General features: G+C 43.6%; 2 protein-coding genes across 2 annotated transcripts; one reads left to right on the top strand and one right to left on the bottom strand.

Moving 5' to 3' along the window:
• Positions 1-23,592: 23,592 nt before the first annotated feature.
• On the bottom strand, positions 23,593-24,473 carry LOC123098459 (blue copper protein 1a). Its single transcript, XM_044520446.1, has one exon. It carries the CDS (start codon positions 24,435-24,437, stop codon positions 23,790-23,792), a length of 648 nt encoding a protein of 215 aa, XP_044376381.1. The 5' UTR covers positions 24,438-24,473; the 3' UTR covers positions 23,593-23,789.
• A 13,653-nt stretch (positions 24,474-38,126) lies between these two features.
• Positions 38,127-41,817, top strand: LOC123097044 (MEIOTIC F-BOX protein MOF-like). The gene is made up of 4 exons (XM_044518818.1): positions 38,127-39,084; positions 39,323-39,478; positions 39,554-39,755; positions 41,786-41,817. Exons 1-4 carry the CDS (start codon positions 38,185-38,187, stop codon positions 41,815-41,817), a joined length of 1,290 nt encoding a protein of 429 aa, XP_044374753.1. The 5' UTR covers positions 38,127-38,184.
• Positions 41,818-72,089: the final 30,272 nt, after the last annotated feature.

Genomic DNA, 72,089 nt, shown 5'->3' with positions numbered 1-72,089 from the left:
CTAAATAGATATACTTTGGATCCATTGCAATGGACCGGCACATCTATATCTATACCCCCTATATAGTGTGTGAAAAACTTTGAAAGTTGGTCGTTGGATGAAGCCAATCCGACGGTACAAAGATGGCAAATCCGAGCACTACTGGCCGTTGGATATCATCCACCAGATTCTGCCACATGTATAATCTAGAAGACTCCATGGTTGAACTTAATTCATGACTAACTTTGCCACAACTAAGCTTAGGCAAAGTTATTAGTTCTTCAAAATGAGAGCCACAAGTTGGCAAGCCTAAGGGAATCTTGCCACATTTTTTGTGTGTATCGCATGTGGGGCCTTAGTGTGGCTTGCCTAAGGTGTGGCTTGAACCAAACACTCACCTAAGTTAATCAAACTTGCCTAACCTTACATTCCACCAGATTTTGCCACATGTTAGAATCCAGAAAGCTCCACATGTAGAAGCATAATGCACAAACCACCAGAATCTCATGCGTGCAATGCACGTGTACCTTACTAGTTCTAGTTGGTAGTAGTAAGAAACAAATTCCAGTTTTGGCACGAGCTCGTACTGCGGGAGCACCACCAGGCCTGCCGCAGGATTTACATTTCCCTCTCGGGGCCCACGGGACCAAACTTCAGTGGCTTAGTGCCCGGCCTATGAGTCAATGACATGCGGACCTTCAATGCGGCTGGCCCACATGTCATTCTCATGGTGGTGGCGTGGTTCGCGACTCATTCGTTCGAGATGAACCGGCCGGTGGTGGCGTGGTCGTGGCGAGGGTGCCACAGCTGGGCGTCGGGGCGTTACGAGGCGTAGATGGCCACACCGGCGGGTACTACCTATAGTACATAAGTACTCCAGCTGAGGATTGATGACCGGGACGAAATGTGTCAGAGCCGCTAGATGAAAATTCGATGGTGCGGGAGTACGGATCGGAGCACAGCAGCGGAGGAGGCAAACCGCGTCCAATCGGGTGTGTCTGCGGTAGAAAGTTGATGGTCGCCGCAGTTCAGCTGGCCCGCATGTCATGCACACAAAGGCAGAGGAGCGATGGGGCCGAGAGGGATGAGGGGCACGTCGGGGGGATGAGGATCCCCTGACGCGAACAATCCTACCATTCTGTCAATGACATGTGGGACCCATAAGCGTGGGTCCCACCTGTCAGCGAAGGAAAGGCAGGGCAAGGCAGTGATAGCCACGTCAGAGGATCCATGTCCACGTCGGGGGACGTCGTGCCGTGGGTTGGAGCGGCGTCGTGGGAATCGCGTGTGGGTGTGGCAGTGGTAGAAACAAGAAACGTGATGGTTGCCGTGGTTCAACTTCCATGGACAAGCTGTCATGTCTGCTGACACATGTATATCAAAACTAGAGTGTTTATATTTCAAGCACGTGAACAAGTATTATTCTACTACTTTGGATCCATTGCAACGCACGGGCCAGCACATTGGTAGTAGTAGTGTCCATCTCTATCTCTAGAGGCCTTCCCTCGTTCATCCTTTTCTCTCACAAGATAAACTACTCATACAAATGCATCTTGATGTTTCGTGGAACGCACGAGGATGTTTCCTTGGGGGTCTCTCCAGCGCGGCGTGGCCGTAGTTGCAAGTTGACGCCCCTTGAGATGCCGACGTTGAGGGGCACTCGGATTTCCTCCGATGAGCAGGTAAGATGAGTTTGATCACGTAGTAAATGCATTCTAAAGACTACTTCCGTGTCCATTTCCTAATTCTCCCCCTGCCCACTGTTTCATAGGTTAGGCTCGGTGCGAGTGGAGATTGGCTTGCATATGTACGGGAGGGTACCAACATCAATTTGCACAACATTTACAACGGTGACACCGTTCCCGTAGAACCTTTGTCCAACATTGGGATCAGCCATGCAACGGGCCACCGCATGAATTGGTACGATGGAACCACGGTGAGATTGAATAAGATAGCATGAACCTTGCACATGGCGGTCAAAGGCGGACCATGCTGTCTGCGGCCGATTTGTTGCCGTACAAGTAGGAAGACGTTGTGCTCCTTTCTAACCGCATCTTCGCGGTGACAAACCAGGGGACTTATTTTGTATGGGACACATCCTACGATATACTCCCTCTCTCCCAGTTTATTTGTTTTGAATCTTTTCGTTTTATAAGTTTCAAATTCAAATTTAGAGCTCCCCATCACATGTTGAGATTACAGTGTCCATTAAATCGTTGTGTGCATGTATAGTAAAGAAACAAATCTCGAGTTTGGCACGAGTTCATGCTGCGGGAGCACCACAAGCCCTGGCGCAGGAGTTACATTTCCCTCTCAGGGCCGTCGGGACTGAGCTTCAGCGCCTTACTACACCTACCTTTGAGTCAATAACATGTGGACCCGATAGGTGACTGGTCCACATGTAATGCTCCCGTAGGCAGAGGGGCAGTGGGGCCAAGAGGGGTGAGCCGCAGGTCGGGGGACGTGTGGTTTCATGGGTTCGAGCGCCGTCATGGGAATCGCGGGTGGCTGTGGTAGAAACTTGATGCTCGCCGCATTTTAGGTGGCCCACATGTCATGCACACAAAGGCAGAGGGGCGGTGCGGCCGAGAGGGGTGAGGCGCACGTCGGGGGGCGTGGTGCCGTGGGTTGGAGAGGCGTCGTGGGAATCGCGAGATGAAACGTGATGGTCGCCGTAGTTGAACTTCCATGGACAAGCTGTCATGTCTACGGACACATGCACTGCATACCGATCACTGGAAGGAGTAGCAGAGAAAGCTATATATGAGGATAAATAGTTCCTTATAGTCAAGCAGACCCACGCTACTACTCTGTTCCAAAGACATGCACACTATCGAAATAGTCCATCTATATCAATATACACCGAGAGGGAATAATTTATTTTACAAGAGAGGAAATAGTTCATCCATCCATAATGCCCTCCCGCTGGTGCAGCCTTTTCTTCTTCTTCTTCTTCTTCTTCTTCTTCTTCTTGTTCTCATTCTCTGTGGGAGACGGCTTCGCAACAAGCTCTTTGGACCTTGCAGCTATCTCGAAACTCACACGGGCATCGAGGGCAGCATATTTTATCCGCTCGTACGACAAGGGATAATTCTCCCATCCAGACGACCTTAATGCCACCGTCTCGTCACCCTTCTGAAGATTTGTACCGAGCACAAAATTTGCTATGTCGAATAGGGATGGTGTCTGTTTATCACAATCTTCTACAGGAATTTTGATTCTGGTTTGTAGGTCAGTGATGCTTTTCAAATCAAGGTTGTACGGCTCCAGCTTCTGTTTGTCCCCTTCGATGGCTGCCCCACAGAAGTATACGTCCTCCCAAGACAAGAAATCGTGAAGCTCACCTGGTATGGAGGGCGAGTGTATGATGTGGTACACCAAAACATCATCTTCGAGGCACAGCTGAAGGACGGCGGTGCGCTGGATCTTCCCAGGGGCACGCTCCGTGTACTTTGCGTCGAGACCTTTGACCCTCATCTCTACCTTTTCGAGGGAGTTGGATACATTGTTGATCCACTGCCGAACAACCCTTGGATGGACGGTGACGGTGGCAACTATGCGCATCGAGCCTTCGACGAGGACATGTTGGACGCTAAAAACCTGCATCTCGATCTCTTTCGCCATTTGGAACTGCTGGAACGGAGGGCTATGGTTTGGAGAATTAGGATTAGATGGCTAGTCTAACTGAAGTAGTAGATGATTATTTAAAGAGGTTAAAACAATGTGAACGCAGTGGGGTTTGGATGCAAATGAAGACGAAGGGGAGGTGAAGAAGCCGAGGAGAATCGGTTCGCGATGGAGAAGTAAATGGGAGAAGTGGTGTGCAGGCAGTTGATTAGACGGCTAGGTAGACTAAACGAAAAGGCTATGCGGGTAGACTGATGAGTCGTACATGTTCGTGTACGTGCCCATCCTTCCTGATAGGTGGGACCTATTCAAACAGATAAAAAAATGTGTCGTAGTTTTTTTTTGAGCGCGTGAGTGGGAGACACAACATTCTCTGGTTAAGGAATACTCCCTCCGTTTAGGTGAGTATAAGTCACCTTACGAAAATCAGGTTTTCCCAAAACCTTTAGGCGTGGAGCATTAACTTCCTGCTCGATCCCCTCCCAGCCTCGTTAGCCAGCGTTCTCTTCCTCTGCTGCCGCGTTCTACCATTCCATTTTTCCTCTTCTCAAGTGTGGAACGATCTGCATGCCGTCCTTGATGCACCAGAACGACCACTGCATGCATCGCGGCAGGGCGTTGATTGGGCATGCACGAGAATTTGGTTCTGCTCGCAATATGGATAATACCTGAACGATGAAGTGAACAGGCATGCTAGCATGGGAGACCTATTTCCGCTATACAATATTGGAGTACTCATGTTCCTACTACTACTACTACTACTACTAGTAGTAGTAGTAGTAGTAGTAGTAGTAGTAGTAGTACAACTGTGGTACACTTGATGGTCAAAATACTATTCATCTGGTCCTCACAGTGAAGTGACAACACCCTGCGCCTGACACTAGTCCAGGCGGCGTGTTCGGGTTACCAAAGTCAGCCTCACCCTGTGCACTGTGCAGTCTGTCACCGCCGCTGTACAGCACATTGGCGCCTCGCCTCGTCTCCCTCTCCACTCCCATAGCACCACTCCATCTCCATCTCCTTCTCCGTCTCCGTCTCCATCTCACTGTGCCCCCGTGTACCGTCGCCTCACTCGCCTCCCCCAGTACCACTATTCCCTCGCTAGCCGCTCCAGCACCGACATCCTTCTCCCCCGTAAATCAAGCCCCCTTCCAAACTCCACCATGGCCGAACGCGAACAGCGCAGCATCCATATGAGCCGCAATTGGAGCAATGTCCCCAGTGACATCCTTGACCTCTGTTGTTCGTGTATGGATATGTTGAGCGCCCTGCAGCTGGCTGCATGCTCGAGGGACATGCACACGGCCATCGTCGAAGCGAGGCCTAAGCTTTTCAAGACACCCTGCTTGCTGCTATCTGGTCTTGCGAGATTGGCTCACCATGATACGGAGGCGTGCATGATGCCCCTCGACTTCAATCCGATCTCCATTAGCCGAAACTTCTTTGCAGGTATGTAGTGGGTCGCCGTACATCATTTCCCTCAACATCGATCCGATCACCATCGCCCGAAACTTCTTGGCAGGTATGTACTGGGTTGGCATGAACTTCCACTGGATGGCTGCCTTCAGAGAAGACGGTAAAAAGTTGGTGCTCGTGAACTTCCAGACCTCCCATGAGATTATCCTTCCTCCGTTGGATTATATAGAGTATTACCATCGCGGTCCAAGTCATCTAGATTACTACGTCAGTTGGACGGATCTTGTTTTGCAGAAGATTGTAATCTGCCAAGTGCCCACACGACATGTGAATTACGCAGACTTCAAGCTAATTGCCTTGTTCGACCGCCGACTCGCCTATCTTTACGCCAGTGCCTTCTTTAGCTGGAGACAACTCTGCTCGCAGTGGATCATCGTCAAAGCTGATACACACTTCTGTGATGCTATTGAACACAATGGCATCATCTACGCGATCGACAAAGCAGATGGCACCACGTATTGCTGGGACGACGCGTGTAAGTTGTTTCCGTCTCATGTTAATGATGACGCCATGACACTGTTTGAACTTTTTGTGATGATTGGCATATCCCTGTTTGAGCAGAATTTGAGTAGAACTATGGCAATGTATTAGAGACGCCGTAAATCAGCTATATTTGGAATGAGTTAATTCATGCGATTGTGACCATGTCATTACAGCCAATTTGTACCCTGAATAATCAAACGGTTAGGAATATATGGATATTATCCTTATTTTACAGTAATCTATATACTACTACTAAATATGAGTGTGTATCAATGGCCATGTTAGTTTCCTCATTTTCATGATGTAGAAACATGCACCACACTGTTGGTTTCATCTAACCATACATTAGGGAAGTAAATGTGCATATGAAGAACTCTATATTTGGAAGTAGTGAAATCCTGCAACGCTTACCATGTGTACATACCTATATTCACCCTTCAGCAATCAATGGCTAGAATAATATCCTCACAAAAATTTTGCCCATAGAACACGAGTATATAACAATGCATGGTCTGTTAGTTACCTTGAAGAATTTGTTTGTGAGGACAGAACATGATTACTCCCTCCGTTCCCAAATATTTGTCTTTCTAGAGATTTTAACAAGTAACTACATACGGAGCAAAATGAGTGAATCTACACTCTAAAATATGTCTACATACATCCGTATGTTGTGTCTATTTGAAATGCCTAGAAAGACAAATATTTGGGAACAGAGGGAGTACATAACATGCATGACATGGTAGTTTCCTGTGAAGATTCGATTGCGAGATAACATGGGTATAACCATGCATGGCACTTCTATATTTTCGAACCAAGTATACATTTCCCTGTATTTTCCTCCCAGTTCCAACAAGGACATATCAATGTTGTTTCTTGCATTATCCTACTCATACTCTGAACAATGCTGATCTTACATTAACAATGCCTGTCCTTTTTGATATGATGCAGTGTCCCTACAGTTACTGCCCTTTGTAATCACACCACCTTTGCCAAAAACAGGGAAGCACAACTTGTTCCTCGCTCGATCAGACGACGGCAAAAGACTGATGATCATTCGGACACATGAGTCGAAAAAGTTATATTGCAAAAACCCCACTGTATACAAGCACCGTGTAATACGTGAGTATCCGGACAATGGTTGTTACGTCTATGAGCAGGATACCAGCTTGTTGGGGCCTTTAGGATTTTTTAGTTGGAGGCGGGTAAACAGCCTTGGTTCACACTCTCTGTTTCTCGGACTCAGTTATCCGATTAACCAGGAGATCACCGTTGGCAAGGACCTTGATGGCAGAGAGGCTCTGTTTGCTATGGAAAACTGTGTCTACACGGCGAGCCCTAGGAGTTCGGGAGCAAACTCCCCTGATTGTCAACGATACAGCCTGCAGCCAAAAGAAGGTGAGAATGACAAAGGCATCCGGATTAAATTTGATCCTTGGATGTCTCAATTACGACAGGCAGTGATGTGGTTCAAGCCTTCAGGTTGATAGGTAATTGGGCTGTTGCATTGAAAGGGTGGAGTACTGGTGTCTCCGGATCACTGGTCGCTGAATCGGGGCTGCAAATTATGGTGGTGTTGGATCATCTCTTCGAATGACTTTGTTGTCTTTGCTGCTGGTTCTGGATGGGTAGTTCTTTCTTTTGTTATGCATATTCCTTGTCATTTGGTCATCCCCGTCTATGTCACTCTTACTATGTAATAGTTGCTTCTGTTTAGAATGTCATTCTCGTCTGGATCACGAGAGTCTGAGCACTGCAGATGGGTGTGTTTTGGTGGTGTAGCAAGACTTCTTATGAACTATCATGTCTTGCTGTTTATGTCAGTAGTAGTCACTAGTCAGAGTTTGAATGTTGTATATATCGTTGTTTCGAATTGTTTATTGTCTCGAACTACTGGTGGGCTAAATGAGGGCATCACCATTCTCCAGTGTTCAGAGTATATCTCCTTTTTTCAAGTTATATAATTTGAGCTCAGTGTCTTTTCGATGATGTACACTTGTTTGGGCCAGTGAGGTGTCGTTGAATATGGGCCGAGTAGTAACGCAATGCAAAACAGGTCAATTATGGCTCTCAGGTCGGGCTCTCAAAAGATCCTGGAAAAAAAAAGAGGCCGGGCTCTCCAAAAAAGAAAGAATAAGGACTCTTATGCCGACATGTGGGCGCCACCGGTGTTTATGTGCGCTTGCGCGCCGAGAGCATATTTGCGCGTGCTCGAAATTCATGCTACCTTTTCATCCCCAGTCTCCCGCCCCTCCCCCACCTCTGGAATCTCGATTCCTACTCCAGTTCCCCCAAATCCCCCTCATGTACTCCCTGTACTCAAGCGCACTATCATGTCGCCGGTCAACGCGGATCTCTGAGCCGGAGATCCTGAGGTCCGTCCTGCCTTCGGTCGCTGCGTGCTATTGCTCAACAATGGCATGGCGGCGCTTGACGACCAGTTTGCCGGCAAAGTGCTGATGGTAACCATCAACGGCGACCGGCCTCCCGTCTCGCCGGACGACCTTGTCAAAGCTCTTGGCATTGCGCACGGCATCCAAATAAGTGACTTGCTCATCGAAGTCTGTCCGCCACCGGCTGATTTCTTCGTCAGGTTTCGGACAACTTTCGACTGCAGTCATGTGTTCGAATCTTCCCGGTGTTTGTTCTGCGATGGCGCGCTGGTGAGCTTTGATCGGTGGCACCCAGGATGGGGCTCGGTGCCCTCTGAGCTTGAGTTGTTAACAAAGCTTACCTTCCACGGCATGCCTCGACGTGCTTGGAATAGCGAGTCCATGAACGAGCTTATCAACGACCTTGGAGGTGAGCTCGTAAGTATGTTTGTTCCTCCAGACAGCTGGGCTCTGACGGTTATGGCATGGATGAAGAAGCCGTCCACCATACCGAAGGTGATTGGTGTTGAGAACCGGAGCAGGAACCGGGGTTGTACTATTCGTCGCCACCAAGGCCGCCGCGGACCACGTTAGGGATGTACCTGTATCGAGTGTTCGTGCATGTCGAAGAAGTGGTCAATCCATCAATCGAACTCCTGCCGCCGCCGCTGGTGCCAGGGTCCGTCGACGACGTCCATTACAGGAGTCAACGTCAGACTTTCCCCGTGTTGCTCGGAATGATGGATGGCACAGGGCCTACTCCATCGCGCGGCGGAGGCCACTCCTTCTTTGGGAGAAGAGGCAAGGCTGGCTGCCTGGATGTGCTGTAATTTGAGGTAACAACTGAATCTTGTCAGATACTAGTTAAATCCGAGCTATGGGTGTGAAGCACTGATATGCCAGTACATTTGATAGTGACCTGTTCTAATTTTGTGCCTGAACTTTTTTTAGAAAGGGTTGTACGTCAACTTAATGTGCTAGCAGAACTTATTGTGTTGTCTGTCTGTTTTCTTTGCACAACATTCAAGATATTTCCCCGTCATTGATAAAGACGATGAACCGTTATGTATGACTTCGTTGGTTTCAACATAGCCCTTCCCGTAGCGATCCACTGCTTCCATCCTGATTGTGCCGCCTGCGTGAAATTTTTGTATGCAAGTTCAGTGTGCTATGATGTTCTATATGATTGTGTCAACTATATAAGTTTTTGCTGAGCATCAGCAATGCATATGGCTAAAAGATGTATTTACGAGCATCGACCGATGGGTCTCTCTCTCTCTATCTCTCTCTCTCTCTCTCTCTCACACACACACACACACGCACACACACACGCACACGCACAAGTGGGACCCGTTGAATTATTTATTTGCTCATGACAGCTTTTAATTAGGTTCCACTGTAATCTAACTTTTTTCTTAAGTTATTAATTGAGCTCAGTGACTTCAAAAAGTTGTACAGAAGCCTTGTTTGGGCCTTTCCGGCGTCGCTGAATGTGGGCTGAGTAACCATGTTAGGTTGTACTGTACTACACAGGCCTTTTTCTTCAACATCAGCAATGCAACTGGGCCGACAGTTGTACACAATATCCAGGTCAACTTGTTATTCTCCGTCCCGCTGGGCTGCAAACTTTCCTAGGAGGTATGCATTAGGCTTAACAAGAAAATGGACTTTAAGAAATAATAAATGGGATGTAATTATAATAACTGGACAGTTACTATGCACCAAACACGTAATTAGTTTGAAAAATATATTATTTTTGGAATTTGAAAATTTTAATTTCATTACTTGTTGCGCGCGCAATATTTCGTTGGATTTTAACGTAATACAACTTTATTTTGAAATTATATTTAACCTGACTAGAAATTTCGGATAAAAATATTTCAGATCCCATCAAAATGTTGGAATTTTTTTTTTGAATTCTGTTTTGAGCGGTTGTTGAAATTATTAATCGTTGTCCTAGCTAGAAGTTGGGCTGTACTTTTAACAAACTGTAAATGGGCTGTAGTAAATTCCATTAGAATTAAAAAAATGGGTTGTACATTCTTACAAATCGCAAATGGGCTATATGTTCTCTGCCAAATCCGAGCTGTGGGCCTACTAAGTTGACGCGTACCAAGGGCTTTGTCAACTTAGTCAATATAAAAATCAAAAAAACTTAGTCAATATAAACGATTCTAGCTGCAGTGATCGTACGATGTCCATCCAACGGCCGTAGTGCTTCTTCAACCTCTGGTCTTCTTGCTCCAGCCGCCCAAAGCAGCGCCGGTCGTGTCGCGTGCTCCTGCCTCCCGTGGCCGGCTGTGATGCCGTGGAGGCCTCACCGCCCCGTACTACTCCCACCGCTGGCCAGGCCATCCCTCTACTCACCCACACCCCCTGTTATTCTGCGGCGACGGCAGCCTCACACCGCAGCCGAACCAGTGAACCCTCGTACTCCTCTCCGCGCGGGCTTCCACTGCTGCGTTTTCCCCGGCTCCGCGTCGTCCCCTTCCTAGGCCTCGCCGTCGTCCAGACCACCGCCCTGGTGCTCTCGGCGCGGCGTAGTCAACGTGGTCAACGACCGACTTCCATCGGAAGAGTAAATGTAAGTGGAGAGGCTGACAGCTGGGTCCAGGCGGCCGCAAGGAAGTGCCTCCTTATTACGCGCAAAATAATTATTCCTCCACCTGACAGCAGGGACCCACCGGACGGGCCACCTTATTTCGCGAAAAAAAACGTTTCCCCCCTGACTGCTGGGACCCATCGGACGGGCCGGCGTATTTCGCGAAAAAACGTTCCCCCCGCTGTCAGCTCGGACCCACCGGAAGTGCCTCCTTATTACGCACAAAAAAATGAATACTCCCCCTGCTAACTGGGACCCACCATGGTGGGAGGCTGACTTGTGGGTCTACTAAGTTGACTGGGACGGGGGCCTTTGTCAACTTTAGTCAATATGAACGATTCTAGCTCCAGTGACCGTACGATGTCCATCCAACGGCCGTAGTGCTTCTTCAACCTCTGGTCTTCTTGCTCCAGCCGCCCAAAGCAGCGCCGGTCGTGCCGCATGCTCCTGCCTCCCGTGGCCGGCTGTGCTGCCGCGGAGGCCTCACCGCCCCCTACTATTCCCACCGCTGGCCAGGCCCTGCGGCGACGGCAGCCTCACACCGCAGCCGAACCAGTGAACCCTCGTACTCCTCTCCGCGCGGGCTTCCACTGCTGCGTCTTCCGGCTCCCCGTCGTCCCCTTCCTAGGCCTCGCCGTCGTCCACCGCCCTGGTGCTCTCGGCGCGGCGTGGTCAACGTGGTCAAGGAACGACTTCCATCGGATGTGGACTGTACGTGGAGAGGCTGATAGCTGGGTCCACAACCGCAGCAAAGAAGTGCCTCCTTATTACGCGGAAAATAATGATTCCTCCACCTGACAGCGGGGACCCACCGAACAGCAGGGACCCACCGAACGGGCCACCGTATTCCGCAAAAAAAATGTTTCCCCCTGACTGCGGGGACCCACCAGCTACATCTTCGCACGCAAGGAAGTGCGTCCGGGAAAAAAAAGATTCGCCCCCCTGACTGCTGGGACCCACCAGCTACATCTTCGCAGGCAAGGAAGTGCCTGACAGTCGGGACCCACCTGGTCGAAGCGTAAGTAGCATTGTCATTCTGGTCGTGAACGTGTACGTACATACTGGTCGATGTAGAGGCGCGCACGTGTCGTAGTAGAGGCGCGCACGTAGCATGTACACGTACGTACAGCGGCCAGTGTGCAAGAAAGAAAATACGGCCACGTACGTACATACGGGCAGGGTCTCGAACGCCTACTCGCGCATACGTACGGCCAGGGCTCGTGTACATGGCTGGGTCGGAACGGAGAAACAGTGTCGTCGTCGTGTTCATGGGGAGCCAACCGGCTGGGTCGGAACGGAATGCGTCGTCGTGTTCATCCGGAGGGCTTGGACGGAACAGCCGATGGAAACGAGGCCTGGCGTACCGCAGAACGGAGGAAACGGCCTTGTGTTCGACCGGCCACGTTTGAAACGGGATCCTGATCATCGGGAGGGGTCTGGCGTACCGCAAAATGGAGGAAACGGACCTCCTACGGTCGAAACGGGGGTCCTGTTGATCGGGAGGGGTGTGGCGTACCGCAAAACGGAGGAAACGGACTTGTGTTGGAGCGCTACGGTCGAAACGGGGGTCCTGTTCATCGGGAGGGGTGTGGCGTACCGCAAAACGGAGGAAACGGACTTGTGTTGGAGCGCTACGGTCGAAACGGGGGTCCTGTTCATCGGGAGGGGTGTGGCGTACCGCAAAACAGGACTCCACGGGACACTGTTCATCTCCACCGTCGACCCCCTCCAGCCACCACGGGCTACTGTTCATCCACCGTCGACCTCCTCCAGCCTCCACCTGCGACTGTTCATCCATGGGCTCCTGTTCATCCAGCCTCCACCACGCGCTACTCCACCGGCTACTGTTCAACCAGCCATCTCCACGGGCTCCTGTTCAACCACCCCTCCATGGGCTACTGTTCATCCAGCCCTCCACCGTCTACTGTTCATTCTGCCCTCCACGGGGTGGTCCTGTTCATCCTGCCCTCCACGGGGTCCTGTTCATCCAGCCACAACCGGCTCGATCGGTCGGGGTCCTGTTCATCCAGAGGCAACACCAAGGGGTCCTGTTCATCCACCCCCACCGGGAACTGTTCATCCAACCCCCCCCCCCCAGCAACGCTCACTGTTCATCTAGAGGCAGCATTGATCGGCTTCAGTTAGCAGCAGTAGCGAAGGAATCGCTCGATCGGGTTCAGTTAACAGCCATCGATCGATCGCTCGGGTTCAGTAACGCATAGCCTGCAGTGCAATCGCTCGGGTTCAGTTAGAGACCAACGCCTCGCTCGGGTTCAGTTAGAGCCAGCGCCTCGCACACACGCGTGTACGTGTACGAGAGAAACGCGCATCGCTCGGCCCCCGACCTCCCACCGTAACCGGGAACTCCCCGAAATTTTCCTCGCCCTCGCTTCTACCACGGTTTTTTCTGTCATGGACGGCCCAAAGAATGTCATGCAGCTGCGTCTCTAGCCCGCCCAGGACGAAAAGCCCATTTTCTGTCATGATTTTTTGTCATAGAAGTAGGAGCCCACCACATCTATGATGATACCGGGTTTTGTCACAATTATCGTCATAGAAGTGTCATATGTATGACAGAAAAAAATTTCGTTCGGCCCAAAATGTCACGGATGTGTCTTTTTTTGTAGTGCTTGCCGTGGCGCGCAGTCGTCCCCGGCAAGGATCTTGCCGGGGGTCTTGTGGCTTTCCTCGGCAAGGATTTCGCCGAGGATCGCCGTCTTCTGGTCCTAATCTGATCTCATACGTCCGTGGTCTTGACAAAGATCTGCATGCCGCCACAGAGGTGCCTCCCGAGCCCTGGTCAAACCGTAGTTAGTCGGGTTGGAACCCGTGGGCTCAAGGGTGGCTCGCTCTGCTAGTGTTTGGGCAAGTTGCCCCAGCAAGGTTCTTGCCGGGGCCGCGGCGGCCTGCCCCGGCAAGGGCCTTACCGGGAGACTCCACCCCGCCCCTTTGCTGTCTTGCGTTTCTGGTCTTGGCGTTGTGGTGGTTGTCTTGGGCTTCGGCTTCTCTCCGGCTCCCCTCCTCTGCCCTGCTTAGTGTGGCTGTGGCGCGTGGTTCCGACTGCCCGCGCACAAGTAAAGGGGTACAAAGGTGTGCCCCTACTTTTGTACACCGACAGGAGCCCCCGGGCCTAGGCCACACATAAGCGCAACACATTGTTGGGCTAGGCCCAGAACGGTGCGCGGGCAGGCGGGGCGGATTTTACCGCAGTAACTACTCATCCGCTGCACTTCCCCACGACCCGCGCGCGACGTGGAGGGTCGTGCATGATGTGGGGGTCATGCGTGATGCGTTTTCGCACGCATGCGTCACGTCGCAGTTAATGGGAAAAGGAGGCGGCCTGCGCCTTCCCCGTAAAAAGGAATAACCGCGGGCGCGCTGCTCACTTTACCCCTACCTCCTATCGGTGCTTTGGAGCGGCTTCACGCCAACCGGGCGGCCTCGCTGGCCGACGAGGCCCGGAGGCTTTGCCGGGGCGCTATGAGCAAGGTTCTCACCAAGGTGGCGTACTGGTACCCCGACCTCGACTTCGACGCCGCGCTAGAGAGCTTGTCGGAGGATACTGACCTCGCGCCGCTCAGGGAGCGCATCAAACCCGTCATCAGCGGTGTCGGCGGAATTCTGAGGGTGGAGGGCCAGCGCCGGGATTAGGCACCCCGTTTCTTTTCGTTGTTGCAAGTTCACAACCAAGACGATTTTTATCTTTAGTTAGAACTGCGGCAACATGCAATGTAATATAACTTCTGCAGTACTTTGATATTATGCACGTTATTTTCCTGTTCGATTTTCCTTTGTATGTCCACCCTACGTAACTGGGTAGGCCTGCCGGCGCGTAAACCCAGGGCGGCGTCTTGGGGACGGATCCCCATTGGCCTGCCAGGTGTGCTTGCTGCCAGGCGAACCACCTCACCGCCCCTAACGCGGCCGCCTGAACTGTCGAGCTTAACTCGAGTCAGAATCGAGAGCGTTGCCAGGTGCGGAAGGCTACCCAGCCACTCTTGACGCGGCCGCTTGAGCTGTTGAGCAGACTCGAAACAGGACAAGGGCGTTGCCAATCGCGGGAGGGCCCCTTTGCGTGCAGGTTTTCCATACATAGGCAGGATCTCTGAGGACGATAACCTTATATATAAAAAAAGGAAATACTCAAAGGTCCGGCATGACTTAGCTTTCTTGTCGCCGCTCTGGCGCCCTTCGCGCTTGCAGGTATCATTGTCCTTTTGGCCGTCTTCTTCTTGGGAGCCATGGCGATGAAGAAACGCTAGGCTAACTACTAGACTAGATTCTCACAATTGCGCCCCCTACCTGGCGCGCCAAAGATGTCGGTGAGAAATGACACCTATGGGATCACAAGAATCCCTACTATGGTTGCCGGGGTGCAGGGTTGTGAGAAGAGCAGGATTAGCAGTCAACACAAGGATTGTTTACCCAGGTTCGGGCCGCGAGGATGCGTAATACCCTAGTCCTGCTTTGGTGGCTGTATTTCGGAGAGTTCTTGAGCTCTCGAACTAGCTATGGTGGCTGCGTGGTCCAAAAGAGCCGAATCCCTCTCCAGTACGCCATGGGCCTCCTTTTATAGTTGAAAGGGGCTGCCACAGTGGCACACAGGAGGTGGAAAGGCATACAGTACTGCGAGCTTATCTCCCATATTATAGGACAAGACGCATTTAATGCGCCGCTGAGGTGTCCCCTAGCTTTATCGGGGACAGGAGCGAGGCACGTCCCGTCCGTCGCCGCTCCTCCTCGCTTCGACACACGCCCTGGCCAGCGATGCATGCGGCGCCATGTAAGCAGGCAGACAGCTAAGGTGGCGCGGTGGTAGGGTCTTCACGAAGATCTGCATGCTGCTACGCAGGTGCTTGCCGATCTGGCCTGGAAGCAGCATGTTGCCACGCAGGTGCCAGCCCAGCTGGTTGGGCTGGCAGCTGCATGCGAACGGCGGTGGAAAACTTTGGCTGGCGCGGGCCTGGCAGTGGCCCCACTGATGTCCTCGGCAAGGGCCTTGCCGGGGGCCCGGCAAGGGTCTTGCCGTGGCGCGCAGTCGTCCCCGGCAAGGATCTTGCCGGGGGTCTTGTGGCTTTCCTCGGCAAGGATTCCGCCGAGGGTCACCGTCTTCTGGTCCTAATATGATCTCATACGTCCGTGGTCTTGACAAAGATCTGCATGCCGCCACAGAGGTGCCTCCCGAGCCCTTGTCCAACCGTAGTTAGTCGGGTTGGAACCCGCGGGCTCAAGGGTGGCTTGCTCTGCTGGTGTTTGGGCAAGTTGCCCCGGCAAGGTTCTTGCCGGGGCCGTGGAGGCCTGCCCCGGCAAGGGCCTTGCCGGGGGACTCCACCCCACCCCTTTGTTGTCTTGCGTTTCTGGTCTTGGCGTTGTCGTGGTTGTCTTGGGCTTCGGCTTCTCTCCGGCTCCCCTCCTCTGCCCTACTTAGTGTGGCTGTGGCGCGTGGCTCCGACTGCCCGCGCACAAGTAAAGGGGTACAAAGGTGTGCCCCTACTTTTGTACACCGACAGACGGTAGGTATTTCTCTCAGTTATGAAACCAAGGTATCGAACCAGTAGGAGAAAACCAAGTAACACAACGTAAACAGCACTTGCACATAAACAACAACACCTCGCAACCCGACGTATTAAAGGGGTTGTCAATCCCTTTCGGGGTACGGCGCCTCAAGATAGGCAAGCGGGCGTGAGGTAAATTGTAGTAGATTGATAGATCGAACGCCAAATAACGCAGCAAAGTATTTTTTGTATTTTTTGGTTTAATAGATCTGAATAAAAATGCAAAGGAAAAGTATATCGCAAGGCAAATATATGAGAAAGAAGACTCGGGGCCGTAGGTTTCACTACCGGCTTCTCTGGAGAAAAATAGCAAACGGTGGGTAAACAAATTACTGTTGGGCAATTGATAGAACTTCAAATAATTATGACGATATCCAGGCAATGATCATTACATAGGCATCACATCCAATATTAGTAGACCGACTCCTGCCTGCATCTACTACTATTACTCCACACATAGACCACTATCCAGTTCATGGAAAAATGGAGTAATGCAATAAGAACGATGACATGATGTAGACAAGATCCGTTTATCTATATGGCGGTAGATATAGATCTCATCTTTTTATCCTTAGTAGCAACGATACATACGTGTCAGTTCCCTTTCTGTCACTGGGATCAAGCACCGTAAGATCGAACCCACTACCGGGCACCTCTTCCCATTGCAAGATAAAAAGATCAAGTTGGCCAAACAAAACCCAAATATCGGAGAAGAAATATGAGGCTATAAGAGATCATGCATATAAGAGATCAAATAAACTCAAATAACATTCATGGATATAAAAAGATACAACTGATCATAAACTCGAAGTTCATCAGATCCCAACAAACACACTGCAAAAGAGTTGCATCATATGGATCTCCAAGAGACCATTGTATCGAGAATTCAGCGAGAGAGAGAAAGCCATCTAGCTACTAACTACGGACCTGAAGGTCTACAAAGAACTACTGACGCATCATCGGAGAGAGCCAATGGAAGTGGTGAACCCATCCGTAATGGTGTCTATATTGGATCTGGTGGTTCTGGACTCTGCGGCGGCTGGATGAATATTTCATCGACTCCCCTAGGGTTCTGGTATTTTTGGGGTATTTATAGAGCAAGGAGGCGGTCCGGGGGGCACCCAAGGTGGGCACAACCCACCAGGGCGCGCCAGGGCCTCCTGGCGCGCCCTGGTGGGTTGTCCCCTCCTCGGGAATCCCCCCAGGTGCAACCAGGGCCCATCTGCTTCCTTTTGGCTCATAAAAAATCATCGTGAAGTTTCGTGGCATTTGGACTCCGTTTGATATTGATTTCCTACCATGTAAAAAACATGGAAAAAACAGCAACCGGCACTTGGCACTATGTCAATAGGTTAGTACCAAAAAATGATATAAAATGATTATAAAACATCCAAGATTGATAATAAAACAGCATGGAACAATAAAAAATTATAGATACGTTGTAGACGTATCAGTATTCCGCACGTGCAAAACTGTCTTGCACCCGTTCTATGTGAACGTAGAGCTTATCACACCCGATCATCACGTGGTGTCTCGGGACGACGAACTGTCGCAATGGTGCATACTCAGGGAGAACATTTATACCTTGAAATTTTAGTGAGGGATCATCTTATAATGCTGTCGTCGTACTAAGCAAAATAAGATGCACAAAAGATAAACATCACATGCAATCAAAAATATGTGACATGATATGGCCATCATCATCTTGTGCCTTTGATCTCATCTCCAAAGCACCGTCATGATTTCCATCGTCACCGGCTTGACACCTTGATCTCCATCGTAGCGTCATTGTCGTCTCGCCAACTATTGCTTCTACAACTATCGCTAACGCATAGTGATAAAGTAAAGTAATTACATGGCGATTGCATTTCATACAATAAAGAGACAACCATAAGGCTCCTGCTAGTTGTCGATAACTTCTACAAAACATGATCATCTCATACAATAACGTATATCACATCATGTCTTGACCATATCACATCACAACATGCCCTGCAAAAATAAGTTAGACGTCCTCTACTTTGTTGTTGCAAGTTTTACGTGGCTGCTACGGGCTTCTAGTAAGAACCGTTCTTACCTACGCATCAAAACCACAACGATGTTTCGTCAAGTTTGTTGTTTTAACCTTCAACAAGGACCGGCCGTAGTCAAATTCGATTCAACTAAAGTTGGAGAAACAGACACCCGCCAGCCACCTTTATGCAAAACAAGTTGCATGTCTGTCGGTGGAACCGGTCTCATGAACGTGGTCATGTAAGGTTGGTCCGGGCCGCTTCATCCAACAATACTGCCGAATCAAAATAAGACGTTGGTGGTAAGCAGTATGACTATCTCCGCCCACAACTCTTTGTGTTCTACTCATGCATATCATCTATGCATAGACCTGGCTCGGATGCCACTGTTGGAAAACGTAGCATGCAATTTCAAACAAAATTCTACGCTCATGCAAGACCTATCTAGGAGATGCATAGCAACGAGAGGGGGAGAGTGTGTCCACGTACCCTCGTAGACCGAAAGCGGAAGCGGAAGCTAAACGCGGTTGATGTAGTCGAACGTCTTCTTGATTCAACCGATCAAGCACCGAACGTACGGCACCTCCGAGTTCTACACACGTTCAGCTTGATGACGTCCCTCGAACTCTTGATCTAGCAAAGTGTCGAGGGAGAGTTCCGTCAGCACGACGGTGTGGTGACGGTGATGGTGAAGTGATCCGCGCAGGGCTTCACGTAAGCACTACGTGAATATGACCGGAGGCGTAAACTATGGAGGGGGCACCGCACACGGATTGGAACAATTGATGTGTATTAGAGGCGCCCCACCTCCGTATATAAAGGAGGGAGAGGGGAGGAGGCTGGCCCTAGGCACGCCCCAAGTGGGAGGAGTCCCACTTGGGCTCCTAGTAGGATTCGGCCCCCCTTTCCTTTTACCGAAAGGGGAAAGGGGGAAGGAGAGAGAGGAGGAGAAGGAAAGGGGGCGCCGCCCCCTCCCCTTGTCCAATTAGGAATCCTCCCTGGGGGGCACCTCTTGTGGGCTGTCTTGCCTCCCTCCTATGGCCCATATCTTTCCCCAGGGGGTTCCGGTAACCCCCCCCCCCCCCCCCGGTACTCCGATATGTACCCGATACATTCCGAAACACTTACGGTGTCCGAATACTATCGTCCAATATATCAATCTTTACCTCTCGACCATTTCGAGACTCCTCATCATGTCCGTGATCTCATCCAGGACTCCAAACAACATTCGGTCACCAAATCACATAACTCATAATACAAATCATCATCGAACGTTAAGCGTGCGGACCCTATGGGTTACAGAACTATGTAGACATGACCGAGACACATCTCCGGTCAATAACCAACAGAGGAACCTGGATGCTCATATTGGTTCCTACATATTCTATGAAGATCTTTATCGGTCAAACCGTAATGACAACATACGTAATTCCCTTTGTCATCGGTATGTTACTTGCCTGAGATACGATCGTCGGTATCTTCATACCTAGTTCAATCTCGTTACCGGCAAGTCTCTTTACTCGTTCCGTAATGCATCATCCCGCAACTAACTCATTAGTCACATTGCTTGCAAGGCTTATCATGATGTGCATTACCGAGAGGTCCCAGAGATACCTCTCCGATACTCAGAGTGACAAATCCTAATCTCGATCTATGCCAACCCAACAAACACCTTCGGAGATACCTGTAGAGCATCTTAATAATCACCCAGTTACGTTGTGACGTTTAATAGCACACAAGGTATTCCTTCGGTATCTGGGAGTTGGATAATCTCATAGTCAAAGGAATATGTATAAGTCATGAAGAAAGCAATAGCAATAAAACTTAACGATCATTATGCTAAGCTAACAGATGGGTCTTGTCCATCACATCATTCTCCTAATGATGTGATCCCGTTCATCAAATGATAACACATGTCTATGGTTAGGAAACTTAACCATCTTTGATTAACGAGCTAGTCTAGTAGAGGCTTACTAGGGACACTGTGTTTTGTCTATGTATCCACACATGTATCAAGTTTTCGGTTAATACAATTCTAGCATGAATAATAAACATTTATCATGATATAAGAAAATATAAATAACAAATTTATTATTGCCTCTAGGGCGTATTTCCTTCACTCCCTTCAAATCATTAGAATCAAAGTAGGACGTAGGGTATTATCTTTTCAGGAGAGCCCAAACCTGGGTAAATCTTGTGTCCCCTGTTACCATCATGCCAAGGCTACCGGCTCGGGACCCTGTACGTGAGATCTGTTGGATTTGACTCCATCACTCAAGGCAGAGGAGGAACAACCACAGCCGTTTGCGCCGCCGATCTCCATGTGCTGCAAGAGGAGCAGCGGTACAACCTATAGCTCCTCGTGCAGCACCGACACGCAGAGGGACAGATCACCAGCATGCAGGCGAATGAGGATGCCGTCGCAACCATGGTCGCGGAGAACCCGACCTTCATGGATGAGCGGCGGGCACGGTATGAGTCCATGCACATCGCCCGCGACATCTGCTGTGAGTGGTGGCGACCATGCGTGACGGCAGTGGAGTGCGACACCCTATTCGATGAGATCAAGGCGAAGGTGGACGCAGAGACGACGTAGGCGATCGCAGGCGGGAACGTTTCCAACGTCAACAGCTTCGCGTCCTTCGCACCGGTCCACACTGGCCAAGAGCCTGGTGCATCCACGTCACCACGATCGGAGATGTCCATGGCCGGGCTGCGGACCGCGGAGGGGGAAGAGTAAGACATGGGAGACGGAACCATCTAGGTCCGGCAAAGATCATGATGTGCAACGCGGCCGTGCCCATGGCTGGTGAAAATTTAGACTAGGATAGCTTTTGGTATGTTAAACAAATGCATGTCCGCTTTCGTTTAGTGAAAATTTCAAACTTTTTATGAATTCAGTCCGGTTTAAATGTAAATCATCCGGTTTGCATTAAATTTGGTTTTTGTCAAAAAAGGAAATATATTAATATCGCGAAGATACCAATTACACCCAGCCTCTGCATCAACAAGATGTCATAAAGACACCCAGGATGCACACGGTCCGAAAAGAAAAAAGAAAGGAAAAAATTCAAAGGCCTCGCGACGATGATCAACTCCTCTTAGCACTAGAACATAAACCACCACCAAAGACAATACCTGGAAAACATAAAAGGTCTCGAAAATTGACGCCTTCAAAAAGAAAACAGTGCACAAGCACCGTCGTCGCCCGATCCAAGATCTTAGGTTTTCACCTGGAGGAAGTCCGAGCTCTCAAAACTATACAATTAGCAATGCAATTGCTAGGCATAACTAATGAAGGTTAGAACTTATGTTTTCACCCTGAAGGTCATCCGTCACCCGAGGAGCACCACCAAAAATAAAATCCTTCAGTGTTGCCTGCCGCCTCCACTTGTCACTGCTGATTCTAAGAGTTATCAAACACCTGGCTGACTCCCGCATCCAAGGCCCCCTCCGCCTTACTGATCCTCCATCTCAATTACCATGACCATCCACATCGCTGTCTACGCCATGGAATTCGAGATACCGACATGTCCCATGGTGTCAACAAGCAATAGAGATTCGTATCGTGCCCTCATGGAGCCCTGTAGGCTGATATGCACGCGCACAACTGGATTCTATCCGATTTAGATATCCTTGGGCTAGATCTCCGGCAGCAGTTCCGGAACACGTCGACAGCCAGATCGAAGAGGACAGATCATGCAAATCATTGTCGTGATGCGATAAGAGCACTAGGACCGCCACCACACCGTTGCCTCCACCACGCCGATGCTATCGCTACCACGGTGGAGAACACTGGCCCGCGCTGCCCACATCCCGCGCAGCTGGCTGAAGACGGACGCCAAATCAGGATCTGCCGCCACCCCCTCGCCTGCACGATCCGCCACCTCGAAGCCCGCCGTGCACCGCCGGTCCCGAGCACCGCCACCGTGGGGATCCGCCGCCGCACCATCGCAACCCTCGCCATCGCGGTGTCCCGTCCTAGCGGTGCCTCCCCGTGGCGGAGGCCATGCGCAAAAGGCAAAACGCCCCGTCACTGCCGACACCGGCCAGGCTTTGCCCGACCGCGTCCTTTGGCGGCGGCGAGGGATGAGGGAGGGAGAAGGAGGGTGTTGGCGGCGGCGGGAGCGCCCTGCCCGTCGCCCACGGGACCAACGTGGGAGGGTATGTGAAATTTGTTTGGTTTATCCAATTCATGTTTGAAATGTGGACGGATGTTTCGGGACACGGCGTTGGATGGCCTTCTCCTGTATTCGTGTCCACCGGCGCATCTGGATGAATTCATGGACGGGTGAGTTTGATTTAGGGGACCGTGTTGGACGTGCCCTTACAGTACATCCTGCAAGACGGAAAACAGTCTGAATCTTGGAGAGAACAATCATGTCAGATAATTAAGAGAAAAGTCCACTTTTGGTCCCTCAATTCTTCCGTCTGCTCACTTTTGGTCCCTTAACTCTAAAACCGGACAGATTGCACCACGAACTCTCAAAACCAGCCACTTTACTTCCCTGCGTGGTTTCGTTGCCGAGTCAACCCGGTTTTGACCATGACGTGAATAGTTTTGCGATCAACAGTAAATTCGAAAAAATAGCAAAAAAGTCAAAAAATCTGAAATTTTATGACATCGAAGATACTCAGATGCACAAGGTGCGTGCCAATTTTCGTCATGTTTGGACGTTCGAGAAGCTCGCGGCAAAAAACAAAAGTAAATTTACTCTATGTTGAACAGTAAATTCAAAAAAATAACAAAAAAATCTGATTTTTTTTCCATCGAAGATGCTCAGGTAGGCAAGGTGCATGCAAATTTCCGTGCTAAAATGACATCCGAGGGTTTGGAAACCACCCAAAGCGGCATGCACGCGTACGCTATTTTATTTTTTTCCACGAGCTCCTCGGATGTCATTTTAGCACGAAATTTTGCACACACCTTGCGCACCTGAGCATCTTTGATGCCAAAAAAATTCAGATTTTTTTGCTATTTTTTTAATTTACTGTTCATCATAGAGTAGATTTACTTTTGGCTTTTTTGCGGCGAGCTTCTCGAACTTCCAAACATGACAAAAATTGGCACACACCTTGCGCATCTGAGTATCTTCGATGTCATAAAATTTCAGATTTTTTTAATTTTGTTTTGCTATATTTTTTTGAATTTACTGTTCAACAGAGCACTGTTCACGTCGTGGTCAAAACCGAGTTGACTCGGCAGCGAAACCTCGCAGGGACGAAAAATGGCTGGTTCAATCTGTCCGGTTTTAGAGTTGAAGAATCAAAAATGAGCGGACCGAAGAATTGAGGGACCAAAAATGGACTTTTCTCAATAATTAACCAGAGCATTTGTGCTCGTGTGCAGATTGGCACTTGAGTTCTCGCTTCTAAAGGTGTACCTATTATTTTGGGTCGATGGTTGGATAAAATTGAGAGGACTATTGATTCTTTCTTTTTAGTTAGAAGACTATTGGTACTGCTGCGCATGCACTGACGCACCCTTATAAAATAATAGTCTAGAATCATTATATAAAAAGACATGAAGGCCTGCAGATTACATATAGACGTGATAGATACAAGTAACTATCACATTCTCGCTCTAAAAAAGAATACATGTATTCACCCGTGATAATAACTACAGTATAGTAGTTAACAATATAAAAGCTCGTATGTGCGCGCGGCAGCTGATCAATATATGCGTTCAAGCCATGAGACCGGCCGCCAGTAGGGCGACGAGGCCAAATCCTGCTGTGGCACCGACGGAGGTAGCGGCGTTGGAGGGCGGCGCCGGGGGAGAGTTGCTCGCGCCAGGACCTGCAGCTGGCATGGGTGACGACGGCGAGGAGGAGCCCGAGGCGACGTTGATCACGACCTTCATGCTGGCGGCGGCGGTGGGGCTGCAATGGTTAGGGACGCCACAGATGAAGTACCGGGTGCCGGTGGCGTTGAGGGTGATGACGTCGTTGCCGGAGGCCAAGGTGTTGATGGCGCCGTCGATGCTGCAGGAGTCGTAGCCGGCCTTGCTGACCTCGACCACGTCGTGCGTTGGGGTCGAGTACTTGAAGACGATCTCATCACCCACGTTGAACTTCTTGCCGGACACCCAGCTGCTGTAGTCGGTGCTGAGGGTCCAACCGCCCTGATCGCCGACGTTGTAGGTTACCGCTGACGCGGTGCCTAGCAAGACGGCCATCGCGGCCACGGCAAGGAGGGCGATCTTCATGGCAGCCATTGATTGCGGTTGGAATTGGAACTGGAAGGCGGAATGCAAAGCAGAGGAGGTAGAAGGCTGGTGCTGCTGAATGCTGATGCTTAGCGGGGTTTGGGTTGCTGTGGTGTCTGCTGCCATGCCCTTTAAATAGAAGCAAGCGCCTAAGCGAGGCCGGTTGCGGGGCGCGCGGTAGGTTCGTGGGATGGCATTTGGATATTGAGATTTGCTGTTGAATTGTCATGTGCGTTTGAACCAGCGACCAGTACGTGGTCAGACGCGGCCCGGGCTTGGTTGGTGGCCGGCTGACCTTTTCTGGCCTCGCTACCGTTCCACTTTCACATGGACGCGGTCTGCGCTACGTGCCGTGGACCATCACAATACGGCATGGAAGTACGTTGGCGATGTCAACATCGAGCTAGCTAGCTACCCCGGCTAGTTGACAAGGGACAGTTCAAATTAAGCGGCTCCAGGTCACAAGGAGAAGGAGCATAGGCCGGGTTTGGTTCCTCTCCCTTTCTTTAAAGATTTCTGCGGCTTTGCGTGTTTGCAATATTGCAGCCGGCCGTTGTCCAGACGCCGGTCCTCAGCATGGACATGACCGTGGCAACAGCACGAGTATTTCTCGAAGGGTTTGTTCGCTGACTAGGACCGGGTTTGCTCGCAACTGCTTCTTTCTTAATTCCGAACATGTTTTTTTGAATGTTGTTCTTAACTGCTGTATCATAGTTTTTTGCTTCATCATTTCTGGTGCAGCAACCACATCCGTCATCACAAGTCACGATTACGTCACTCGTGACATACTTCACACACAGGGCACATTGCACTTTGTACTTCCAAGGTCAACAGGTTCCTAATATGATCTGGCTCTTTTGCACTTTCGACAGGGATTTGAAGTGGTGCCCTACATTTACCAGGCTAAAGACTATGCTTCCCTCTTATCTAATTTGATTGATACGTTGTGACATTGGGGATTTGCAGGGACCACCGGAACAAGCAACTTGGGCTACAGCGTGCGTGTAACCGGTCCGCCTCACGACGCACCAACTTGAGCAACTGCGAGTGCAAGAGGATGGGCCTTGACCGTGGATCACCGCCCCAAGTGGATAAGGATAAGATCATTTTTCTGCAAGAGATACTCACTCCGGCCTTTTTTACTTCGCATAGTAGATTTGTGTCAAGGCAAACTTTGTAAAGTTTGATCAAATATATATTAAAAAATATCAACATCTGCGATACTAAATATATATACTATGAAAATACATTTCATAATGAATCTAACAATATTTTTTATAAGTTTGGTCAAAATAGAGATGACTTGATTTCGGACAAAACTTATATACAGACTAAAAAGGACCAAAGGGACTATGAGAGATGGCTGTCATCTCCACGTGGGACCATGGTTAGTTGTCGGTGACTTTAACATGGTAGGCAAACAGGAAAACACTTATGCTTTGTCCATTGGGCAAGTCATTAACTCGGCCAAGTGTTTCAACCTTTTTTGAAGGACTTGAATATCTGGTTGTTGCTCCCCACAGGGAAGGACAATGTGAACCGATTCGATCACTGGCAAAAGCAAAACCCTCAGCGAACGTTTTGGTTTGCTACAGAAAAGAAGCAACCCTCAGCGAACGTTTTGGTTCGCTGCAGAAAACATCTCCCCAGCGAACGTTTTGCAGGACAAGCCTTTTTCCAGGCCTCTAGGCCCAATCATCATTCTCTTTGAGCACAAACAATTAAAAAAATAAAAAGGCCGCATGGCAAAATTTTAGAAAAATATTTGTACTAATGATAGGCAAACATGAAGGAAAAACAATCAAATTCCTGTTAAAATCAAAGGCAGGGAGTTTCCAAAAAAAAGTAAAAAATGATTCACATGGCAAAGTTTAAGGAAAAATTGTTTACTATAAACATGACAAATTTTGAAAATGTATGTAAAGATCACATGACAATTTTGAAATTCCAAAAAAAAACAGTGTTCATATTGCCATGGTTCACTACTTGCCATATAATTTGAAAAAAAAATCTGAACTTTCTATGTTTTGAATTTGTCATGTGATTTGTCACATCTAGAATTTTCATATGACGGAGTTTCAATCGGAATTGTCACATGTAACAAAATTAACATGATAAAAAATAAACTCTGAAAAAGATATAAAAAATTGTCACACTACCTTCAACAAAACTACCAAATTCTAATTAATAGAAATGCCATGGAGTAACAATAAAAATTGCCATGGTCTAAACAATAAAAGTTTCATGCTACCTATCATAAAACTACCATGGTCTAATAGTAAATTTGCCATAAAAATGTCATGGTATCTACATAAAACTACCATGATCTTAAAAAGAATATTGCCATGCTACCTATAATAAAAAACCATAGTCTAAACATGGTCCAATTAATGAAAAGTCCCATGATGTCTACAATAAAAACACCATGGTATAAATAATATAATTGCCATGGTCTAATCAATAAAGCTACCATGGTCTACATAATGAAAGTGACATTCTATATACAATAAAACAACATGGCCTAAATAATAAAATTGCCATGGTCTAAAAATTATTTAACTGCCTTGCACCCTGTAATGAAATTGCACATGACAGATTTTAAAAATTGGTTCTCTAAAGAACATGGCAACTTTTAGGAATTTGTAATGGGCACACGGCAAAAGTTAGGGATTTTGTTCTTTGAAAAAAGATGTAAATTTTTTAGGAATTTTTCTTTTCTAAAAAATACATGGTTAGGGATTTATTAGAAGTGGCGGTCACTTGTGGTTGAACTATGTTTGATCAAATGAATTGCCCATCATAGCAAAAAGGTCATCAGGCAACTCTGAATATTTAATGGACAGGAAAGCCAACCATTCTCAAATCAGAGCTCACTTAGCATTAACTAGCGGGCGAAGCCACGGCGAAACGCCACGCCTGTGCAATTTCTCTTGATTTGTACAATTGTTGTTACTGCTTAAAAACTATAAGAACAACAGAGTACACATGTTGGATGAGTGGAGAAGTATATTTGGTTGAACATTATGGGATACATTGCATTGGCTAGATGATACAAATGTGCTAATGAAAAAAGAAGATCCAGTGAAGTCCAATAGTTTTGTTACAGGCTAAGCTATCATAAGCAAATGTGAAATGAAAGATTGACATGCTAAAACAGTGAGACCATTTAGTAACACAGGTGGTTTGACTCTCCAGTTGTGATAGTACATTTTTTTTCATTTACTCTAAAATCTTCAAATAACTACTCTCAAGTAGGAAGCTGATGACCCACAAGTATAGGGGATCAATCGTAGTCCTTTCGATAAGTAAGAGTGTCGAACCCAACGAGGAGCAGAAGAAAATGACAAGCGATTTTCAGCAAGGTGTTCTCTGCAAGCACTGAAATTATCGGTAAAGGATAGTTTGGTAGCAAGGTAATTCGTAACGGGTAACAAGTAACAAGTGTAACAAAAGTGAAGCAAGGTGGCTCAATCCATTTTATAGCAAAGGACAAGCCTGGACGAACTCTTATATAAAGAACAACGCTCCCGAGGACACATGGGAATTATCATAAAGTTAGTTTTCATCATGCTCATATGATTCACGTTCGTTACTTTGATAATTTTATATGTTGGTAGACCGGTGCTTGGGTGTTGTCCTTACTTGGACAAGCCTCCCACTTATGATTAACCCCTCTCACAAGCATCCGCAACTACGAAAGAAGAATTAAGATAAATCTAACCATAGCATTAAACATGTGGATTCAAATCAGCCCCTTATGAAGCAACACATAAACTATGGTGTAAGCTTCTATCACTCTAGCAACCCATCATCTACTTGCTACTTCCCAATTCCTTCCCCTAGGCCCAAACCATGGTGAAGTGTCATGTACTCGATGTTCACATAACATCACTAGAGGAAAGACAACATACATCTCATCAAAATATCAAACGGATACCGAAATCACATGATTACTTGTAACAAGACTTTTCCCATGTCCACGGGAACAAAAGTAACTACTCACAAAGCATGTTCATGTTCATGATCAGAGGGGTATTAAATATCATTAAGGATATGGACAAATGATCTTTCACCAAATAAACCAACTAGCATCAACTACAAGGAGTAATCAACTCTACTGGCAACCCACAGTTACCAATCTAAGGTTTTGAGACAAATATTGAATACAAGAGATGAACTAGGGTTTGAGATGAGAGATGGTGCTGGTGAAGATGTTGATGAAGATTGGTCCTCCCATGATGAGAGGATCGTTGGTGATGACGATGGCTTCGATTTTCCCCTCCCGGAGAGAAGTTTCCCCGGCGGAATCGCTCAGCCGAAGACCTAGATTGCTTCTGCCCAAGTTCCGCCTCGAGACTGCGACGCTTCATCCCGAAAGTCTTCTCTTTATTTTTTTTCTAGGTCAAAACCCTTCATATAGCAGAAGATGGGCACCGGAGGATGGCCAAGCGGCCCACAAACTCATGGGGTGCACCCTGGGGGTAGGGTGCGTCCCTAGGCTTGTGGCCACCTGGTGGGTCCCCTCTTGGTATTTATTCACCCAATATTTTTTATATATTCCAAAATAATTATTCGTAAAGTTTCAGGACATTTGGAGTTGTGTAGAATAGGTATCTCAGATTTGCTTCTTTCTGTTCCAGAAATCCAGTTGTCGGCATTCTCCCTCTTCGTGTGAATCTTGCAAAATAAGAGAAAACGGCATAATAATACATCATGAAGTGTAATAACAATCCATAATACAATAAATATCAACATCAAAATATGATGCAAAATGGACGTATCAGAAGTCGGCATGGAGAAGCTACTCTCATGCTTATAAGCGTTAGAGGTACCCTATACAACGACATCAAAAAGTCAGCTTTAGTTGCCTTCTCGTGGCATTTTCTAGAGCTCTAATTGGTACACATGATTTTTTCCCACACAAATGATGCCATAATCAGCAAATAGTGGCTTACAACATGATCCTAATATAATCTTATGCCGTACAAACGCAATGTGCTCTAATTATCATTTAAACGTTCTCTATGGCTCTAAATATTTGAACAAAAAGATGTTAAGCCATGGTTTGGTTTATGACTTATTGAACCAAAAAATCAAATTTATCTTAACCACAAGTCTAAAATAAATAGGGGAGTTAGGTCCAATTATAGTGCCACGATAAAGCGAGCTTATGTCATCTTAAAATATTACTGGTTGCTTAACCAGTGAGAGATAAAAGAAGAGAGACTAATAATTAAACTCATAAAACCTAAAACAACTCATTATCCAAGGCAATCTAACACCAAAAAGAGTTATTTCTGTAAAAAGAATCAAATTTGCTTGACCGCCAAATTAAATAGCTGCCAAAGAACTAGCCTTATGTTAATTCAATTTTTGCGTTGACCCACATAAGAGATTTTCCCCCTGAAACTTGCTGATTTAGTTGCTACAATGGTGTTTAATAGCAAATGAATCAAGGCTAGTACTAGAATATTATTGTTTCATGTAAGAGAATGGGGCACACACAAAAATTGCCACAACAATGCTCAGATGGAAAACAGGCAAGATTTGTCTTTTAACAACAGATGATAATCAATATACTCAATTCTTCCTAATGGATACACATGACAAAGACATCATATGAAAAAATTTGGAAAGTCTCAAACATGCATGCCTAGCTAACTACATGACAATGCTAGAAAGACCATCTAAACTGAAGCATGTGTTTGCTTGATCAATCCAAGAAGATTCATCTTTGAAGCGAAAATGCTTGTTAAAAGCATGTGGAAGGAGGTATGGAGAAATTTACAGGGAGCATCAAAACAATGTGTTGGTACACCCTTAAGATCTGGAATTGTTAAGGCCTTCGTGTATGGGTGACAGATCGGCCATAGGAGTACTCTAGGATATACACCAGGGCAACTAATGTCGAGCACACGATGATGTCACCCGTTTTCATTTTGTAAAAGTTCCGGCAGAGGAAAGGGCTGTAGGTGATAGCGTGTTCTACTTCTTAGGGCGATGAAATCATTCCTATGGGATCGTGTGTGGTAGCTGGTATAGATGATGGATAACCGATCAGTTGAAAAACAATTCATCTATACATTTGAAATCCGAGAAAATAAATCGTGTTATTTGTAGTATTACATAAGATACAACTTTGCATACCTAGTTCTTTTGCATGGCGGAAGCATCCAGAATTAAAATTAGAAATTGATAACTAAAAGGAATTATTGCCAAAGAAAATGGGATGTTCTTCATATAGAGTGAAGTTGACGTTTAAGAAAGAATTGGATAATCTAGATCGAGATAAACAAATATAATTTGTAAAAATTATAAAGCTAACCTAAAGATAACTATTTTAAGGAGGTAGTTGTAAACCACGTGGAAAAAAATAAGTGAACTAAAAGCCAGCAGCTTTGCTACTGGGCTACTTGCAACTGTATGCAATGTAAAAGAAGGTAAACTAAATAACCATCTAAATTTAAACTAACTTGCTTATTGGCTAATTAGCTCAACAGTAGATTAGTGTACTTTGTACTACAAAACATCACCTAAAGCTCAAAAGCACAGCTACATGACTTGTCCACATGAATTATCTAAAGTGTACGGCATGATTATCACAAGTTAATCGTTGACTTTAGGGATGAGGATCTAGGGTTGAACGAGAAAATGTGCAGGAAAAGACTCTTGAGATCTGGAGATGGACACATAAAGGGCACCACAAACAGATAGATCAACAAAGCAGCAGAGGTGTCCTAGATGACTAATCCTCCTCGCCATAGACCTGCACACAACACATTGCGAATAAGAATTGCGTATCTGGAAGAAGTGTGCCAAGCAAGAGCGTAGACAATGCATATCTAAGTTTAGCCACTAATCTACCCAAAAATTCCTAATTAATTCAAAAATAGCGGTGAAGGAATATATAAGGGTAGATACACTTCAAATGAGAAATTATAAATCAATTTTGAGGGGAGAGAGAGAGTGGCTGAAGATGAAATGTGGATCATATGGGTGAGTGTATGTGTGTGTACGTGGGCATCAACGTCGACTACAAAGACGTCTGCGGTGACTTTGTCAATCTCAAGATGTAGTGTCGGCTCGGTATCTCAGAGGTGCTTATAGAGGTAGGGTGTGTTTGCGTGTGTTCATAGGGGTGAGAGTATATGTGTGTATGTGGGCATCAACGTCGACTTCCAACACACCTGTGTTGACTTTGTCAATCTCAAAATATTGTGCCGGATCAATATCTCAGAAGTGATCATAGAGGTACGTTGTGTGTGCGTTCATAGGGGTGAGTGTATGTGCATATATGTGGGCATCAACGTCGAGTACGAAGACGCCTGCAGTGACTTTGTCAATATCAAGATATTGTGCCGGCTCAGTATCTCAGAGGTGCTCATAGAGGTACGATGTGCGTGCATGTGCGTTCATATGGGTGGTGTATGTAGGCATCAACGTCGACTAGTCGACGCCTGTTGTGACTTCCTCAATATCAATATGTTGTGACGGCTCAGTATCTCAGAGGTGCTCGTAGAGGTACGATGTGCGTGCGTATGCGTTCATATGGGTGCGTGTATGTGGGCAGCAACATCAACTACGAAGATGTCTGCAGTAACTTCGTCAATATCAAGACGTTGTGCCGGCTCAATATCTCAGAGGTGCTCGTAGAGGTACGATGTGCGTGCGTATGCGTTCATATGGGTGCGTGTATGTGGGCAGCAACATCAACTACGAAGATGTCTGCAGTAACTTCGTCAATATCAAGATGTTGTGCCGGCTCAATAGCTCGGAAGTGCTCACAGAGGTACGATGTGCGTGCGTATGTGTTCATATGGGTGAGTGTATGTGCGTGTATGTGGGCATCAACGTCGACTATGAAGACGCCTACAGTGACTTTGTTAATCTCAAGATGTTGTGCCGGTTCAGTGGGCATCGATGTCGACTATGGATACACCTGCAGTGACTTCGTCAATCTCAAGTGCCGACTCACTATTTGAAGGATGCTCATACTGATAGGGTGTGTGTGCGTGTGTTCGTAGGTGTGAGCATATGTGCGTGTATGTGGACATCTGTGTTGTACTACATTAGAAAATCAGTAGCAAAGCACATACAAAAATCAGTAATGAACCAAATAAAAAAGCAGCCACGTGTCAATTGGGAGAGGACTCACTCAAAGTAGTTCAGACGCATGCTAGGAGAGCTAACTAATTAGTAGCTTTAATTCTTTATTATATTTGTCTAGTCAAGAAGTTAGCAAAATTACTGGTGAATTTGTCTATTGAATCATCAATCAGTTAGGGGAGGCTGAAAATGAAGCCGGGAAATGCTGAAATTTGAGGCAAGGCGAAAATTTGTGCAATGAAGGTAAAAGAGAAACATACAAGCAGTGGATAGAGCTGGTCTTCACATCATGGGTGTGGACGAAGATGTTGGGTCTATGGATGCGGAGCCGCCATGCTGCCTCATCACGAGTGAGTCATGCCTTCTCCCCCATGGCTAATCACCACATCACCTCCTCCTCCATCATATCATAACGTCGTGGGCAGCGGTTGCTTGCTCTTTCATAAGAGTGGTTGGATATCCCCCAAATGTAAGGGTGATGTAATCTAGTAATATGTATTTCTATCGATTAGAGAACCAAGGTTTATTGAATAAAAAGAAGTTCTCCCAGCAAATAAAGTCACTCGCCCAGGCGTGCATGCGGTCCACCCGTCATGGACCTCCCAGCGGGTCGCTTGGGTTTGCGTCGTCAGGGCATATTTAGGTCGCGTGGCGAGCGAGGATGCCCATAGGCGGGTCCGGCCGGGCTCTCCTGAGTGGACAGGTCTGTGGCTGTTGCCGCCCAATGACGGGTTCCACGTGTGCCCTGCAGTTGACCTATCATGGACCCTCCAGCCGGGTCACCTGGGCGCCTGCCGTCCGGGTAGATCAGACGGCGTGGAGCCGCCCCGAAAGGCTCCCACCGCAAGCCACCTAGCAATGGATGGCCAGGAGGCGCGCTTCGCCCTCGAGGAGTCCAGAGAGGCGGATACTCCAACATCCTTTATAGGAGTAATATGTGGTGAGATTTCATATTGTTGTCTATGACCTTGTCTTTTTTCGTTCCTACCAACCCTTCAAAATCCTCCATGAACCTACTCGCTTGGTCGTCGGGAAATTGCACAAATTGTTCTTCTTCTCAAAACTTCGTTTTGCTGCTCAATGTGATAGGTATCTTCAGCCATCACCTACGACGGTGTCGGGGTCCCAAGTACAGTACATGAGAATTCCCTGACCTTGGTGAGAAACTCATCCACCGAGATTAGTGGTGCCTCGACACGTGCCATACTAGCATAAACACACCTTACATGAGCTTGAAACACAACCAGAGCGCCAGACTCGTCAAACTCGTTGGCTTCCAAAGAGGTATGCGGCTCCACCAAAAGCAACATGAGACATGGAGGACGAAGAACAACCATGGCCAAGGAGTAGTCACTAGGGCAATGCAGCAAGATTAGAGCCTCTGAGCACATTGGGTTGACTTTATCTTCCCTTCTCATCGTTGAAACATTGATATTGAGGATCACATCAGTGCGCCCGTCAACAACTTGACAACATGCTTAACCTAGAGTGACGACATCATGGATTCAACAAGCATAGGGTAGTCATGTTGCCAAATTTCATGGTGCCCCCACCGACCAACAACATCGAAATAAGAAGAATATCCCGCTCAAAAGGTGAGGATGGGGAGTGGCAATGGGCGCACCCCCTACTACTATATGGGCTGGCCCAACTAGTTTTTCTCCCATCAATTCAGATTCTGCAGGGTTTTTCTAGGCTTTTTTCTTTCAGTTTTTCTTATGCTTTCACCATCATGGGTTTTTGTTATTTATTTATTTTATTTTTCTTTTCTTTTTATTTTCCTTTTTTGGTTTTAGTTTATATTTCCTCTCTTTGTCCATTTTTTGTTTTTATCAAATTCATGAACTTTTTAAAAATTTGAATTTTTCTCTCTGTTTCTGCGATTTTTTCAAATCCCCAAACTTTATTGAAATTCGTGACATTTTTAAAATTATGAACTTTTTCAAATTATTTTGTGAACTTTTTAAATATTTAATGATTTTTTGTGAACTTTTTCAAATTAAGAAATTTTCCAAGACGTGAAATTTTTCAATTTTGTGAACTTTTTTAATTAAATCATGAATTTTTTTCAAATTCGTGAATTTTGTGGCTTTTTAAAATTCATGAAATATTTTCATTTTTTCATTTGTAAGCCTTTTTGTTTTTAATTTTTTTGACGTACTATAAGAGTGCAGGGAGCCGAAAAATCGAACAAAAGAACGATAAAGCAATGGTACGGCGAACGAACGGAAGGAACAGTATTGGGCCAAGGCCCAATACAGTCGGTAGTGTGTGCCAACTTGGGCTTACGGCTGCACTAGGGTTGGGTTGTTGATGGTCGGGTTTTTGTAAGCCTGGCCCAAAACATGGCCCGCCCGACGTACGTCCAGGATTAGCGCCAAGACACTTCCTTGGGAGAGCTCCTATCTGCCGCTCTCTGCGGCAGAATGTCGACCGCGCGCATAGGCAGGTCTCCCGACTGGGCCGGCCTATGTGGCTAACGACCAGTACAGAACGGAAACTGTAGTTTGCTCGAAAAAAATATTGCACTCCACAGGGAACGACAAAGTGCTGCTAACCTGTCAACCTAGCAAGCTATCTTGTGTTCAACACAACGCAGAAACTTAAGAACAAAACCGAATGTAGATCCAAACATTTAAAAAAAATTAATGTGCAACATTTTGGTGAAAAAAACGTGAATGTTTTATGAAACCGCAAACACTTTAAAAAATCAAATAATATTTGAAAAAACTCAAACATTACAAAAAAAAATGCAAACAATATTTGGAAACGGAACATTTATTAATCTCCGGAAAAACTATTGAAAACACAAACATTTTTTTCCAAACTGTAACATTTTTTATATTCCAAAATAACGTCTGGATACATCAATGGTTTTAAAAAATAGTAAAAATTTATAATCTCCTGAATAAAATTCAAAAAATATCAGCATTTTTTTAAAAACATGTGAACATATTTGAAACTCCCGAACAAAATTTGAAACACAATCATTATTTGAAATGTGCGAATATTTTTTGAAATTGGAATACTTGCTGAAACTCCCATAAGAAAATTGAAATCATGAGTCTTTTTTTTAATTGTGAACAAATTTTGAATGGGAACATTTTTTGAACTCACGAACAAAAATTTGAAACACAAACTTTTATCTAAACTTTGCGAACAATGTTTAATTTTTTGTGATTTTTTTAATGGAAACATATTTTTTTAATCCTGAATAAAATTTGAAAAGTTTAGAAATTTTGAAAAAAAATAAAGAAAAGAAACAAAAATGTAAAAAAGGAAATAAGAAACAAAAACAAAAGGAAACCCAAAAAACTTGTCCAATCGGTTCAGGAACTTTCTAGAAGGTTCCAAAACCAGTAGAAGCCAGGGCTGGAAACTTCTAGAAGGTTTCCAAAACTAGATATGATCTACTCGTTAGCTATCTTATTAGATGGGCCGGCCCCATCGTTTTCGCTTAGTGTTCGATGATATGTGCTTTTGACAGTTAGAGGCAGAGAGCGTTAAATAGAAAATCACCTTTCTTGTGAAATTACTAATTGAGATGTTACTTTTTGAAAGGTCACTTCGCCCTTCCCAGGTTGCGACAAATGACGCACTGTATGTGCGTCACTTGTGACAATCTGGGAGTTTTTCTTTTTTTTTTCGTAGATCAATTTATCTCTTAAACTTTGCGTCCAAATTTTGAACCATTTTCACCATTAGATTCCTCGCGTTGAGATATTCAAAAATAGATTCTATGTTGATAGGTTTTGACGAACTGTTTCTTTCTAAAAAATAAAATTAAATAAACAGGCCAAAAAACCGTGCCTCTCGCGGAAAAAACATGTTTTTCCTTTCCTGAGAGGCACGACCGTGACTCGTGTCTCTCGTGGAAGTAAATCCGTGTCTCGCATGAAAGGAAAATAAAATGAAAACGCGTTTTTTCTCGTTTTCGAGAGACACGGCCGTGCCTCTCGCGGAAGAAAAAAATGTGTTTCTTTTTCGTTTTTGAGGTGCACAACCGTGCCTCTTGTAGAAGTAAATTTTGCCTCTTGTGGAAGCAAAATTGTGTCTCTCGCGAAAGAAAAAGAAAGAAAGCGTGTTTTTTTGTTTTCAAGAGGGATAATAGTACCTCTCGCGGAAGAAAATAAAAGTAACACAATTTTTTTCCGTCTCAGAGAGGCACGGCCGTGCCTCTCACGGAAATAAATTTGTGCCTCTTGCGGAAGCAAAACCATGCTAAGAAAACACGTTTTTCGTGTAAATATTTTTTTGTCCAAAAGCTAAGAAAGACTCCAAAAGCCAAGGAAGACTGATGAAAAACCAAAAAGCCAAAAAAAACAACAGAAAACACGTGATGAAAATAAAATCCGGAGGAGGCGCCCAGAGTGCGACACGTGGCGGCGGTTAAGAACGCGCCAATTTTTGAAGTGCTCTCAACCCACCCCCAAGTGAACCTTGGGAAAGCTGCGAACGAGCACTCCTCAGCTAGTTGCTCCCCCTTTCTTTGTGCAGAGGATGCCTCTCTAGCTCCCCTTTTTTTGGGAAGCCTCTCTAGCTCGCTTGGCAGGGTAATCCGCTAGGCGATGTATTTGAGCCGGTACCGAGCGGCCCTTTTATAAATAGGCCATGCCATGGCAGCCTTTTTATCGGTGGGTCGTGCCCTAGTTCTGTAAGGTTGAGGCATGGACTGAATGAACTGAACTTTGCTTTTCTGGCGATCCCTATTTGGCACATAGGTCGCCCGCTAGATACATCGCGCATACCCTCTGCGGCTGCCAGATTGAGTATTTGGGCCGGCCCAATATAGTGTTTTATTCCCACCGGTTTTGGGAAGGTTCTAGAACCTTCCCTGAATCAATTTTTTTCCTTTTTTCTTTTTTCATTTTGCTTTCTTTTTCTGCTTTGCAAACATCTTTCTAGTTTGTGTAATTTTTTGAATTTCATGAACATTTTTCGAAATCATGATATTTTTCAAATTTATTAACACTTTTTTCAAATTTGCGAACATTTAATATATTACTGAAAATTTTTCATATTTGCAAACATTTTTCTATATTGTGAACATTTTTCTGAATTCATGAACATTTTTTCTAAATTCTTGAATATTTTTTAGAAAATTTTAAACACTTTTAAACTAGGGAACATTTTCTGAATCAGCGGATAATTTTTTAAAATTGTGATTTTTTTAAATTCACTAACATTTTTAGTATTCATGACCTATTTTGAATAAATGAACTTTTTTATTTAAGGAAAATTTATTTGTTTTTTGAACATTTCTTATAAATTTATGGAAAATTTTGAATTCATGAAAAAAAAGGATACGCGAACACTTAAAAAATCATGAAATTATTTTGATTTTCTGAACATTTGTTTTTCGAAAATCATGAACAGTTTTTCTGAATACGTGAATATTTTTTCAAATTTCTAATCCAGTAAGCATTTTGTGATATTTTTTTTTCAGAATTTACTGATATATTTGTATTTTTTGAATCTCGAATATATTTTAAAGTAGATGAAACTGAAACAGAAAAAAAAAGGCGGAAAAAGAAAAACAAAGTGGGCGGCCAGCCCCCTCATGGGCCGGCCTAATAGGGTGTGCGGGAGGGGAGCGGGTGCGCGCTGGCTTGTGCGCCAGCGCGTCACGCGCTGTATAGGAGCTCAAGCACCAGGGGGAACCCCCTCCGTTTCCGTTTTGTCTGAAATCCTCCCTTCCGCGCTCCCCGAGCGACGGCGCACGCCGCCTGTTCTACCGAATACCGCTCCAGAGCGGGAGGCTTCGGCCATGGCGAGCGGGGTGGATAGCATCAGCGCCCTCCCGGACGACGTCCTCCACAGCGTGCTCCGTTTACTTCCGGCTGAAGAGGTGGTGCGGACGTGCGTGCTCGCCCGGCGCTGGCGCGGCGTCTGGAGATCCGTGCCCTCCCTCCGCTTCAACGGCGCCGAGGGGTGGGGCAGCGCCGACAGGTTCGCCCAGTTCGTGGACCACCTGCTCCACCTCAGATTCGCGGGCGACGGCGGCGCAAGGGCGCCTCTGGATTCCTGCGAATTCGACTTCGACGCCGACGGGTTCATGCAATTGCCGGCTAACGAGCGGCACGCGAGCCACTGGATCTGGCAAGCCGTGCCCCATGTCCGGGTGCTTCGGCTTCATGTCATCGAGTTTGAGCAGGAACCCTCACCGCTATCTGATCTGCGTCTCGTTTCCCAGCACCTCACGAGATTAGATCTTGTTGGTGTAGCTGTCAACGACAGCGTTATGGATTTTTCAGGCTGTCCGGCATTGGTGGAACTGAGTATGGAGGTCTCCGATGTTTTCGCCAACCAGCTGTTGTCTCCATCCTTGAAGCATCTGCGCATTGCCCGCTGCTTTACTGCCGAGGATACTCGCATCCTTATTTCTCTACCAAGTCTCGTTTCGCTCGAGTTGATTGTATGCCGCCAAGGAAGGAGCCCATTGCTCGGAAGCATGCCGCTGTTAGCAAGAGCTGTTGTTGTACTTAAGAATGATTGTGCTGATCGGTGCTTTAAGGGTCGATTTAATGATTGTGGTGATACATGTTATGGTTGTCGTTATTATTATGGAGATCCTGCGTTTGGACCTACTTATGACCGCAACGACAGCATATTTCTCAAAGGTTTGTCCGAGGCTACGGACTTGGAGCTGTCAGCTGATTCTGATGTGGTATGTTTGCAACTGCACCTCTCTTAATCCCTCAAATTATACTTTTTTTAAATTATTATTTCTCATGCAGCAACACATCCATCATAACAAATCACAATTAGGTTACATTTGACATACTCACTCCGTTCCATAATTCTTGTCGTGGTTTTAGGAACTTCACACATAGACAGATTGCACTTTTGTATTTCAAAGGCCAAAAGGTTCTTAATTTGATCCGTCTCTTTTGCACTTTGCCTAGATTCTTTTTGACAGGGATTTGAAGTGGTGCCCTACATTTACCAAGTTAAAGACTTTGTTACTCAATGACTGGTGCTTGGCTGCTGGCCACAATGCACTAATCTGTTTTCTCCAGCACTCACCAATTTTGGAGAAGCTTACACTTCAACTTTCTAAGGTATAGATTTTTTTAGGTCAGTAGCTATTGAAGTGACCATCCATGATTACCTGATTGATCTTTTTTTTATGTTAGGGACCTTCATATGTAAGTGAAACACAAGGAATATACACACCATTGGTACAGTCAGTTGCATCCAACTGTCTTAAGATAGTTGAAATCAAATGTGCAAATGTTGATAGTAAGGTTCACAGACTTTTGAAGATATTGACTACCTATGGCATACGCCTTGAGCAAATTAGGGTCCAACATACTAGCAGAATTTCTGGATCTAAATGTGAGTTAGATTGTTGCCACTCTTCATGCAACTTACATTTCTTCCATTTGTTAATGTGTTAATGCATTATTAACTAGGCACTGAAAAAAGCTTAAGTTAATTACAAGAATATAGTTTTTACAAATTTGGATGTATGTGGAGAAACATTCAGACTCCCCATATCTGATGAAGAGAAAGTGAGAGACAATAGTGTGCTTCATGTGTCTAACTGGCTTTATTATCCAAAAACTTAGGCTATCAATTTGGATTTTGGATTCAACTATGTTGTTGTAAGTAACAGTTACACATCAAACTGTTCCAAATCTATTATGTATGGTCACCACTACCCTCGGTATATATCATCCATACAGGCGAATGCTATCCTCTATCCAGCCATTTCGATTGAGCTTTGTTTTCATCTCGACCCTGTACAAACTTGCATGTGACTATATTGCTCTTATAAGCTACGATTCCCCTTGTGGATGTTGCTTATTCTTTTGTCCCTTCTTTTTAGTTGACATCTCATAACAAATAATAAATCAATGATTATGTCAAGTTTTCACTCCATACTATTGCCCTCTGTACTTGTTTGTGAATCTTGTTATGTGTTATGTTAGGCCATCTCTAGCAGATCCCCTAAACTTTGATCCCCTATCCTATCCCTGCCCTAGAAAAAACTATTTTAGGGGATTATACTTTTCTTCATCTAGCAGACCCCCCAAAAAATCGTTTGCACACAAACTCATTTCAAACACAATTTTAAAGTATTTCATTGCGTAGTTAGACAATGGTACCACATTAACATCATACATAGCAAAATTAAATAGTCAATTACCTACTACATAACACTACATTGACATCAAACAAGGTTAAGGATCGAGATAAAACATATAGAAATAGCTACCAGATAGCTCTACTCGCCGCTGTCCTTGCAGTAGTCGGAGAAGTCCGAGTCGGAGGAGGAGATGGGAATCATTGTCCCCCGGTGTTGCCACGGGCGCACCGCGTCGGCGTTGAGGATCTCTACCGCAAACTTGTCCCACAGTCGGTGCCGAACGTTGTGGTACTTCGGCGGTGGTAGCGGGGACAGAGCTCGAGGAGACAACGCGGGGGCTTGGGGCTGCGTTTGGGAGGTGGCAGTGACAGAGAAGACGACGCACGACAGAGAGGGAGGTGACGGTGTCAGGGTCGAGGAAGAGAGCGTGGTCCATGCACGGAGTGGTGGTGACGACGGCGGGAGGCGATGAGGAATCTGCAGGAGGCAGTGAAACTCGATTGGTGGCCACGACCTCGGGTTCGAGGAAGGTGGCAGCAGCCTGAATCGAGGGTTGTGGCAGCGTAAATGGATGTGCGGTGGGGTGGGCTAATGTTTGGGGGTAGCGGCGTTGGGTTTAATAGTGAATGCAGGCCAATCGGCCGGTGTCCCGGTCCCCACGCCATGAATGCGGGAAGGGAGCAATCTCCCCATTTTTATTGAGAATGCTCACTCCGAGAGCAAAAATGGGCTAGAGAGGCAAAGTTTGGAGGATCAAAAGCTATTTTTAAAGCACTAATTTTTTAGGGGATATGCTAGATGGGGTTTAATCCCCTAAACAAGCCCCCTCCCACAATATTGCTTTTGGGGGATCTTCTAGACATGCCCTTACATGGCAAATAACCAAAAAACTTTTCATATTTGGATATAAATGGTACCCCTTCTGTTCGGGTTTATTGGGGCCCCTCGTATTTAATGTCAAAGTATGGCCATAGAATTAACTAATAAAATATAAAGTATAATAAAAATTATATGGTGGGAATCCTCTTTGGAATACAAATCCAATGTTATACTTTTGTAGCATATAAGTCATACATTGTTAGTTATATAGATTGTCAAACTTTGACCCAAAATACAAGGGGTCCTAATAAACTTGGACAAAGGTAATATGTTACAAGTGAAGCTCTTATTAGAATAAAATTTACATATTTTGATATTACTTCAAATCATTGAAAAATCGCATTTGTCTGCGGTATGTTCTCTCTAAATTGATTACCTGTTTTTCTTATCTTTGCAGGCTTCAACTTTGTTTGCACTGATTTCAGCTAAAACTAGAGGTATGATTGTATGAAGATCTGGAATCTTCTTAGATTTAGGTCTCTGTGATTTTTAAGAAATGTTGGAGCAGATTTGGGGATGTGATGTGGCAGACAGTAGCTATGTTCTGTCTGTAGGGATCTATTCCACTTACCATATTATCTTTTGGCAAGTGCTTTTGTGTCTCAGCTCACACTTTTTAAATATTTGGTATCGATCATAGGTGTTTGCCTTTTCTCCTTCTTACCTTAACACAATATGTGCATATATACATAAAATACAAATAAATGAACATTTTAAAACCCCTTCTCCTACTACCAAAACCTTTAGGTTTGAGAAATGGTGGCTTGGGCATCCAGAATTTGCTCCTCTTGTGCACACAATTTGGACCACCCCTTCTCCTTTCACTTCTGCTATTGACAACTGGCAATTTAAACTTAAACTATTCAAACAAAAGGTGTGAGGATGGAGTATCAATTTATAGGTTGCTATGAAGAAGAAACAAAGATCTATTCCAGGAATTTGATATTCTTGATGTTTTTTCTTCTTCTGAAAAATATGATTTCTCCTAAAGATATCCTCATAATGAAAAGAAATTAAAGAATAAATGAGTGACATTTGGAAGAAGGAACAGATGGCCATGTGGCAGAGATCTAGAGATAGAATTTTTTTTGGAAGGTGACAAGAATACTGCATATTTTTGTGCAGTGGAAAACCAACATAGGAGGAAAACCTATCTTTCTGTTTTAAATACTCCAGATGGCCCTGTTTATTCCACCAAATATATGTTGGATGTTGCCACCAATTTTATGAAAGCCTATTTGGACATGAACCTAAACCCAATATACACCTGGGTGACCATTTTTGGTCTGAGGAGGAGAATATCAACTTAGAAAAAAACCTTTTCTAAGGAAGAGATTAAGGAGACCATGTTGGGTCCATATGCAAGTGGGGCTCCTTGTCCTGATGGCCTATCTTTTCGATTTTATCACAATTTTGGGATTTGATTAAAGGATTGTATGGCTTTGGGAAGGGAATTTGAAGAGGGCTCCCTGGATATCCACAGACTTAATTATGCTATCATTACTTTAAATCCTAAGGAGCCTGATGCCAAAGACATGCAGAAATTTAGGCCAATTAGTCTTAGTAACTGCTCTCTTAAGATCTTTAGTAAGGCTATGGCCTGGACAAAGATTATTATCCCCTTACCAAACTGTTTTTTGTTAGAGGCAGATTCATTCTAGAAAGTGTAGTTACAGCTCATGAAGCTACCCATGAGGTTTGTAATTCTAGTAAACCTGGGGTCATTCTCAAAGTAGAGGTTTTGGTAACAAATGGATAAGTTGGATACTTTCCATACTTCAATAGAGCGACACAAATGGTCCTTATTTTGTTGGGGGGGGGGGTTGAAACATGGTGATCCACTCTCCCCCAATGCTTTTCAACCTTGTGGTTGATGTTTTTTCCAGGATGCTAGGTAAAGCTGTCAAAGCCAACATTATCTGTGGGATTATTCCCTATGTAATACATGGTAGTCTACTCAGTCTACAGTATGCTGATGATATAATCCTTTTCCTTGACCATAACCCTACCTATGCTAAAAATTTGAAGTGGTTGCTCTCATGCTTTGACTAGTTATCTGGGATGAAGATTAATTATGACAAATGAGATCTTTTAACAATTAATCTTGATGATGCTTCTTCTAAGTTGCTATCCCAAATTTTTTGTGTTAAAATTGGGGCTTTCCCTCTAAAATACTTGGGGGTCTTGCACTACTTGAAATTAAGGAGGGAAGACACTCAACCCATTATTGATAAAATCATCAAGAAGATCTGTGTGGAGAGGCAAATTGCTTAACTATGAAGCTAATTTGATTTTAGACTTATATTGCAAGTATCCCAATGTATATTATATCCATAATTAAATTTCCTAAATTGGCTATTAAAGCCATCACCTCTCAAATGGCGCAATTGGGGGGGGGGGAGATATCCACAAGTACCGCCTTGCAAATTGGGGATTTTTATCCCAAAATGATTTTGGTGGCTTGGGAGTTCCTAACCTCAGAGATTTTAATCTAGCCCTTCTTGCATCTTGTTCTAAAAGATTTTTTACGTGTGGAGATAAAAGTTGGGTTACTTTGTTGAGTTACAAATATAACACCAACATGCCTAACTTGTTGTGGTCCAAAACTAATATAGGCTCGCCTTTCTCAAAAGGGGTCACTTGGGCCTTATCTGGGGCCAGGCCTTTTTATAAGTGAATTTTAGGGAATGGAGCTCATATTAGTTTTTGGCATGATTTGTGGGCTGGAGATATAACACCGAAAACCCAATTTTAGGATGCTTTTGCTATTTGCCAGCAATATGACTGTTGCGTAGCCCAAGTTTGGGCTGGACAAACACTTAAAATAACCTTTAGGAGGTGTGTGGAAGTTGGGTTTTTTAGTTAAATGGCAGGAACTACAATCTGTTCTACTTAACTGTATTCCTAATGACAATGATGATCAACTATTAGAACTTTCTTGTTTATACTCTGTTAAATCCTTCTATAATATGATCAACTAGGGCAGAGTGTGTACCCCCATATGGAAAAACTTATGGAAATTTGTTGTCCCTCAGAAGTACCTAGTATTTGTCTGGTTGGCTTTTCACATTAAAATTCTGACTCGAGATAACCTAAGGAAAAGACAAGGATAGTGTGACCTGCCTTTTCTGTAGTGAAAATGAGTCTATTTTTTACCTTTTGTTTAATTGTCTTGTTGAGAAACAAGTTTAGTCGATTATTGCTTAAATCTTCGAATTTTGTTTCCCTTGCAACATGTGTGAACTTCATGCCATGTGGGGTGTGGAGAATAAGAAATAGGTGATCAATATAGTGTGTGTTGTTGTGATTTGGAGCTTATGGACGTTGCATAATGATTTGTGCTTTCAGGGTGCAGTTTGGATCAGTACCCAAACCCTTCTGGGAAAGATGAGTGATATGATCCATCAGTGGAAGATCTTATTCTTGGGAAATCAGTCGGTGCTACTTCAGAGTCGCTTGCAATGACTGGATCATCAAAGAGGAGAACTCCTGCGGATCTCCTCATGAAGATGAGGGATGCAAGCAAGAAGGACTTGTAGTTGGGCTTCATCCTGAGAACTCACTCTAGTTGAAGCTTTGTGCCTGTAATAATTAGCTCTATGCACTATTTCTTTCTGCTTGCATTTGGTTGAACTACCCTAACCGTTGTGGCAATGCTATGGGTTCTTTAATTTCTCCTTCTGGCTCAGCTACTTTGGTGAGGCCCGAGCGATGTGAACAGTTACATCTTTTTTGCCTTGTTTTAATAAAAACTAGCACATATGCATGTGTGTTGCAATGGGAGAGAAAAATAGTATCAAGAGACCACCTGATATATGTCGCACATAAATTGTCTTAGCTGACGGCACACTTTTTTGTTACAAAACAATGTAAATGTGGTTCATCTTGCTGTCTTGAATCAACATTCACTTTGAATTGAAATTTGAATAGCTTGCTAATGCCTCATTAGGAAGCTTTGTGGCTTCCTGGAATCGTTGGCTCCCGCTCCTCATTCAACCAACCAGCTTCAAGAAGGAGCAGCGAAGCGTTCGGTTGGCTGCTACGGCTCCTCTCGCATGCATGGGTTGGTAGCCCAGGAAAATAGGCTAAGGCCTGTTCGGCCATGCAGTGGGCCAGGTTTTACGGCGAGTTCGATGGGGGAAGAAGGGATGGGCTGGAAATTTGATTGCTACGTGGTGGAGGCTAGACTTTGCAAGAGCATCTAGTTTTTTTCCCTTAAAAAATCTAGTGTTCTTCTTTGTTTGTTGTGATTTATCCTGTATAGAGAGTTGTTTTTACCGGTACAGAGAGCACTTTATGATAGTACAAGTTCAAGAACTATACAAAACATGTAACTTTTCGAATTTCACCAGGTTTAGATGAACAACAAGGTTTTACATATGTCCTACAACAAAAGCTTGATCAAATTTGCATATGTTTGCAAATCAAAGGAGGGACAAATTGCACCACGAGCATGACTTCACCAACAAAGAGAAATGGCGGTAACTAGTTCATTCCAAAACATATCCATGTCAGGAGCACTTGCCTCCAAAGTTGAAGCATCCGATGCACTCAAAGGAATAACATACTTTTTGTATCTATCCGAAATTTTTGGAACATAATCTGAATCCCTTTAGATGGACTAGCTATTGTCAAAGATGGTTGCTCTTTAATATCATACTCCAAATCGAGATCAATAATTACACCAACATTCAAGGCGGTTTTCAATGCCAAACTAGAGGGGGGAGGCAGGCCAAATGCGGGGTTCCAATGGTCACGCCATCAATGTTGATATCCTCAAACAAGATGTGCAAACCTTATTCATTATGAAGTCCATGCTTCTTGAACTTGCCACGACCTGGGAGCCCCTATTGTACAAAAGAGACGACACTAGTATATAAGGCATGACAGGTTTACATTCTTTTTTATGAGAATCATAAGCATGAGAACTTACAACTCTCGCCTTTTTCCACCACTCATTATCTCGCTTCATAGTGTTTTTCTCGAAGTCTCACCCCCACTAGTCTTGCACAACTTGAGCTTATTGAATGCATTGTACTCACCTTTTAACTTGCCACATTTTTTCCAGATACGTCTCCAACGTATCTATAATTTATGAAGTATTCATGCCATGTTCACAATAATTTTATATGGTTTTGGTATGATTCTATTAGAACTAACTCGGACTGACGCTGTTTTCAGCAGAACTACCATGGTGTCATTTTTTGTGCAACAATAAAAGTTCTCGAAATGGCCTGAAAAGTTACGGTGATTTTTTGTGGACCAAAAGAGACCCCCGAAGCATCGAGGAAGGACTAGAAGCTTCACGAGGAAACCACAAGCCTAGGGGGCACGCGGAGGTGGCTTGTCGCTGCCTTGTGGACCCCCTTGACGTGTGACCGACGCCAAAAATTCCTATAAATACCAAAACCCCCAAAAAGAACCCTAGATAGAAAGTTCCGACGCCGCAAGCCTCTGTAGCCACGAAAAACCAATCGGGAGCCCATTTCGGCACCCTGCCGGAGGGGGAAACCATCCCACCGGAGGCCATCTTCATCATCCCAGCGGCCACCATGATGAGGAGGGAGTAGTTCACCCTCGGAGCCGAGGATATGTACCAGTAGCTATGTGTTTGATCTATCTCTCGTGTTCTTGATTTGGCACGATCTTGATGTACCGCGAGCTTTTTTACTATAGTTGGATCTTATGGTGTTCTTCCCCCTCTACCTTCTTGTAATGAATTGAGTCTTGCTCTTTGAGGTTTCGTTATGTTGGATTGAGTATTGGATTTGAGAACACTTGATGTATGTCTTGCGATGGGATATCTGTGGTGACAATGGGATGTTCTATTGACTCACTTGATGTATGTTTTGGCACTCAACTCGTGGATTCCTGAGGTGACATTGGGGTAATCTGTGCATAGGGGTTGATGCACGTTTTCGTCCTATGTTCTCTGATAGAAACTTTGGAGGGATTCTTTGTTGCACGTTGAGGGAATGCCATATGATTTAATTATGTTATCATTGTTGAGAGACTTTGCACTAGTGAAAGTATGAACCCTAGGCCTTGTTTTCAAGCATTGCAATACCATTTTTGCTCAGTTTTACTACTTGCTACCTTGCCGTTTTTATATTTTTAGATTACAAAAACCTATATCTACTATCCATATTACACTTGTATCACCATCTCTTCGCCTAACTAGTGCACCTATACAATTTACCATTGTATTGGGTATGTTGGGGACAAAAGAGACTCTTTGTTATTTGGTTGCAGGGTTGTTTGAGAGAGACCTTCTTCATCCTACGCCTCCCACGGATTGATAAACCTAAGGGCATCCACCTGAGGGAAAATTGCTACTGTCCTATAAGTTGGAGGCCCAACACGAGTCTACAAGAATAAGTTGCGTAGTAGACATCAGTTTTCAACATATCTATATTTTTTGATTCTTCTATACTATTATATATCAATCGTGTATACTTTATATGTCATTTTATATCATTTTTTTGGATGAACCTATTAACTTTGTGATCAATGGCAGTTCCTGTTTTTCCCTATTTTTTGCTTCGCAGAAAAACCATACCAAAAGAAGTCCAAACACAATAAAATTTTACGATGACTTTTTGGGACTAGAAGAGTCCCTAGAAGCTTCAGGAGAGACCAGAGGATGCACGGGGGAGCAACAAGCTCACCTGGCGCACCATTAGCACTTGTAGGGCCCACATGGCTCCGTTTGACCTAATTTCTGGCCTATAAATTCCCTAATATTCCAAAAACCCTGAATCAAGACCTGAAGCAATTATTCCACCGCCACAAACCTCTGTTCTTCTGCAATCCCGTTTGGGGGCCTCCGTCGATACTCTGCCGGAGGGGGAAACCATTGGGGAGGCAATCTTCCTCGAACTTGCTACCTCCATGATGATGTGCGAGTAGTTACCATAGGACCTACGCGTCCATAGCAGCAGCTAGATGACTCTCTATCTCTCTCTCTGATCTTGAATAGAATTATCTTTTCGGAGATCTATTCGATGTAATTCTTGCGATGCGTTTGTTGGGATCCGATGAACTGTAGGTTTATGATCAAATTATTCATTGAAATTATTTCAGTATTTTCTGAGATTTATATATGTGTGATTTTATAGCCTTGTATTTCTCTCTGATCTATCAATATCTTTTAGCCAATAAGATCGATTGATCTTCAGTGGGAGAGGTGCTTGGCAGTAGGTTCAATCTTGCGGTGTCCTTACTCTGTGACAGGAGGAGTTGCAAGGCACGTATTTGTATTGTTACTTCTAAGGGTAAAATGACGGGGTTCAGACATATTATTTGATCTTACTTTGTCTATATTATGCCATCATGCTTAAAGCGTTACACTGTTTGTCGTGAACTTAATACTTTGAGAGGCACGCTAGATAGCGGTATTGGGTGGAGCAATAGTAGTAAATGCAGATGGAATTTTGGTCTACTTTTCACAGAAGTAATGCCTATATATTGATCATGCCATGAAGAATCATCATAACCATGCGCTATTCTATCAATTTCTCGACAGTAATTTGTTTACCCACCGTTGATATGCTTAAGAGAGAGATGCCTCTAGTGAACCAATGGCCCCCGGGTCCATCTTCCACATTTAATAAAACCATAAATTTGCTCACTATTTTTATTTACTTTTTATTTTATTTTATCTATCTACCATTGTCAGATTTAGTCCTTGTAATTGGCGAGAACAAAGGGATTGACAACCCTCTTGCCTTCGTTGGTGCAAGCATTTGCTTTGTGTGTGTGTGTGTGTGTGTGTGCAGGTATCACTTATCTTGTTTGTGTGGCGTCTCCTACTGGTTTGATAAACCTTGGTTCCTAACTGAGGGAAATACTATCTGTTACTATACACATCACCCTTCCTCTTTGGGGAAATCCCAATGCCTATCACAACTAGCAGAAGGATTTCTAGCGCCGTTGTCGGGAGGCTTCACCAAACAGGTTCAGATTCCATCGCTCACATTTATCATTTGCTTGGTTTATTTTCTTTGTCATTTGCCTTTTTAGTCGCCTTCTCTTTTTCATCTCCCCTCCTCTAAAAAATTAAAAATACGAAAAATACTTGTGTGGTATCTTTGTTTGTTATTATGGCTAGTTCTTCTGCGTCACCCTCTCCCCCAATTTTGAAGTACTTTATTTTAAGCAGAGACAAGGGGAGAGTTTAAAAGATGCATGGTTCAGGATAATGGAATTATATCATAATTCTACTATAAAAAGTGATATAAAGATCCTTCTTAGGAATTTCTATGTGGGGATAACTATGCCTAATAGACAAATTTTGGATTTTGCCGCTAAAGGAATTTTTATTGAAAGTGATACTAATTTTGCTTATGAAATGATAGAACGAATAGTAGGGGTTCCTCCCACACAAAAAGGATCTCCATACACTCAAGAAGGAATCAAGATTTTAGAGAAACTAGGGGATATGCAAAAAAATGATTAACTTACAAAAATTTAACAAACCACATAAGACCCTTAGTTCAAATCTTAACCGCATAAATTCGCTTCTTACTACTTGCAACAAAAGGCTTGATACTCTTCACAAAAAAATTGCATTGCCTTCGGAAACTAACGGGAAGTGTAAAGTGCCTTCCAGATTTGAAAATAGCCTCACCAAGATTGTTAAGTTGAAGGATGATAATATATGGTACTATGCTTTATGCCTAGCTAGGGGCATTAAACAATAGCGCTTGTTGGGAAGCAACCCAATAGTTATCTTTCTTTCCTTTTTACCTTTGTGAGTCAAATGATTATTGCTACTGTAATGATTACGTTTGTATCTTTGCTTTTGATTATTGTGCCAAAAAAGCCTTTAGGTTGATGTGGATGATTGTTTATTTGGTTCTATTCCAAAACAGAAAGTTTAATGTCCAGTGCGTGAATTGTTTTTCTGTATTGGAAAATGGTCAATTGTTAAAAAAATTACATGTTACTTCTATGCAAATTATTTTGCCGGAATAATTTTCCAGAATTTTTAGAGTTACATAAATATGATTAAAAATTCCATCATTACATACTCTTCTATTTTAGACATATTCTGTTTTATTGCATAGTGTGCTTGTTTTGATGTTTCTATGGATTGTATCGGGGCGCATAAGTCATGGAGATGATAGAATACAGTACGTGTTTGCTACTTGTGAGCTGCGTTGGGATTTCTTCGAAGAGGAGAGGATGATGGAGTATAGTAGAGATAAGCAGTTCCCTCAATTAAGCAATGATGACCCACAAGTATAGGGGATCTATCGTAGTACTTTTCATAAGTAAGAGTGTTGAACCCAACGAGGAGCAGAAGGAAATGACAAGCGGTTTTCAGTAAGGTATTCTCTGCAAGCACTGAAATTATCGGTAACAGATAGTTTTGTGATAAGGTAATTTGTAACGGGTAACAAGTAACAAGTGTAAATAAAGTGCAGCAAGGTGGCCCAATCCCTTTTGTAGCAAAGGACAAGCCTGGACAAACTCTTATATAGAGAAAAGCGCTCCCGAGGACACATGGGAATTATCGTCAAGCTAGTTTTCATCACGTTCATATGATTCGCGTTCGGTACTTTGATAATTTGATATGTGGGTGGACCGGTGCTTGGGTGCTGTCCTTACTTGGACAAGCATCCCACTTATGATTAACCCCTATTGCAAGCATCCGCAACTACAAAAGAAGTATTAAGGTAAACCTAACCATAGCATGAAACATATGGATCCAAATCAGCCCCTTACGAAGCAACTCATAAACTAGGGTTTAAGCTTCTGTCACTCTAGCAACCCATCATCTACTTATTACTTCCCAATGCCTTCCTCTAGGCACAAATAATGGTGAAGTTTCATGTAGTCGACGTTCACATAACACCACTAGAGGAGAGACAACATACATCTCATCAAAATATCGAACGAATACCAAATTCACATGACTACTAATAGCAAGACTTCTCCCATGTCCTCGGGAACAAACGTAACTACTCACAAAGCATATTCATCTTCATAATCAGAGGAGTATTAATATGCATATAGGATCTGAACATATGATCTTCCACCAAATAAACCAACTAGCATCAACTACAAGGAGTAATCAACACTACTAGCAACCTACAAGTACCAATCTGAGGCTTTGGGACAAAGATTGGATACAAGAGATGAACTAGGGTTTGAGAGGAGATGGTGCTGGTGAAGATGTTGATGGAGATTGGCCCCCTCCCAGGGAGAGGAGCGTTGGTGATGACGATGGCGATGATTTCCCCCTCCCGGAGGGAAGTTTCCCCGGCAGAACAGCCCTGCCAGAGCCCTAGATTGGTTCCGCCAAGGTTCCGCCTCGTGGCGGTGGAATTTCTTCCCGAAAGCTTGCTTATGATTTTTTCTCGGACGAAAGACTTCATATAGCAGAAAATGGGCACCGGAGGCCATCAGGGGGCCCACGAGGCAGGGGCGCGCCCAGGGCGTAGGGCGCGCCTCCCACCCTCGTGGCCAGGGTGTGGCCCCCCTCTGGTATTTTCTTCGTCCAGTATTTTTTATTATTACCAAAAATAACTTCCGTGAAGTTTCAGGACTTTTGGAGTTGTGCAGAATAGGTCTATAATATTTGCTCCTTTTCCAGCCCAGAATTCCAGCTGCCGGCATTCTCTCTCTTCATGTAAACCTTGCAAAATAAGAGAGAATAGGCATAAGTATTGTGACATAATGTGTAATAACAGTCCATAATGCAATAAATATCGATATAAAAGCATGATGAAAAATGGACGTATCAACTCCCCCATATATATATTGTCATATGATTTCTTATGCTCAAGTAATAATCTATTCACAATGTCAAGTATGAATCAGAAACTTCATTGAGAACCAGCAAACTATAATCTCAGTCATTGAAGCAATTGCAATTTATCATAACATCAGAAAGAGTCTATGTAAGAGCTTTTCAGCAAGTCCACATACTCAACTATCATTTAGTCTTTCACAATTGCTAACACTCACGCAATACTTGTGGTTACAGAGTTTTAATCGGACACAAATAAAGATAGGGGCTTATAGTTTCACCTCCCAACCTTTTACCTCAAGGGTAATGTCAACAATAATCGTTCATGCTAACTTACATCCAATTGGATATATGTATCAGGATCTTTCCAACACAATGTGCTTGCCAAAGGATAAAATGTAAAAAGGAAAGGTGAAGATCACCGTGACTCTTGCATAAGGTAAAAGTAAAAGATAGGCCCTTCGCAGAGGGAAGTAGAGGTTGTCATGCACTTTCATGGTTGGATGCACGCAATCTTAATGCAAAGAAACGTCACTTTATATTGCCACTTGTGATGTGGACCTTTATTATGCAGTCTGTCGCTTTTATTTCTTCCATATCACAAGATCGGATAAAGCTTATTTCCTCCACACTAATAAGTCATACATATTTAGAGAGCAATTTTTATTGCTTGCACTGATGACAACTTACTTGAAGGATCTTACTCGATCCATAGGTAGATATGGTGGACTCTTATGGCAAAACTGGTTTTAAGGGTATTTGGAAGCACAAGTAGTATCTCTACTTGGTGCAAAGAATTGGCTAGCATGAGGGAGAAAGGCAAGCTCAACATGTTGGATGATCCATGACAATATACTTTATTTCAGATATAAGAAAACATAACCCATTACATTGTCTTCCTTGTCCAACATCAACTCTTTAGCATGTCATATTTTAATGAGTGCTCACAATCATAAAAATGTCCAAGATAGTATATTTATATGTGAAACCTCTCTTTCTTTATTACTTCCTATTAATTGCAACGATGACCAAAACTAAGTTTGTCAACTCTCAATAACTTTTAATCATCATACTCTTTCTATGTGAAGTCATTACTCTCCATAAGATCAATATGATCTCTTTATTTCTTTTTATTCTTTCTCTTTTCTTTTATTCCCTCAAGATCATGGAAAAATAATCAAGCCCTTGACTCAACATTAATCTTTATTATATATAGCTCACGGACTCGATTACATAGAAGGATCATAAAGCAAAACTCAAAACTAAATCATACTAAAACTTTATTCTACTAGATCAAGATATTACTAAAAGGATCGAACTAAGAAAAAGGTAAAGATAGGAGTGTGATGGTGATACAATACCGGGGCACCTCCCCCAAGCTTGGCAGTTGCCAAGGGGAGTGCCCATACCCATGTGATTATATCTCCTTTGCTGGTGAAGAAGATGGTGGAGTTGTTGATGATGTGGGCTTGTCGTCCATCTTCCAAGGCATAGGCTCACCATCATAGAAGGATGATCGAGACTCAAATCTGCAGCCAAACTCATCCTCTTGAATCTATATTCATACTCACAGTTTTGGTTTTGCAGGTCATAGATTTGGGCTTGGAGATGCTCGATCTTCTCGTGAAGCTTGAAGATGGTTTCCCCAATGTTATTGGTATCCAGCTTGTGGTTGTTGGTGAACTCCGCGATCATCATGTGGTTGGCGTTGAGTCCACGTTCCACCATCCCCTGGCACTTGAAAACTTGTTGTTCCATTGCTTCGAGCCTCGTCTCCACGCTTCCGGTCCTCCTTGGTCCCTCAACATCGCGGATGTGCAGCAACCCATCACGCATCTCAATGGTTTGAGGGTGTTGCAGCACCTCCGCGAGGTAGGGGTTGATGACCTTCTCGAAGAACTTGTCCTTGGGGGCGCTTGGAGACGTCATGGTGATCTAGATCTGTCAGAAAAACAGCTCGAAACGAAAACAGAGGATATTTGCGTGGTACGGTGGTCAAAACCTTCGGGAGATTATATAATGAATTTTTACCAACCGAAAGAAGTATCGTGCAAGAAAACGGAGTCCGAAGAGCACATGAGGTGCCCACGAGGTAGGGGCGCGCCCAGGGGGGTAAGGCGCGCCCTCCACCCTCGTGGAGGCCTCGTGTCCTTCCCGGACTGCTTCTTATTTTCCTATTTTTCTAAATATTCCAAAACGGAGAAAAATTGCCATTAGAACTGTTTTGGAGTCGGTTTACTTACCGTACCACGTACCTATTCCTTTTCGGAGTCTGAAACGTTCTGGAAAGTGTCTCTTATGTATTCCTCCGGGGTTATGGTTTCAATAACATTAGTTTCAACATTTATGGGATTACCTGAGATATAATGTTTGATTCTTTGGCCGTTCACCACCTTCGGATTCGTGCCTTCGAAGTTGTTGATTTTTATGGCACCGGAACGATAGAACTCCTCGATAACGTAAGGACCTTCCCATTTAGAGAGGAGTTTTCCTGCAAAAAATCTTAAAAGAGAGTTGTATAGCAACACATAATCACCTACATTAAACTCACGCTTTTGTATCCTTTTGTCATGCCATCTTTTAACTTTTTCTTTAAACAACTTGGCATTCTCGTAAGCCTGGGCTCTCCATTCATCAAGTGAGCTTATGTCAAATAGCCTCTTCTCACCGGCAAGTTTGAAATCATAGTTTAGCTCTTTAATGGCCCAATATGCCTTATGTTCTAGTTCGAGAGGTAGGTGACATGCTTTTCCATAAACCATTTTATACGGAGACATACCCATATGATTTTTATATGCAGTTCTATAGGCCCATAATGCATCATCAAGTTTCTTGGACCAATTCTTTCTAGATCTATTAACAGTCTTTTGCAAAATTAATTTGAGCTCTCTGTTACTCAATTCTACTTGACCACTAGACTGTGGGTGATAAGGAGATGCAATTCTACGATTAACATCATACTTAGCTAGCATTTTACGGAAAGCACCATGAATAAAATGTGAACCACCATCAGTCATTAAATATCTAGGGACTCCAAACCTCGGAAAAATAACTTCTTTAAGCATCTTAATAGAAGTGTTATGATCAGCACTACTAGTTGGAATAGCTTCTACCCACTTAGTAACGTAATCAACAGCAACTAAAATATGTGTATACCCATTAGAGGAAGGAAAAGGTCCCATATAATCAAAGCCCCAAACATCAAATGGTTCAATAACAAGTGAATAATTCATAGGCATTTCTTGACGTCTACTAATATTACCAATTCTTTGACATTCATCACAAGATAAGACAAACTTACGAGCATCCTTGAAGAGAGTAGGCCAATAAAAACCGGATTGCAATACCTTATGTGCAGTTCTATCTCCAGCGTGGTGTCCTCCATAAGCCTCGGAGTGACACTTGCGTAGGATCTGTTCCTGTTCATGCTCAGGTACACAACGTCTAATAACACCATCTACTCCTTCTTTATAAAGATGTGGGTCATCCCAGAAGTAATGTCTTAAATCATAGAAAAACTTTTTCTTTTGCTGGTATGTGAAACTAGGTGGTTTAAATTTAGCAACAATGTAATTAGCATAATCAGCATACCATGGAGCAGTACGAGAAGCATTTATGACATTTAATTGTTCATCAGGAAAGCTATCATCAATAGGTAGTGGTTCATCAAGAACATTCTCTAACCTAGAGAAGTTGTCTGCAACGGGGTTCTCAGCTCCCTTTCTATCAATAATATGCAAATCAAATTCTTGTAGCAAGAGAACCCATCTAATAAGTCTAGGTTTAGCATCTTTCTTTTCCATAAGGTATTTGATAGCAGCATGATCAGTGTGAATAGTTACTTTAGGATCAACAATATAAGGTCTGAACTTATCACAAGCAAATACAACTGCTAAGAATTCTTTTTCAGTAGTAGCATAATTTCTCTGGGCATTGTCTAGAGTTTTACTGGCATATTGAATAACATTTAATTTCTTATCAACTCTTTGCCCTAGAACAACACCTACAACACAATCACTAGCATCGCACATAATTTCAAAGGGTAAATTCCAATCAGGTGGCTGAACAATAGGTGCAGAAATTAATGCTTTCTTAAGTATTTCAAATGCTTCTACACAATCATCATGAAAGACAAATGGTATATCTTTTTGTAATAGATTAGTCAGAGGCCGAGAGATTTTTGAGAAGTCCTTAATGAACCTCCTGTAAAAACCGGCATGACCGAGGAAACTTCTTATACCTTTGATGTCCTTGGGACACGACATCTTTTCAATAGCATCAACTTTAGCTTTATCAACTTCAATGCCTCTTTCAGAAATTTTATGCCCCAAGACAATACCTTCATTAACCCTAAAGTGTCATTTCTCCCAGTTCAAGACAAGGTTAGTTTCTTCACATCTCTGCAAAACTCGATCAAGGTTGCTCAAGCAATCATCAAAAGAGGATCCATAAACGGAGAAATCGTCCATGAAAACCTCACAAATCTTTTCACAAAAATCAGAGAATATAGCCATCATGCATCTTTGAAAGGTAGCAGGTGCATTACATAAACCAAAAGGCATACGTCTATAAGCAAAAGTACCAAAAGGGCAGGTAAAAGTGGTCTTTGCTTGATCATCAGCTGACACAGGTATTTGAGAGAAGCCAGAGTAACCATCTAGAAAGCAAAAATGTGTATGTTTGGATAATTTTCTAGCATTTGATCAATGAATGGCAAGGGGTAATGATCTTTTTTAGTAGCTTTATTTAATTTACGGAAATCAATTACCATCCTATAACCTGTAATAATTCTTTGCGGAATCAATTCATCTTTATCATTAGGAATGATAGTAATACCTCCCTTCTTAGGGACACAATGGACAGGACTTACCCACTGACTATCAGCAACGGGATAGATTATACCTGCCTCAAGGAGCTTTAATATTTCCTTTCTTACCACTTCTTTCATCTTAGGATTTAACCGTCACTGATGATCAATAACTGGTTTGGCGTCTTTCTCCAAATTTATTTTGTGTTCACATAGAGTGGGACTAATGCCCTTAAGATCATCAAGAGTATATCCAATAGCAGCACGGTGCTTCTTCAGAGTTTTCAATATTTTTTCTTCCTTCTTCTCTGAAAGGTTAGCACTAATAACAGGATATATCTTCTTTTCATCAAGATAAGCATATTTAAGAGTATCAGGCAATGGTTTAAGCTCAAACACGGGATCACCCTTGGGTGGAGGAGGATCCCCTAGGATTTCAACAGGCAAATTGTGTTTCAGAATGGGTCCCTGCTTAAAGAATACTTCATCTATTTCCCTTCTTTCATTCATAAACATATCATTTTCATGGTCTAGCAAATATTGTTCTAAAGGATCATTACGAGGCACAACAATAGAAGCAAGACAAAGAATTTCATCTTTACTAGGCAATTCCTCATCACGGGGTTGTCTATGAAATTTAGAAAAATTAAACTCATGAGACATATCATCCAAACCAATAGTAACAACATCCTTTTCGCAATCTATCTTAGCATTAACAGTGTTCAAGAAGGGTCTACCAAATATAATGGGACAAAAACTATCTTGTGGGGAACCAAGAACAAGAAAATCAGCAGGATATTTAACTTTCCCACACAAGACTTCAACATCTCTAACAATCCCAATTGGTGAAATAGTATCTTTATTGGCAAGCTTAATGGTAACATCAATATCTTCTAACTCAGCAGGTGCAATATCATGCATAATTTCTTTGTATAAGGAAATAGGTATTGCACTAGCACTAGCACCCATATCACACAAGCCATGATAACAATGATCTCCTATTTTAACAGAAATAACCGGCATGCCTACAACGGGTCTATGTTTATCTTTAGCACCAGGTTTAGCAATTCTAGCAGTTTCCTCACAGAAATAAATAACATGCCCATCAATATTATCAGCCAAGAGATCCTTAACAATAGTAATATTAGGTTCAACCTTAATTTTCTCAGTAGGTGTATAAGTTCTAGTATAGCTCTTACGAACCACAGTTGAAGCTTTAGCATGATCCTTTATCCTAACACGGAAAGGTGGTTTCTCAACATAAGCAGTAGGAACAATAGGATCATTATAAGTGATAGTCTTTTCTTCAACTTTAATAGGTTCAACTACTTTTACTTCTATGGGAGGATGATATTTAAACCACTGCTCCTCAGGGAGATCAACATGAGCAGCAAAAGATTCACAAAAAGAAGCTACTATCTCAGAGTCAAGTCCATATTTAGTGCTAAATTTACGGAAAACATCGGTATCCATAAAAGATTTAACACAATCAAACTTAGGTGTTATACCTGACTCCTTACCTTCATCGAGATCCCAGTCTTCAGAGTTGCGTTTAATTCTTTCCAATAAATCCCATTTGAATTCAATAGTCTTCATCATAAAAGAACCAGTACAAGAAGTATTGAGCATGGAGCGATTGTTGTCAGAAAGCCGGGCATAAAAATTTGAATAATCATTTCTCTTGAGAGCTCATGATTGGGGCATGAATATAACATTGACTTAAGCCTCCCCCAAGCTTGAGTGATGCTTTCTCCTTCGCGAGGCCAAAAATTATATATATAATTACGATCACGATGAACCAGATGCATAGAATAAAACTTCTGATGAAATTCCAATTTCAATCGCTTGTAGTGCCATGATCCCATATCATCACCTAGCCTATACCATGTCAATGCGTCTCCCTTCAAAGATAAAGGGAAGACCTTCTTCTTGATAACATCATCGGGCATACCTGCAAGCTTAAATAATCCACAAACTTCATCCACATAGATTAAGTGTAAATCGGGATGCAATGTTCCATCTCCTGCAAAAGGATTAGCTAGCAGTTTCTCTATCATACCCGAAGGAATTTCAAAGTAAACATTTTCAATAGGTTCAGTAGGTTGAGGAGAAATTCTTTGCTCTACTGGTCGGGGTGAAGATCCCCCGAACAAGCCCCTCAGAGGATTACTTTCCATAGTAACAAGTGACAGTAAATTTCAGCACACCATATAAATTTTTCCTTACCAAATTCCACCTACCAAAGGCGCTTCACTCCCCGGCAACGGCGCCAGAAAAGAGTCTTGATGACCCACAAGTATAGGGGATCTATCATAGTCCTTTCGATAAGTAAGAGTGTCGAACCCAACGAGGAGCAGAAGGAAATGATAAGCGGTTTTCAGTAAGGTATTCTCTGCAAGCACTGAAACTATCGGTAACAGATAGTTTTGTGATAAGGTAATTTGTAACGGGTAACAAGTAACAAGTGTAAATAAAGTGCAGCAAGGTGGCCCAATCCTTTTGTAGCAAAGGACAAGCCTGGACAAACTCTTATATAGAGAAAAGCGCTCCCGAGGACACATGGGAATTATCGTCAAGCTAGTTTTCATCACGTTCATATGATTCGCGTTCGGTACTTTGATAATTTGATATGTGGGTGGACCGGTGCTTGGGTGCTGTCCTTACTTGGACAAGCATCCCACTTATGATTAACCCCTATTGCAAGCATCCGCAACTACAAAAGAAGTATTAAGGTAAACCTAACCATAGCATGAAACATATGGATCCAAATCAGCCCCTTACGAAGCAACTCATAAACTAGGGTTTAAGCTTCTGTCACTCTAGCAACCCATCATCTACTTATTACTTCCCAATGCCTTCCTCTAGGCCCAAATAATGGTGAAGTTTCATGTAGTCGACGTTCACATAACACCACTAGAGGAGAGACAACATACATCTCATCAAAATATTGAACGAATACCAAATTCACATGACTACTAATAGCAAGACTTCTCCCATGTCCTCATGAACAAACGTAACTACTCACAAAGCATATTCATCTTCATAATCAGAGGAGTATTAATATGCATATAGGATCTGAACATATGATCTTCCACCAAATAAACCAACTAGCATCAACTACAAGGAGTAATCAACACTACTAGCAACCTACAAGTACCAATCTGAGGCTTTGGGACAAAGATTGGATACAAGAGATGAACTAGGGTTTGAGAGGAGATGGTGCTGGTGAAGATGTTGATGGAGATTGGCCCCCTCCCAGTGAGAGGAGTGTTGGTGATGACGATGGCGATGATTTCCCCCTCCCGGAGGGAAGTTTCCCCGGCAGAACAGCTCTGCCGGAGCCCTAGATTGGTTCCGCCAAGGTTCTGCCTCGTGGCGGCGGAGTTTCTTCCCGAAAGCTTGCTTATGATTTTTTCTCGGACAAAAGACTTCATATAGCAGAAGATGGGCACCGGAGGGCCACCAGGGGGCCCACGAGGCAGGGGGCGCGCCCAGGGCGTAGGGCGCGCCTCCCACCCTCGTGGCCAGGGTGTGCCCCCCTCTGGTATTTTCTTCGTACAATATTTTTTATTATTACCAAAAATAACTTTAGTGGAGTTTCAGGACTTTTGGAGTTGTGCAGAATAGGTCTATAATATTTGCTCCTTTTCCAGCCCAGAATTCCAGCTGCCGGCATTCTCCCTCTTCATGTAAACCTTGCAAAATAAGAGAGAATAGGCATAAGTATTGTGACATAATGTGTAATAATAGCTCATAATGCAATAAATATCGATATAAAAGCATGATGCAAAATGGACGTATCAAGCACCAAGGTTATCAATTCAGTAGGAGAACCACGCAAGACCTCGTGAACAACACCTACACACAAAAAAACAAATATATGCACCCAACGCAATCAAGGGGGTCGTCAATCCCCTTGGCGGTTACTTGCAAGAGGATCAAGTCTGATAATGGTACATAGATAAAAAAACACAAAATAAAATGGGCAATAAATTGCAGCACGGTATTTTTGGATTTAATGTATGATAAAGATGACCCGGAGGGCATAGTTTTCACTAGAGCTTCTCTCTCGAACAAAAAACATATGGTGGGTAAACACATTACTATTGGCAATTGATTGAAAGGCACATAGTTGTGATGATATCCAAGGCAATGATCATATATATAGGCATCACGTCCGGCACAAGTAGACCGACTCCTGCCTGCATCTACTACAATTACTCCACACAGCGACCGCTATCCAACATGCATCTAGTGTATTAAGTTCATGGAAAAATGGAGTAGTTGCGATAAAAACGATGACATGATGTGGACAAAGTAAATCCAAGCAATATGAATAAACCCCATCGTTTTCCCCTTAATGGCAACAATACAAACACATGTCTTGTCCCTTAATATCACTGGGATATAGAACACCGCAAGATTGAACCCATTACAAAGCACCTCTCCCATTGCAAGATAAATCAATCTAGTTTGCCAAACCAAATGGATAGTTCGGGGAGAAATACAAAGCTATAACAATCATGCATATAAGAATTCAGAAAAGACTCAAATAATATTCATGGACAATCTAATCATAAACCCACAATTCATCGGATCCCAACAAACACACCGCAAAAGAAGATTACATCGAATAGATCTCCAAGAACATCGAGGAGAACATTGTATTGAAGATAAAAGAGAGAGAAGAAGCCATCTAGCTACCAGCTATGGACCCATAGGTTTGTGGTAAACTACTCACACATCCTCGGAAGGGCAGCAAGGTTGATGTAGAAGCCCTCCGTGACTGATTCTCACTCCGACAGAGTACCGGAAAAGGCCTCCAGATGGGATCACAAAGAACAGGAACTTGCGGCGTTAGAAAAAGTATGTTGGGTGGCTCTCTGTTGATTTCCTGATTTTAGAGAATTTATAGAGGTGGAATTAGGTCAGACGGAGCCACGAGAGGCCCACAAGGTACCTGGCCGCGCCTACCCCCCTAGGCGCGCCCAAGTGCCTTGTCGTCTCTTCGTTTCTCGTCTGGTCTCCTCCCGAAGCTTCTAGGGTCTCTCTTGTCCAGAAAAAATTTATCAAAAAGTTTCATGGCATTTGGACTTCATTTGGTACTGATTTCTTGGAAAAACCAAAAACAGGAAAAAAACAACAACTGACATTTGGCATTAAGTCAATAAGTTAGTCTCAAAAAATGATATATAATTGCATATAAAACATCCAAGATTGATACTATAATAGTATGGAACAATTTATAGATATGTTGGAGACGTATCAAGCATCCCCAAGCTTAATTCCTGCTCATCCTCGAGTAGGTAAATGATAAAAACAGATTTTTTGATGTGGAATGCTACCTAACATATTCATCATCTAATCTTTCTTTTATGGAATGAATATTTATATACGAATGATTCAAAGCAATAGTCTATAATTTGACATAAAGACATCAATACTCAGGCATACCAACAAACAATCATGTCTTTCAAAATAAAAATGCTAAAGAATGCTACCCCTACAAAATCATATAGCCTTGTCATGCTCCATCTTCTTAACACAAAGTATAAATCATGCACTACCCCGGTGTCAGCCAAGAAATTGGTTCATACTTTTTAATGCGCTTCAGCTTTTTCAACCCCCATGCAATACATGAGCGCAAGCCATGGATATAGCACTATGGGTGGAATAGAGTATGGTGGTAGAGATAATATGGAGAAGACAAAAAAGGAGAATGTCTCACATTGACGAGGCTAATCAACGGGCTATGGAGATGCCCATCAATCGATGTCAATACAAGGAGTAGGGATTGCCATGCAACGGATGCACTAAGAGCTATAAGTGTATGAAAGCTCAAAATGAAAACTAAGTGGGTGTGCATCCAACTTTCTTGCTCTAAAAGACCTCAGGCATTTGAGGAAGCACATCATTGGAATATACAAGCCAGGTTCTATAATGAAAAATTCCCACTAGTTATATGAAAGTGACTACATACGAGACTCTCTATATGAAAAACATGGTGCTACCTTGAAGCACAAGTGTGGAAAAAGATAGTAACAGTGCCCCTTCTCTCTTTTTCTCTCATCATTTTTCTCTCTTTTTGTGTTGGGCTCTTTTTGGCCTCTCTTTTTCTAGGCTCTTTTTTGCCTCTCTTTTTCTGGGCTCTTTTTTGCCTCTTTTTTATTTCCTCACTTGGGACAATGCTCTTGTACTGAATAATGATGATCATTACACTTCTATTTACTTAAAAATCAAAATTACAACTCGATACTAGAACAAAATATGACTCTATATGAATGCCTCTTGGAGTGTACCAGGATGTGCAATGATCTAGCATAACATGTATAAAAAATGATGAACGATGGTTGAGCCATAAATACTATGTCAGCTATATGATCATGAAAATGATGATTTGTGTCATAATAACGGAATGGTGGAAGTTGCATGGCAATATATCTTGGAATGGCTATGGAAATGCTATAATAGGTAGGTATGGTGGCTGTTTTGAGGAAGATGAAAGGAGTTTTATGTGTGATAGAGCTTATCATATCACGGGGATTGGATGCACCAGTGAAGTTTGCACCACATCTCGAGGTGAGAAAGGGCAATGCATGGTACCGGAGAGGCTGGCAAATGGCGGAAAGGCGAGAGTGTGTATAATCCATGGACTCACATTAGTCATAAAGAACTCACATACTTATTGCTAAAGTTTAATAGCCCTTGAAGAAAAGTACTACTATGCATGCCCCTAGGGGGAGGTTGGTAGGAGTTAACCATCGTGCGCCCTCGACCTTCACGCAAAGGAATACACTCAATAATAAATCATCCTCCAACTTCTTAGCATAACGAGAGACTATATGTGCATGCTTCGGGAATCACAAACCTTAACACCAATATTCTTACTAAACCACAATCATTCACTAGTACTTCCCACATATTACCATATTTATATCGCAAAACTATTGCAAGGAATCAAACTTATCATATTCAATTATCTACATGAAAAGTTTTTATTATATCCGTCTTGAATACCTATCATATGAGTACCAATTTCATAACTCGTGCATATTGCCATCACTATTATCAAACTCTCAAAATAATATAAGTGAAGCATGACAGTATATCTATTTCTTTAAAATATAACTATCGTCGTGCTCTAAAAGATATAAGTGAAGTACTAGAGCAACTGCCTAGCTCAAAAAAAGTGAAGCACATATATAGTATTCTAACAAATCATGAATAATGTGTGTCCCTCTCAAAAAGGTGTGTTCAGCAAAGATGATTGTGGAAAACTGAAAAGCAAACAAAGCAGGGACTCATATAATACACGACGCTCCAAACAAAACTCATATCATGTGATGAATAAAAATATAGCTCCAAGTAATTTACTGATGGTTGGTAGAAGAAAGTGGGGATGCCATCCGGGGCATCCCCAAGATTAGAGTCTTGGGTGTCCTTAAATATTACCTTGGGTTGCCTTGCGAATCCCCAAGCTTAGGTTCTTGCCACTCATTATACCTTAATCCATCATGATCACACTCAAAACTTGAAAACTTCAGCACACAAAACTCAACAGAAAACTCGTGAGATCCATTAGTATAACAAGCCAATCATAAACTTTAGGTACTGTTGTAAACCCATTTATATTTTATTATTGCATAATACCTAATCTATTCTAACTTAATCAACACTTATACCCCCCGATACAATCCATAGATTCATCAAAACGAGCAAACAATTCAATGAAAATAGAATCTGTCAAAAACAGAACAGTCTGTAATGATCTGACTAAGCGAAATATTTCTGTACCTACAAAAATTCTGAAAAAAATAGTAAATGTGGGAAATTTGTATATCAATCATGTGTAAAAATTCAAAATTGCTCGACGCTCCAGCAATTTTAAACAATTCTGCTACTGAGTGCAAAAGTTTATGTTTTTCACAGAATCAAATAAACTTTTCAACCGAATCATCCCAAAAATTCTGGAGCGTCATGTGTTTTTGTTTTATTTGTTTGCTTGTTTCCGCAATAATTGTTTCTTGATATTACCAATTATGAGAGACACAAATTAATCGCAATTTATAGAATGCTCATTGAACTTCAGTTATATCTTTTGAGTTGAGCCAATTGCTCATGTTCTTCACTTATATATTTAGAGCACGGCGATAAAACTATTTTATAAAAATCATTTGCACTCTCATGATTCATTTCTATATTTTTGAGAGTTGAATAGGTAGTGGTAATTTGCATGAGTTATATGTTTAGTCCGAAAATGATAGGTATACAAGAGTGGTATAAAAAAACTTGCATGCAGATCACTGAACACAATGCGTTTGATTAAATGTTGAGATTATAATATGAAGATTTACTAGTTGATAAACATTGGTTAGTAAAAATATCATCGTTAAGGTTTGTGATTTCTAACTCATTAAAGTGTCAGCCATGGCATGGCCAGGAAGTTGGAGCGTAATTTATCCTTGCTTGATATCCTTTGTGTTGTCCGACTCGGGGGTGCGCGATGGTTAACTCCTACCAACCTCCTCTGTAGGGGCATGCAAGTAGTACTTTGCTTCGAGGTCCTCTAGACTTTCAAAATAAGTATATGAGTTCTTAATGACTAATGGAGTTTGTGGGCTATAAGCACTTCCACCTATCCATAATTTGCTAGCCTCTTTGTTACCGTGCATTGCCCGTTCTCACCTCGGGACTTAGTTCAAACTTCACCGATGCATCCAAACCATGTGATATGATACACTATATCACACATAAGCCTTATTATACCCTTCCTCAAAACAACCACCAAACCTACCTATCATGGCATTTCCATAGCCATTGCGAGATATATTGCCATGCAACTTCCACCGTTACTATTCACATGACTTGAGCGTTCATTGTCATTTTGCTTTGCGGGATCATATAGAGATAACATAATATTTGTGGCAAAGACACCGCTCATCATTATTATACATATGATGCTAGATCATTGTGAAGGGGAACGTAGCATGCAATTTAAAAAAATCCTACGATCACGCAAGATCTATCTAGGAGATGCATAGCAACGAGAGGGGGAGAGTGTGTCCACGTACCCTCGTAGACCGAAAGCGGAAGCGTTAGATTAACGCGGTTTATGTAGTCGAATGTCTTCACGATCCAACCGATCTAGTACCGAACATACGGCACCTCTGAGTTCAGCACACGTTCATCTCGATGACGTCCCTCGAAGTCTTGATCCAGCAGAGGGTCGAGGGAGAGTTTCATCGGCACGACGGTGTGGCAACGGTGATTGTGATGTGATCCGCGCAGGGCTTTGCCTAAGCACTACGACGCTATGACCGGAGGAGTAAACTGTGGAGGGGTACCGCACACGGCTAAGAGAACAACTGTTGTGCTTTGGGGTGCCCCTTGCCCCCGTATATAAAGGAGGAGGGGAGGAGTCAGCCGGCCTAGAGGATTCCCCTTTCCTTCTCCGGAGTGGGAAAGGGGGAAGGGAGAGGGAGTAGGAGAGGGAAAGGGAGGCGCCGCCCCCTCCCCTAGTCCAATTCGGATTCCCATGGGGCGGCCACCCCTTGTGGGCTGTCCCCTCTCTCTCCCGTGGCACATGAGGCCCATGACTTCCCCCGGGGGGTTCCAGTAACCCCTCGGTACTCCGGAAAAATACCCGAACCACTCGAAACCATGCTGGTGTCCGAATACCATCTTCCAATATATCAATATTTACCTCTCGACCATTTCGAGGCTCCTCGTCATGTCCGTGATATCACCCGGCACTCCGAACAATCTTCGGTCACCAAAACACTTAACTCATAATACAAATCGTCATCGAACATTAAGCGTGCGGACCCTACAGGTTCGAGAACTATGTAGACATGACCCAGACACATCTCCGATCAATAACCAATAGCGGAACCTGGATGCTCATATTGGTTCCTACATATTCTACGAAGATCTTTATCGGTCAAATCGCAATAACAACATACGTTATTCCCTTTGTCATCGGTATGTTACTTCCCCGAGATTCGATCGTTGGTATCCTCATACCTAGTTCAATCTCGTTACCGGCAAGTCTCTTTACTCGTTCCGTAATGCATCATCCCGTAACTAACTCATTAGTCACATTGCTTGCCAGGCTTATAGTGATGTGCATTGCCGAGAGGGCCCAGAGATACCTCTCTGATACTCGGAGTGACAAATCCTAATCTCGATATATGACAACCCAACAAACACCTTCGGAGACACCTGTAGAGCATCTTTATAATCACCCAGTTACGTTGTGACGTTTGATAGCACACAAGGTGTTCCTCCAGTATTCAGGAGTTGTGTAATCTCATAGTCAGAGGAATATGTATAAGTCATGAAGAAAGCAATAGCAATAAAACTTAACGATCATTATGCTAAGCTAACAGATGGGTCTTGTCCAACACATCATATTCTAATGATGTGATCCCGTTCATCAAATGACAACACATGTCTATGGTCAGGAAAATTAACCATCTTTGATTAACGAGCTAGTCAAGTAGAGGCATACTAGGGACACTCTGTTTTGTCTATGTATTCACACATGTACTAGGTTTCCGGTTAATACAATTCTAGCATGAATAATAAACATTAATCATGATATAAGGAAATATAAATAACAACTTTATTATTTCCTCTAGGGCATATTTCCATCAGTCTCCCACTTGCACTAGAGTCAATAATCTAGATTACAATGTAATAATTCTAACACCCATGGAGTCTTGGTGCTGATCATGTTTTGCTCGTGGAAGAGGCTTAGTCAACAAGTCTGCAACATTCAGATCCGTATGTGTTTTGAAAATCTCTATGTCTCCCTCCTTGACTTGATCACTGATGGAGTTGAAGCGTCTCTTGATGTGTTTGGTTCTCTTGTGAAATCTGGATTCCTTCGCTAAGGCAATTGCTCTAGTATTGTCACAAAAGATTTTCATTGGACCCGATGCACTAGGTATTACACCTAGATCGGGTATGAACTCCTTCATCCAAACTCCTTCATTTGCTGCTTCTGAAGCAGCTATGTACTCCGCTTCACACATAGATCCCGCCACGACGCTCTGCTTGGAACTGCACCAACTAACAGCTCCACCATTCAATATAAATATGTATCTGGTTTAAGACTTAGAGTCATCCGGATCAGTGTCAAAGCTTGCATCGACGTAACCATTTACGACAAGCTCTTTGTCACCTCCATAAACGAGAAACATATCCTTAGTCCTTTTCAGGTGTTTCAGGATGTTCTTGACCGTTGTCCAGTGATCTACTCCTGGATTACTTTGGTACCTCCCTGCTAAACTTAGAGCAAGACATACATCAGGTTTGGTACACAGCATTGCATACATGATAGAACCTATGGCTGAGGCATAGGGAATGACTTTCATTTTCTCTCTATCTTCTGCAGTGGTCGGGCATTGAGTCTGACTCAACTTCACACCTTGTAACACAGGCAAGAACCCTTTCTTTGACTGATCCATTTTGAACTTCTTCAAAACTTTATCAAGGTATGTGCTTTGTGAAAGTCCAATTAAGCGTCTTGATCTATCTCTATAGATCTTGATGCCCAATATATAAGCAGCTTCACCGAGGTCTTTCACTAAAAAATTCTTATTCAAGTATCCTTTTATGCTATGTATTATTTCTAATCAACAATATGTCATTCACATATAATATTAGAAATGCTACAGAGCTCCCACTCACTTTCTTGTAAATACAGGCTTCTCCAAAAGTCTGTATACAACCATATGCTTTGATCACACTATCAAAGCGTATATTCCAACTCCGAGATGCTTGCACCAGTCCATAAATGGATCGCTGGAGCTTGCACACTTTGTTAGCACCTTTAGGATCGACAAAATTTTTTGGTTGCATCATATACAACTCTTCTTTGAGAAATCCATTAAGGAATGCAGTTTTGACATCCATTTGCCAAATTTCATAATCATAAAATGCGGCAATTGCTAACATGATTCGAACAGACTTAAGCATCGCTACGGGTGAGAATGTCTCATCGTAGTCAACTCCTTGAACTTGTCGAAAACCTTTCGCAACAAGTCGAGCTTTGTAGACAGTAACATTACTGTTAGCGTCAGTCTTCTTCTTGAAGATCCATTTATTTTCTATGGCTTGCCGATCATCGGGCAAGTCAACGAAAGTCCATACTTTGTTCTCATACATGGATCCCATCTCAGATTTCATGGCCTCAAGCCATTTCGCGGAATTTGGGCTCATCATCGCTTCCTCATATTTCGTAGGTTCGTCATGGTCTAGTAACATGACTTCCAGAACAGGATTACCATACCACTCTGGTGCGGAACATATTCTGGTTGACCTACGAGGTTCCGTAGTAACTTGATCTGAAGTTTCATGATCATCATCATTAGCTTCCTCACTAATTGGTGTAGGCATCACTGGAACTGATTTCTACGATGAACTACTTTCCAATTCGAGAGAAGGTACAACTACCTCATCAAGTTCTACTTCCCTCCCACTCACTTCTTTCGAGAGAAACTCCTTCTCTAGAAAGGTTCCATTCTTAGCAACGAATATCTTGCCTTCGGATCTATGATAGAAGGTGTACCCAACAGTTTCCTTTGGGTATCCTATGAAGACGCATTTCTCCGATTTGGGTTCGAGCTTATCAGGTTGAAGCTTTTTCACATAAGCATCGCAACCCCAAACTTTAAGAAACGATAGCTTAGGTTTCTTGCCAAACCACAGTTCATATGGTGTCGTCTCAACGGATTTAGATGGTGCCCTATTTAACGTGAATGCAGCCGTCTCTAAAGCATAACCCCAAAACGATAGTGGTAAATTGGTAAGAGACATCACAGATCAAACCATATCTTATAAAGTACGGTGACGACGTTCGGACACACCATTACGTTGTGGTGTTCCAGGTGGCGTGAGTTGTGAAACTATTCCACATTGTTTCAAATGAATACCAAACTCGTAACTCAAATATTCGCCTCCACGATTAGATTGTAGAAACTTTATTTTCTTGTTATGATGATTTTCTACTTCACTCTGAAATTCTTTGAACTTTTCAAATGTTTCAGACTTATGTTTCATTAAGTAGATATACCCATATCTGCTCAAATCATCTGTGAAGGTTAGAAAATAACGATACCCGCCGTGAGCCTCAACACTCATCGGACTGCATACATCAGTATGTATTATTTCTAATAAGTCAGTGGCTCGCTCCATTGTTCTGGAGAACGGAGTCTTAGTCATCTTGCCCATGAGGCATGGTTCGCAAGCATCAAGTGAGTCCAACAGCCCATTTGCATGGAGTTTCTTCATGCGCTTCACACGAATATGACCTAAACGGCAGTGACACAAATAAGTTTCACTATCATTATTAACTTTGCATCTTTTGGCTTCAATATTATGAATATGTGTATCACTACGAGCGAGACTCAACAAAAAAAACCACTCACCAAGGGTGCATGACCATAAAAGATATTACTCTTATAAATAGAACAACCATTATTCTCTGATTTAAATGAATAACCATCTCGCATCAAACAAGATCCAGATATAATGTTCATGCTCAACGCTGGCACCAAATAACAATTATTCAGGTCTAAAACTAATCCCGAAGGTAGATGTAGAGGTAGCGTACATGCCGACGGCGATCACATCGACCTTGGAACCATTTCTGACGCGCATCATCACCTCGTCCTTAGCCAATCTTCGTTTAATCCGTAGCCCCTGTTTCGAGTTGCAAATATGAGCAACAGAACCAGTATCAAATACCCATGCGCTACTATGAGCATTAGTAAGGTACACATCAATAACATGTATATCAAATATACCTTTCACTTTGCCATCCTTCTTATCCGCCAAATACTTGGGGTAGTTCCGCTTCCAGTGACCAGTCCCTTTGCAGTAGAAGCACTCAGTTTCAAGCTTAGGTGCAGACTTGGGCTTCTTCCCGGGAACAGCAACTTGCTTGCTATTCTTCTTGAAGTTCCCCTTCTTCCCTTTGCCCTTTTTCTTGAAACTAGTGCTCTTGTTAACCATCAACTCTTGATGCTCGTTCTTGATTTCTACCTCCGCAACCTTAAGCATTGCGAAGAGCTTGGGAATTGTCATTTCCATCTCTTGCATATTATAGTTCATCACGAAGTCTTTATAGCTTGGTGGCATTGATTGAAGAACTCTGTCAATAGCACTATCATCCGGAAGATTAACTCCCAGCTGAGTCAAGTGGTTATGGTACCCAAACATTATGAGTATGTGTTCACTGACAGAACTGTTCTCCTCCATTTTGCAGCTATAGGACTTGTTGGAGAGTTCCTATCTATCAACCCGGGCATTTGCTTGAAATATTAACTTCAACTCTTGGAACATCTTATATGCTCCATGATGTTCAAAACGTCTTTGAAGTCCAAATTCTAAGCCGTAAAGCATGGCGCACTGAACTATCGAGTAGTCATCAGATTTAGCTTGCCAGACGTTCATAACGTCCGGAGTTGCTCCTGCAGCAGGCCTTGCACCTAGCGGTGCTTCCAGGACGTAATTCTTCTGTGCAGCAATGAGGATAATTATCAAGTTACGGACCCAGTCCGTGTAGTTGCTACCATCATCTTTCAACTTTAGCTTTCTCTAGGAACGCATTAAAATTCAAGGGAACGGTAGCACGGGCCATTAATCTACAACAACATAGATATGCAAAAACAATCAGGACTAAGTTCATGATAAATTAAAGTTCAATTAATCATATTACTTAAGAACTCCCACTTAGATAGACATCCCTCTAGTCATCTAAATGATCACGTGATCCATATCAACTAAACCATGTCCGATCATCAAGTGAGATGGAGTAGTTTTCAATGGTGAACATCTCTATGTTGATCATATCTACTATATGATTTACGTTCGACCTTTCGGTCTCAGTGTTCCGAGGCCATATCTGCATATGCCAGGCTTGTCAAGTTTAACCCGAGTATTTTGCACGTGCAAAACTGTCTTGCACCCGTTGTATGTGAACGTAGAGCTTATCACACCCGATCATCACGTGGTGTCTCGGCACGACGAACTGTCGCAACAGTGGATACTCAGGGAGAACACTTATACCTTGAAATTTAGTGAGGGGTTATCTTATAATGCTACCATCGTACTAAGCAAAATAAGATGCAT

This window comes from Triticum aestivum, chromosome 4D (genome assembly GCF_018294505.1).
Source record: "Triticum aestivum cultivar Chinese Spring chromosome 4D, IWGSC CS RefSeq v2.1, whole genome shotgun sequence".
Lineage (NCBI taxonomy): Eukaryota > Viridiplantae > Streptophyta > Magnoliopsida > Poales > Poaceae > Triticum > Triticum aestivum.
Note: the sequence above shows the minus strand (reverse complement) of the source record. Positions and strands in the feature narration are given on the sequence as shown.

Excerpts from the sequence above, each read along its gene's own strand:
- LOC123098459 (XM_044520446.1), bottom strand. The coding sequence starts at position 24,437 with ATGGCAGCAGACACCACAGCAACCCAAACCCCGCTAAGCATCAGCATT.
- LOC123097044 (XM_044518818.1), top strand. The coding sequence starts at position 38,185 with ATGGCGAGCGGGGTGGATAGCATCAGCGCCCTCCCGGACGACGTCCTC. Across the intron at positions 39,479-39,553 it reads TTACACTTCAACTTTCTAAG|GGACCTTCATATGTAAGTGA; the intron begins GTATAGATTTTT and ends TTTTTATGTTAG. Across the intron at positions 39,756-41,785 it reads CAGAATTTCTGGATCTAAAT|GCTTCAACTTTGTTTGCACT; the intron begins GTGAGTTAGATT and ends TTATCTTTGCAG.